The sequence below is a fragment of the Oculina patagonica genome, chromosome 2 (assembly GCF_052425735.1).
Source record: "Oculina patagonica isolate OP01 chromosome 2, crgOcupat, whole genome shotgun sequence".
In the NCBI taxonomy this organism is placed as follows: Eukaryota; Metazoa; Cnidaria; class Anthozoa; order Scleractinia; family Oculinidae; genus Oculina; species Oculina patagonica.
Genome location: NC_135759.1, coordinates 36,588,432 through 36,659,924, shown reverse-complemented (window position 1 = coordinate 36,659,924; position 71,493 = coordinate 36,588,432). Strand labels below are relative to the sequence as shown.

At 38.0% G+C, this 71,493-nt stretch overlaps 5 protein-coding genes and 2 pseudogenes across 8 annotated transcripts; 2 read left to right on the top strand and 5 right to left on the bottom strand.

Annotated features, from left to right (window-relative positions):
* Positions 1–2,368: 2,368 nt before the first annotated feature.
* LOC144642052 (substance-K receptor-like) lies at positions 2,369–8,718 on the bottom strand. The gene is made up of 2 exons (XM_078501050.1): positions 8,528–8,718; positions 2,369–5,017 (listed from the first exon to the last, which is right to left on the bottom strand). The coding sequence occupies exon 2, from the start codon at positions 4,987–4,989 to the stop codon at positions 3,772–3,774; it is 1,218 nt and encodes a 405-aa protein (XP_078357176.1). The 5' UTR covers positions 4,990–5,017; positions 8,528–8,718; the 3' UTR covers positions 2,369–3,771.
* Positions 8,719–20,059: 11,341 nt separating this feature from the next.
* LOC144644526 (ketohexokinase pseudogene) lies at positions 20,060–31,943 on the bottom strand (annotated as a pseudogene). Of its 2 annotated transcripts, none has more exons than XR_013569126.1 (2): positions 31,602–31,943; positions 20,060–22,990 (listed from the first exon to the last, which is right to left on the bottom strand). The product of XR_013569126.1 is annotated as a ketohexokinase pseudogene, transcript variant X1 (transcript). The 2 variants fall into 2 exon arrangements; XR_013569127.1 differs by lacking the exon at positions 31,602–31,943 and adding an exon at positions 25,653–25,919.
* Positions 31,944–34,895: 2,952 nt separating this feature from the next.
* Positions 34,896–40,664, bottom strand: LOC144644506 (RYamide receptor-like). 2 transcript variants are annotated; one of them, XM_078504002.1, is made up of 2 exons: positions 40,386–40,664; positions 34,896–38,104 (listed from the first exon to the last, which is right to left on the bottom strand). In XM_078504002.1, exon 2 carries the CDS (start codon positions 38,071–38,073, stop codon positions 36,874–36,876), a length of 1,200 nt encoding a protein of 399 aa, XP_078360128.1. In that variant the 5' UTR covers positions 38,074–38,104; positions 40,386–40,664; the 3' UTR covers positions 34,896–36,873. The 2 variants fall into 2 exon arrangements, with proteins under 2 accessions (XP_078360128.1, XP_078360127.1); XM_078504001.1 differs by lacking the exon at positions 40,386–40,664 and adding an exon at positions 40,002–40,368.
* A 6,067-nt stretch (positions 40,665–46,731) lies between these two features.
* On the bottom strand, positions 46,732–47,624 carry LOC144642344 (substance-K receptor-like; annotated as a pseudogene).
* A 7,956-nt stretch (positions 47,625–55,580) lies between these two features.
* LOC144642051 (substance-K receptor-like) lies at positions 55,581–60,951 on the bottom strand. Its single transcript, XM_078501047.1, has 2 exons — positions 60,906–60,951; positions 55,581–57,211 (listed from the first exon to the last, which is right to left on the bottom strand). Exon 2 carries the CDS (start codon positions 57,193–57,195, stop codon positions 55,999–56,001), a length of 1,197 nt encoding a protein of 398 aa, XP_078357173.1. The 5' UTR covers positions 57,196–57,211; positions 60,906–60,951; the 3' UTR covers positions 55,581–55,998.
* On the top strand, positions 58,340–60,519 carry LOC144642343 (uncharacterized). Its single transcript, XM_078501308.1, has 3 exons — positions 58,340–58,840; positions 59,546–59,962; positions 60,295–60,519. Exons 1-3 carry the CDS (start codon positions 58,472–58,474, stop codon positions 60,517–60,519), a joined length of 1,011 nt encoding a protein of 336 aa, XP_078357434.1. The 5' UTR covers positions 58,340–58,471.
* A 6,357-nt stretch (positions 60,952–67,308) lies between the features above and the next one.
* On the top strand, positions 67,309–70,554 carry LOC144642050 (G-protein coupled receptor 83-like). Its single transcript, XM_078501046.1, has 2 exons — positions 67,309–67,612; positions 69,305–70,554. Exons 1-2 carry the CDS (start codon positions 67,309–67,311, stop codon positions 70,099–70,101), a joined length of 1,101 nt encoding a protein of 366 aa, XP_078357172.1. The 3' UTR covers positions 70,102–70,554.
* Positions 70,555–71,493: the final 939 nt, after the last annotated feature.

The following is a 71,493-nucleotide window of genomic DNA, read 5'->3' as shown; positions in this document are numbered from 1 at the left end:
ACAAAAACCATATAAAGCCCAGCGTCCCTCTCCAGGGTATGCTCCACAATGATCCTCAGTGTAGTTTTCTGGTTGCAGCAGGATAGTTTTTTCGAAATCCTGCTTGTTTGTCCCGGAGTCCACCCTAAAGAGCATTCATCATCTGCTCTATAATGATCTTTCAAAGATCCTTGCTCACAACTGTCAGGAGCATATCTCTCTTGTTCTTGCTTACAACCGTCAGGAGCATGTCTCTTCAGTTCTTGCACAGGCACAAATTTCTCTTTTTGGGAAGTAGCCCAGTTTCCAGTCCTGAGGGATGACCTCCTCATTCCACATCTTATCCAGAAGGGAGTGCAGAACCTTTATCGAAACCAATCTTTCTTCCTCTTGGGGAGATGTTGTCACACCCAGCTGCCTTCCCATTCTTCGGGAATACCAAGGATCTTCTGAGCTCTGCCATGGTGATTAGACCTTTTCGGATGGTTAGTGACTGCCTGTCTGTTATATTCGGCGGGTTCGCTGGTGCCGACATGTTCAGGACTCCTCAGAAGTGTTCTTTCATCGGCTAAACTTTTCATATCCCTTTTTTCTGCTGCTTCCTCCGCTTCTCGTGCAGTTTCATCGATTCCCCTCATATTGCTTCTCCTGCAGCTTTACTCCATGATTCTTGTCATTGAAAATGTTTGCCGAAGCCTACTTTTTACTTTCTCGTCTTAGCGGCTTCCAGCGAGCATTTAGCGAGCGTTTCTCCTCGACAACTTTCCAGGTATCCTAACTCATACAACCCATCTTCTCTCTGCTGATCTTTTCCAAGATTTCAAGGGTACATTTCCTTGATCGTGCTCCAGTCTTGTTCCATATCAAGCCCCTTCCCCTCCTCTGATTCATTGTACAGAGCGTCGATAACCGATAACCATGGTGTGATCTTTCGCCTTCCTCATGTTTAAGCTGGTTTGAAGCTGGTGATGACATTAACTCTTCACTTCCTTCTCCTTCTCAGCGTCGTTGGTTGGTTCATTGACTTGTATGATTGTGGTATTGTGGCCCTTAGACTCGAACCAAGCAAAGATAATCTGCTCGGAGATTCCCTACCATTTCTTCAAACTCTTTAGCCTTCAAACTGCCAAAAAGCCAAAGAGCCAAAAAAAAAATAACGTTGTACCAATAAGTCAATCGAAACAATTAATTTAACGTGCTAACAACTTGATGTTGCCGATAAGATATTTCACTTGGCAGTGAGGAATACCGCAAAAGCTTTATTTAGCCCCCGGGGCTTATTTCTATTTAAGACCTTATGGACCTTATAATTGAAGAAGTACAGTAAATCTCTTCAACAGTTCATCGGGCTTGCATCAACTGCTTTGTGGACGAGGTGGGAAGTATGGGGCTACCTAGGTAAAGGTAAAGGTTCACGAGCCTAGTGGCCCACTCAGGCGGGAGCTGATCCCAGTTTCAGTAGCATTAAGCGGCTAGGAGTATTTCTACTCACCACGGGAAGGGATACTAGTCCATCACAGGGTTGCCTCCCAGTATTAAATTCGCTAGTACCCATTTTTATACCTGGATAGAAAGAGGCACTATGAGAGCAAAGTTTCTTGCCCAAGTACACACCGCATTGCTACGCTGAGGGCTCAAACCCAGACCGCTTGATCCGGAGTACATCGCACTTAAAAACATAGGCCACCACGCGACCGGAGGGGCTATTTAGAGGTGACAAGATATCTTCACAAGGAGATTTTTGCAAGTTCATTTTAAATCAATTTTTTATTAAAAAGCAAATTATTCCTGATTTTTCAGAAATAGAAAGCGAATGAAAAGTAAAAAGCTTTTGCAATGCTCGTGATTCCATTTTTTATGTTTTTTAAAAAAAAATAGTGTGGCAGGTTTAGTACGTCTGATGGTCAGTAGCCTAAGCTAAGCCAGCTAAGAACAGGCTCTTTTCCCTAGCTTCGAATACCCCTCCCGCTCCTTCTTTCATCTCCTCACTCGCCTCTCTTCCCTTTCAATCTGCCCTGACCTGAGTGCCTGCTAACAAGATAGAAGAAAAGTCACCTTTCAGTTTGCATTTTCCATTCTTCCTCGTTTATTTTATTCGAATTAACAATCTAAGGGCCAGCATATTACATATCTTTTAATTTTATCATTGGTGTTTTTAACACCAAAAAGAAAGTCAAAATGAACATCAAAATCAATATCAAAATGAAAGAAAAAATCGTCAAAACTGTGCCACCCACTCTTTTCATTCATTTTCATATTCAGTTTTTGAATCAAAAGCTTTTTAGATCACTTTCAGTATATATATATATATGTTAAATATGTTATGGAAAGTGTGGTTACCTATACTTAGGTTAGTATCAAAAATCGCAAGGAAGACATTAAATTTTCAAGAAACATACATGTAACTCTTTTATTTTGATAAGTTCTGAGTTAACAACAAGTTGGTTACCACTTTAACAATAATGAACATGTATATTATTAGTATTATAGTAAATTAATCCATCTTTTATCTACTGCTGATTCCAACCACCATACCCTTCAAGCCAAAGGACGTATAAAAACGTTTACAATTCTAAGTAATGGTAAAATTAATAATAAATCACTTTATTTAAGTGCCAATTTATTTAGCACTACTCTGCTAACTGGGGACACTTTTAATACGAGGAAACAAATACAATTAATCAAACAGAAACTCCCAACTTGCAGGAGGCTTACCAGTTGGCTATTCAAAGAGCGTGGAGGAATTGAATTTGGGACCACCAAAGACAAATCCAGATAGTGACAGGAAAGAGAATTTCAACCTGGGACCCTGCAGATTACAAATCCAGCGCCCTAACCACTGGGCCACGCTGTCCCAACATGGGCCCTTGTACTAGACGAATAAGTTTGCACTTCAAGTAATAGTTTAATGTATAAAGAAGTTTTCACTCCTAGTACTGGTCTCTTGTAAATAAGTTAACAGTCCTGAGAAATGATATTTTTACAGTGATTCTCCGATATAACGAAGTGCCAAGTCCAAGAGACTGGAAAAATTTGTTCGTTATGCCGGGGTTCTGTCAGCACTACATTATACTATTATTAACTTTGGCTAAAGAACATTATTTGTTATATACCAAGAACTTCGTTATGGAGGAGCTCTCTTCTGCGTTAAGTTCAAACTCATGGCCTTCTTTTAAAACTTATATATACTGTTTACATTGAGAAATAACAGCGACATGCGTACAAGTTATTTTTTGTCCCTCTTCTTTTCATGAAGTCTGATATGGCTTCGAATCAGAATGTGTAAGAAGAACCTTTTTCCATTAAGGAAATTTCTACCGACTCGTAATTCTACTTGCGTAGATTAAGGTGCTTTAAATTACAAAAAATTAGCACAAGGTCGTATTTAAAGCTAAAAGCTTCTGGGCGCGTGTATTCCAGTTCGAATAGGAATTTAGAAGTGTTGGTTTTTGTGGAGGGAGGAAAACCGGTGAACTCGTGGGAAAAACCCCGTAGCAACCAAGTGCCACATGTCATTGGTGGGAGACGAGTGTTCTCACCACTGCGCCAACCTTACTCCCACATGCGCAACGGCTTGCGTCAGCGTAAAGTGTAGAACGTGGTTCAACTTTTTCTGCAGGTCTACCGTTGATCATTTTTCTCTCATAATAACATTTAACGTACGTCGGTTAGATAAATGCCTGTTTAAGCTACGTTTGGTCAGTAAAAATGCCTATTTACAGGGATTGCTTCAGCTAGTGAAATATTCAAGACATAGTTATACTGACAATCCTATAGTAAGCTAAAAATTCTTTATCCTGTGAACCCAGGATTGTGATTGCCTACAAAAGCATCGACTGTGAAAGCTGCACTTGTGTGTCTTCTCTTCTGTAGTATGTCCCGGATGCCACTCCGAGGACTACGAGAATAAAACGTGGTCATCTCTTGATCTCCGTTTACGCCTGTTTGGGAATTAACGTCACTTGCAGTGTTCATCTCTGGATACAATGCATTTGATCTTCTAGCACAAGAAGCTAACAGTCGCTTGACACCAGTACGGTAGTCTTTGTTGAACGCCATGTATATGCATGGATTTAATGCACTTATAGCATGCGAGAAAAATGACGCAATGAAATACAGATTTTCAGGGATCCCGCAAAAGTAAAATTTCTCGTTGTAGGCCACTAAAAAGAATGTAACATGGTATGGAAGCCAACAAAGTGCGAAACAAACAACAATTGCGATAAACATTTTCAACGCTTTTCTTCTGCTTCGAGAATAAAGTCGATTCGTCGTTGATGAGCGGTTTCCAGGAGTCTTTCTTCGCCAAATTTTATAAACAACACAACTGTACAGAGTTGATATGATAACCAATGGAAGCATGTAGAACAACACAAAGAGAATTATAGTATAGTCAGTTGACGCCTTAACAGGGTCGAAAGGAGCCGGCCATTTTTCCATGCAGTAGAATTGTCCTTCTATTTCCACCACAATGTTTGCTGCAAGCATTGGCGCACTCGATATACAAGGTATCAACCACGTGCCTAAAATAATAATCATCGAGAGTCTCCTTGTCATGATTCTCTTCAGAGGCAGGCAAATAGCAAAGAACCTATCCAGTGCAATCGCTAATATGCTAAGAATGGAACAGAAAGCACAGACCTGTTGAAAGAATGGCAAAAGCTTACATAATACAATCCCCACGTCTCCTGGGAGCCATTCATCTGAATCGCGTATCTCTACTGCCAGGGATTCTGGTATGTTAATAAATGTTGTGCAAAGATCCGCAATGGCCATGTTGATAACGAAGTTAAAAGCAACCTTTCGCATGCTCCGAGTGCGTCGAGTAACAGCTATTATCAAGATATTGCCAATCAAGGAGGTCACAATTGTCACCACGTACGCTGTTATCCTGGCCACATACTCAGTTGCACTATTTTCCCCAATCGGGGGACAATTGTCGTACATCCCATATTCGTCTTCTTCTGGAAAGGTGTCGTTGGTTAGATTACTGCTACTCGTGTTGTTCATGTTGTTTACAGTTTAGCAGAAGTGATTTCTGAAATAAAACATGCAAAAGAAGTTATTCGAGTCGAATTGTGTAACTGACTGACGGTCATAATAAGAATTTCCTTAGTGATCCTTTTGACGTCGACGACCTTAAATATAGCAAATAGCCTTAAAGAAAAAATATCGTGAACGTGCCTGATTTGGGGTTCATCTTATCTCTCTTTTAATAAAATAACTTTTGTCAAGGGTTTAGTCGGCTGTTTTGCCAGCTGCTACTTTAAGCTTAAACGAAAGACAAAGAGGTGACATTTTTATTGTAAGCTATTTGCTTTATTTCTTTTGTTTCATTTTATTTGCTGAAGTAGGCTCTTGACCGAACTAAAAGCGGGCTTTAATGTCTTTCTGTCAGAACATCATAATGATTGCTTTTCAACTGTTCCCCGCCCAATTGTAGGTATTCTGGAATACTAATTGATGACACAAAAAGATGAACATCAAAATGATTACTTTTCAACTGTTCCCCGCCCAATTGTAAGTATTCTGGAATACTGATTGATGACACAAAAAGATGACATTAATGCCATCTTTGTTGATTTATTTAAAAGACATAAAATTTCTGTCTCTATTGATAAAGACCTTTTAAATATTGTAAAAAGATGTAGTGTGACATTTTGTTTTAAAAAAGTGCTTCCTTATTCTGGCTGAAAAAACAAAAGAATAGAAAGCGAATTATGCGGTTGGTGTTAGAAAAGGATTATGGTACCGTTGTTCACCAGTTTCTGACAGTTTTAGTACACGCTCTTTAGAAAATGCTACATATATCATCAACTTAATCATTTGCGAGGTTCTAAGGCTTAATGCATTTATATTTACGAACCATTTGTCACTTGAGCTCTACTTATTTGTTATGTTCACTTTTCAAGGCAACTATGGTATCAAAATATTTAACATTCATTAAAATTCGTTTTACAATGCAAACAAACGCTACAAATGACTTGTTGGCTAATCATTATGAATTTCCCTTTTTTGCTCAACAGAAGGAAGAGAAAGTACATAAATGAAAACCATGTTAGGTATGAATAAGGAGGAAATTGCTCTATCTGAATTCAAAATCGTAAAGCAAACTAGTTTGCACGATCTTGAGATTCTTTGAGTTTTACCACATTAAAAATTCACCAAAAATGTAACATTCACACCCTGTTCACACCTATGCGCAAATTTAACCTCAGCGAAGGTAATTCACGAATATGTTAATTTTTTAAAAAACATCGCCTTAATAAAATGGCCACTCTCTTTTAACTTGATGATAAAAAGCAGTTCGCTTGCATAAATTTAAAACTGCTAACATAAGCTCTAGTTAATGTAGTTTCTATTTATGCGAGTTAAATAGATCAATATAATACCATTCATGCAACGTTCCGATGTTTCATCTACTCAGATTTACAGGCTCAACCATACAGTATACTGAAAAAGCTAAACTTCAAGTGGACAAAGGTAATTTGAATAGGTTTAAGTTATCTTAACATGGATTCAAAATTCACTGTAAATTAGATTATATATGTTAGCAATTTAACGAATAACATTTCGTAGATCAGGCTGTTCGATACCTTCGCTGTCTTTTCGAATCGTTAGCTATTTTCTAATGCACGTTAATTTAATTTGTATACAACACTTTTCATTTGTGTTAGGTTAGGAGATTCAGCATTCCTTCAATAACTGAGATAGCAAAAGTTTTTCATTAATCGGGTTACTTATCAATAGACTAGAATGTTCTACACAGCAAGCATACGATGTGCAACAAATGGAGACCGCAGACCTGCAGACATGCAGAATTTTTTTAGCATATATATTGTGTTACCATGACCATTAAATGAGAGTGCTATTCAAGCTAACCGTAGTGCTATTCAGACTAACTGGAGTGTTTTTAGGCTAACCGTACGCGTAGTGCTATTCAGACTAACTGGAGTGTTATCTAGGCTAACACGAGTGCTATCTAGGCTAACTGCAGTGCTATTCATGCTAACAGGAATGCTATTCAGGATAACTGTCTGGAGCGCTTATCAGGCTAACTAGAGTAATTTTAGGCTAACTGGAGTGTTATCCAGGCTAAATGGCGTGCTATTCAGCCAAACTGGAGTGCTATTCAGGCTATAAACCAGGGCCCGGTTGTTCAAAACTCCGATTAAACTAACCAACGATTAAGCCTAATCGTCGATTAAAATCACTAACACCGGGTTAGCTAATCGGTGGAATTGAGAACGTTCTTCAAAGCCTGATTAGAGGTGCGATTAGTTAATCGCCGATTAACGGTTAGTACTTAGTGTAAAACCACTTGTATTGTCTCGCTAATCGACGATTAGTATCCCAAAATGCTATTCTCCTTGAGTAAACACTGCGATAGTTTCCAATATGGCGTCCGCAGTGTCGCATGTGGTAAATGGAAAACAGCTGTCGCGACGTAAAACTAACTGGTCCGGATAACTTGAGTGCTTATCAGGCTAACTGGAGTAATTTTAGGCTAGCTGGAATGCTATTCAGGCTTACTGGGGTGCTATTCAGGTTAACCGCAGTGCACACACACAAGTCCGCTGCAGTCTACATTTGTCGCACACCGGCACGCGTAGTGTCATAACTAGACAATCAGCAAGCGCATCGATTCTGAGCGGTCACATTGAAAGGCGAGCGCCCAGGCTACTTCATTTTGCCAGATGCCCGCCGTGTCGGACGCCATTGTTCCGTGCGTGATTCCATTTCCATGTAAAAAGATGGCTCTTCACGAAACTCAGATGCTGACTGTGGACTCGAACCAACTTTGAATCAAGTTCATCCATGTTCAGCAAGCACACATAGCATTCAGTCGTTATTGCAGAATAGCCCGAGCGACCGTTTTACACCGTTTGTGTATCCTAATGTGTGGTAAAATGTGACAAATGTCTTTGCGATAAGTCCGTTTTTCATGCAGTGAATGGGAAATCTTCCACAAACGAACGTGTACGAACTGCAATCTCTATTTGACCGACCATTTTTCGCAATTTGTCATATTGACTTTGTCGAGCCATATAGAAGAATACTTTTTTTCAACCTGGCGTCAATGTTTCAAAAAGATGACTTGTCAAAGAGATGCAGATAATTAATTGTAACATGAATTGTCGAGAAAAAAACATTCATTTCTAACCCATTTTTCCCCAAAAACAACTGAGTTCAGTTGTTCGGTCTGTGTTCTTTTCTCGTCATGTCACTGTTTACCGCACTAAGGTAACCGTTGAAGAAATAAAATAAATCATACCGAGTGAAGACGAGCAGCTTGTTCGAGTAACACCGTGCTGATGTCGCTTGGACACACTGCGACTTTTGAAATGCTCTTCTTCCAGTTTAACCGCCTTTCACTGTTGAAGGCGAATCTATTTTAACTATATTTAACTTAAGCAGATATTTATTAATAAGTATTTATCACTGTACAAGTAACTTTCTCAATACTAAAAGCTTCTAAATGGAAACAGTTTTCACCAACACATATTGTGTCACCGCAAAACAGCGAACAACTGACTTATGTACTTACTATTCAACTCTTTCTTTCACCTTCGCTTGCAAACGCCATCTTTGACTTTACTTGTCGAAGTTTTTTTTCCTCACAAACTTATCGCGGCTCCTACCTTCGTATTCTCCGATTAATTACTGCGGACGTAAGAAACCTCTCAGTTTCCAAACGTGTCACCTATTTAAATTTATTCGCTTATTATAACAACGCAGGTGAAATTAATTACATACAGCGTATTTTATTGACTAGTAGGCAGCCAGCCAAACGCTTTTATCAGTTGCTGGACGGGTACAGACAAGTTATGTTTTTATTAAAATACTATGAATATAATTCAGTTGTCGTTATATATGTAAATTAACAATTGGCGAGAAAATGTGAAAAATTTTACGGAAGGGGATTAAAATTGGGAAGGAAAAAACAATTACGTGTTCCTTCATCACAAGCCCCAGTGGCGTGCATTAAGGGGTGTTGCGAAATAAGACCTGATGTCTCACGCTGTTAGAAGAAAAACAATAAATTGGAATAAAACGGCTTTTCTCTCTTTGCTGTGTTTTAGCTACTTCACACACGCGGGGCTTAAGGATAGACATGCTAACATTAAAGGCGCAATGATTAGGTTTCTACTGAAAAAATGACTATACGCCTATACTGCTTCACTTTAAATGCATTAGTAAATTCATTAAAAACCATTCATACTTGAAAACCCGTAGAGCCTTTGTTGTAACTGACAGTCTTTTATCAAAGCAAAACGTGTGTATGGAAATAAATTGTATTTAATTTTCACGACCAAAACGTCGTTTTTAATTGGGAGACCTTTATATCCTTTATTACTCCATAACTCCCATAGGTTGAGAATAGAAACATGCTTAATTGTTATCATTTAATTGTAGTCAGGCGTACCGACCGGTAAGAACTGGGCCTTGCGAGTCGATTGCGAGCGCCTTGAGCTGCAGTATTGTAAAATTCAGGGAACTTTAGCATTACCACGACGGCAACACCGCCAACAGCTTTGATAAAAAAAAATCGTGTAGTTATCTCAGTCTGTTCAGTGTGTCTATCTATGTTAGAACCATGCAGGTGAATAAGCAAAACAATCTTACGCAGAAATATGGTCATTTCACGTTCATTGTTGTTTGGAGAGGAAATCCACCCAGATGTACAATACACCTGCAGAGCCATTGTAAAGGTCAGCTTCGAGCCAGTGGCGCTCTGCCGGAGCTTCCCGGTCCTGCCCTGGGTCCCCCCCCTGTGGGTGCTGTCCTCGCGGCCCCCCACACCCCTGGGTGGAGGGGCACTTGGGTGGTTTTGCCCAGAACACAACACAGTCCCCCAGGGCGAACCCGCCCGCCCGGTCCGGCGCGCTAACCATTAGGCCCCCCCTCTCATGCAGAGCCATTGTATTGATTATTAAATCTTCTTGGGGGATGACGTTCTTGTTGCTGTTTTAATGATTCTGAATTCATATTAAAAACCAGGATAATTTTCTTAGTTACAGTTGAATCCCGATAACTCGAACCCTCAGTAACTCGAACTCCCGCTAACTCAAACCTTTTTCAATTCCCTTCAGGTCTTTTCTTCTAATTTTACCCTCGATTACTGAACTCCCGATATCTCGAACCTTTTGCGATTTCCCTTGAAGGTTCGAGTTATCGGAATTCGACTGTATATCTCCTTTAGTTGTTTTTCATTCGGCTCGGCCTTGGAAATAGGATTGGTCCCGAGGGAAACAGTGAATTTTGTTGCCGCGTACATTAAAAACCACATGAATTTTTCAAACTTAGCGTTCGGAAGTCTTTATTTGATCAAATGCGTATTTTTTGAACCATCAAACATACACACCAGGTGCACTGGTTCAAAACTCGACTTCTCATTGGTAGATATAGATCTACCTGGTAACCAGAACGACCCTACCATACACAACACAGCTATGCAAATTTACCTGGGTAGATTTTCCCCTTGATATATAAAGTCAGTTACACATGAAAAAAAACTAACACGCTTCCCAGGGAAACCTCTCATTTCTCTGGGTAAAATGGTCCCGTGTTACCACGGCAATTGGGGATCTCAGGAGAACACAAGACCCTCTAGTGTTTTTCTTAGGCCGGGACCCATATGAAAACGTGTATGAAATAGAAACTTAATTCAAGTGCCAAGGTGTTAAGCTGTAAAAACGTAATTGGGACACTTGAAATAATATAAAAATAGGGGTTATAGCTGTGATATTTTTTAAATAAGCATGATGGAGGTTGTATAGCAAAAACTATTGAGAATTCATCATGAAATTGTCTTTCAAGGGGAACGCGATCTCAAATATTGGTTTTGACGCTAGGCTGTTGCAAGATATGTTTTCTTTTGTCATAGCCTGCAAACAGCTCATCTATCCGTAGCGCTCTTAGACATCACTTTCAGTACTATAGACTCAGTAGCTCTCAGTTATACAAAAGTAATTAATTCGCTTCATAAAGAGACACCGACGAAGGGTCTGACTCAGAAAATTATCAAGTGTCGTTTGCATCAAATTGATCGCACATTGTGCACATGTAATTTTATTCCTTCGCTTAACGCCGAGATAACAGCCAATAAAAGTAAGAGTCAGAATAAAGTGCTTCAAACAGTAGAACGACTTCCAAGTAACCAATTCAATCAGACAGTAGTCAAAATAGAGCCTAAATAAAGAGACGTCTTTACGCACTACACCCATAAAACTGATAAAGCATGCTACAATAGATTGGAAACCTACATTTGCTGCCGTGAATTTCAGATCTATTTCAACAAGCCTTTTAACATTTGAAAACCATAAACATTATATCTCCAAAATCATTTCCGTAATCATTTTAACATTGACACATTAACCCTTTAAAATAAGCCTCAAGTTATAAAACATTTCATCTCCTTGCAATGCTAATTATTGGATACCGAAAAAACATGGAGAAATTTCATTGAAAAACACTTAAATTAACAAAGCAATATTGCGCTTAAGTAAAATCCAGTTTAAGTTAACTGAAAGGAAATTATTCCTGCCGACGCCAGAAAATTACCTGTCCTAATCTGAATAATGATGATAATGATAATCAATTTATTGGATGCCGGTGAAATTGCTAACAAAGTGTCTCTGTTCCCAAAACGAATGACAAGATCGAGCCAAATGTTCATTATCGGGGGTCTTTTAGATTACAGTCCGCAGACCGCCGTACTTTGTTCATCCTAGACCACAAATTTATTTTATTTTTTAATCGGGCGTGGCCGATTTAAGGTTTACCCTTTGGTCGTCCTAGAGCGTAGTCTCCTGGCGCGGCCAAAAAGACGGAGATAGCTCGGGGTTGCTACAAAACCGCTACGGGTGACGCATACCGCAATGGTTTTCATTTTAGTTTTGACAGGAAATCGTTGCAGGCACACTTGGTCGACTTTTGGGTTAATGTGTAATCAGGTTGTGTTTTTTGCTTCGGCGGAAGGACAGAGAAAAAAGCTTACGGGGCAAAGTACAGTATGGGGCCCAGTTCTCGGCCACTTTTGACGTAAACTTGTATTTCTTACCTCAGAAGAATCGCAGGAACTTAAAATTTCTCCCAGAGCTAGCTACATTATTCAGCTTTTTGGTGTAAAGCTATCGACCGGTCAAAAATTAATTTGCCCGAGCAATAATAAAAATAAAAGCTCCATTTGTGGGCCCAGTTCTCGGCCACCTTGGCCCAGTTCTCGGCCACTTTTGACGTAAACTTGTATTTATTACCTCAGAAGAATCGCAGGAACTTAAAATTTCTCCCAGAGCTAGCTACATTATTCAGCTTTTTGGTGTAAAGCTATCGACCGGTCAAAAATTAATTTGCCCGAGCAATAATAAAAATAAAAGCTCCATTTGTGGGCCCAGTTCTCGGCCACCTTGGCCCAGTTCTCGGCCACATTTGACGTAAACTTGTATTTCTTACCTCAGAAGAACCGCAGGAACTTGAAATTTCTCCCAGAGCTAGCTACATTATTCAGCTTTTTGTTGTAAAGCTATCGATCGGTCAAAAATTAATTTGCCCGAGCAATAATAAAAATAAAAGCTCCATTTGTGGGCCCAGTTCTCGGCCACCTTGGCCCAGTTCTCGGCCACTTTTGACGTAAACTTGTATTTCTTACCTCAGAAGAACTGCAGGAACTTGAAATTTCTCCCAGAGCTAGCTACATTATTCAGCTTTTTGGTGTAAAGCTATCGACCGGTCAAAAATTAATTTGCCCGAGCAATAATAAAAATAAAAGCTCCATTTGTGGGCCCAGTTCTCGGCAATCTTGGCCCAGTTCTCGGCCACTAAAAAGCTTGTCCGTAATTATCTGTAAAAAATGCTCAATTAATTTTCACAGTCATAAAATCACTCTGTAAACCTATTTATACTATATCGATCCCAAATTATTTTTATGATGCTTTGTTTTACTTTAGAAAAGAAGGATTTTAACGCGCCTAGTTGCCTATGTGCAGGTTCTGGCAAAACCGCATTGTGTGACCCGTGCATTTAGATGGTTTATTTTGCAGTGAAAAGGTCTTGAAAGATTTAGGTGTTGTAGAAATAATAGACAAGACAAGAGTCAGCTCAAAACTTAGAGATAAGATTGAACTTTATTTTTAAAACATTTATTTCTTTCATTCTGGCAGCAGCAGATGAAATTATATTAAAAACCAAGCGCTAAGCTGTAATAGCGAGCAGGGTGGCCGAGAACTGGCAAATACGCAAACGTCGCAAGAAAAAATTTCGAAGTAAATTAAGACCAAAAAATACAACGGTTCAACGAAAAGTTAACTAAAGCAGAAAGCTGAATTATTCTACGTTTCACATGCCAAAAATTAGCTCGTATGGTGGGGGCTTTTGGATAAAATACGAATTTAACTACATCCATGAATTTGGAGCCGTAAACAAACAACTTTTTTGGGAATGCAAATTCACCTACCTCCGCGTAAACTCGACGTGTGAGCTTTCTATATCGAATTGAACGATCAAACTCAAGATACTTAAAGCACATGAATCAGTCTATCGTTTGAAGGAAATACCTTTTTCTTTTGATTCAACTGGAGTGTGAAAAAACGCGTTAAACACAAAGTGGCCGAGAACTGGGCCCCATACTGTACTGATATTCACCATTGTGAAATTGCACTTACTTTGACAAGTTAAAGTTATTTTTGTAAATGAAAAAGGTAACGTCATTGATGTCACGCAGTGTTTTTTTTTTTAGCAAACTAGATGGTTTGCTGGTTTCTGACTATGAATGGGGGTGTGATCTTGCGGTATATTTTTTGAGCCTGACTCCGCCGTAAAACTTTTTTTTTTATTTAGCAAGAACTGTGTCGATTTTCATTTCTGAACAATTGGTCGTCAAGTCGTTTGTCACAAAGAGTAGAATGTTTGTACAGCATGTTTTGGAATTATTTTAGATTTGGTTAGTAAGACGCTTCTGAAGACCTGAGCAAAACATTGGGAATGTACAGTATTAATAGGAACTTGAATGGAATTTTTCACAAGTTGGATAAAGGTATCAACTGAAAAAAATGGAATTCAAAATGAGAACTTGGATTTTGTTGTAATTAAATTTTATCGCGGATTGGATGCATAATATCGCGGCTTTGAAAGTCTTCAAATAATTAGAAAGGTTCCTTTCTTCCTTTTGATCTTATTGTTATTTTCATGTATTGATTATTCGAAAGTGGTTTTCGTTGATACGAAAAAAAAAACGGGTTTTCACTGAATTGCTTGAAGTATTTTTAGACGTGATAATATTGGGTTAATCAAATTACATTGTGCACGAAATATTTGTTATTCTTTTGTCTTGAAACTTTGAGGAAATTGAAATTTTTGTTTGACAGTAGTGTATGAAAGGCATTTTATAGAACTGAATAAAAAATTAGAAACTTTGATAAAGGTTATTTCAAAGATTTATTTTGCCTGATTTTGAAGGGTTTCAGGAGTTTTAAAGAGTGCTGGTAAACGGCTGTATGTTGTTTGTGATTACGGATCTTATTTAGTTTCGAACGCTCTAATTTTTGAAAGGTTAAAACAGGTTAAAACCGGGCGGTTTCATGAGTTTTTTGGGTAGAAAGGTACGGTGGTGGTCAAAAAAAAAATGTTTAGAAAGGAATGACTGTAGTATCACGTAAGTCGGAGGTTTGCGTGAGTCACGGGGTATAGTATGCGTGAGCTGGATTTCCGGCGTCACAACGGCATGTTTTGTTTACTGAAAGATACACTCGACGTTTAGTTAGCTTAGTCGGCTTGGGAAACTATTTTAAAAATGAATGTTGTAATAGTTAATTAATAGTAATCTAGAATTAACCCACTCTCGATTGGAGTCTGTTCTGGATTCGCGCTACCTTTTCGCCGCGAAGGAATTTTGTAAAATTTCGCTAGTGGAAAGAGGTACTGTAAGAACAGTATCAATAACTCAAAAGGAGGAACTTCTTTGTAGCTCTGAATTAAGACGTATGATAAAATTTTAGAATAAGAAACTTTCGATATATGGTTTTCATATTGTTTTTGTCAATTTCCTTTTGTGGCAGATTTTTTGAGAATCAGCTTTTCTTTCGTGTGATGACAGACACAGGACAGAACGAGAGGTGGATGAGAAAGATGCCGAAGATGAATATATAGGCACCGAAAAACGACAAGAACCGTCAAGGACTTATCTTTAGAGGGCGGGGAGTTTTGGCATACTGTATTTTGAGGACTGGACTGGACTAGTAAAACGCGGACTAGTAAAACGCGGAATTGTAAAACGCGGACTAGTATAACGCGGACTAGTAAAACGCGGACTTGTAAAACGCGGACTAGTAAAACGCGGACTCAGGTAAAACGCGGACTTGTAAAAGGCGGACTAGTAAAACGCGGACTAGTAAAACGCGGACTTGTAAAACGCGGACTTGTAAAACGAGGGCTTGTTAAGCACGGACTTGTAGAGCGCGGACTTGTAAAACAAGCGCTTGTAAATCGAATAAAACTAAACGGTTTAGCGAGCGAAACAATTTGTGTTTGAAGCTCTTGTGTGTTTCTTCGACGGCATATTTCTAGCTTTTTTGAGCACTCTATGGTCTGTTTTAGCGTGGAGATGTTTTTGCAGTATAGCACATGTTCGTTCTGCAAACCCCTACTAAAACAACGGGATTGATGCTATGAGTTGTGTGCATATGTTTCTTTCTTTCCACTACTTGACGTCTGTTGAGTGCAGTCGTTTTTATTGCTCGCACGAGGTAGAACGGGGCCCGTCCAGAAATCAACAGTCAATCGTAAATAAAGGTGACGGGCCTACACGACTCCTACGTTCGTGACATTAGAATATTTGCCGTTAAATGTTTAAATTCGGTCTTTCGACCTTATTTGCTTCTGACTTCTTTCTGAGGGTACTGTTTTAATTTGGGGGCAGTATGTGGTAAATAAAGGTGACGGGCCTACACGACTCCTACGTTCGTGACATTAGAACATTTGCCGTTATATGTTCAAATTCGGTCTTTCGACCTTATTTGCTTCTGACTTCTTTCTGAGGTTACTGTTTTTTTGAGACATTATGTATTGAAGAGAGCCGTAAGATGATTGTGGCCAAGGAATTCGAAGTGTCTAGAGGCGTTTTACAAGTCCGCGTTTTACTAGTCCGCGTTTTACTAGTCCAGTCCAGTCTACAAGTTAAAGACACATCAAGACCACCCCACTGTGAATTGCCATAGCACAGACAAAATTATAGTCAATATCTTATGTGTTTTTAAGAGAATTACATAAGAACCAAGGCATGTCTTGTCTTGCCTTACATTGACATGCAATAATTTGGAAATACTAAGCTCGTAACAGTTTAAGACAGAATCCATCAGGAATTTGAGTAACATTAATTTTAGTTACGCAAAAATTGAGCACCAGAATAATTTAAATCCTTGTGTTCTTTCATACCTTGTTAAAGGCTTGACATGTGATAACACCAACATAACACCAACAACAGTTCTTTATCAGTGGGGATTGAAGAAAAAAATGGAAACATCATCACACAGTTGACCCCCATGCAAAAACACTCCAGGATGTCACGGGGCTGTTTGGTGTCCGTCTGCCAATTTCTAACTTCAAATTCCAATGTTAAATTCACATTAAATTTTCAATATTTCTTAGTTGTCTAAATTTTACTAATTCTTTTAAAAAAACTATCACCTGCCAAACATCCCCAAAAATCACTCAAAAAATTACAAAATACCGCAATACATAGATACATGGGATGAGTGAAGTTTCCTTGGATTCCTTGAAACACCAACAAGATATTTCCGTTTAAGGTGGCTGATAATGGGTTTCAGTATTTCCCAGTCCTTATACTTTGGTTCAGGACTAAAAGCCTTCATCAATTGCTATTACAGTAATGGTATGAAACAAATGTTCAATCATTCATCAACAAGTTGTGATCATTTTCTTGACAATAGTAGTTCCCCGGTAAACAGTTGTAGTACTGTCCCATCAAAGTGCAATGCCTGGAAAATACCGAAAAGCACACGACCTTCAGGTGAAACCTCACCTTACAGTATTACCAGTACACTGCACTTTGCTAAGTCTTAAAACTTTACATTGTCTATTCGTCTACTTCAATCGTTTATTTGTATTGTGTGAGATACATTTATAAATTGAAACCATCATGTCTTTAAGTAATAATGCAATCTCGACAACGTTCTAGATATTATATTATGCACACTAATACAGCTCATGCAAGCCCTGTGACTTACACAAACACAGTTGGACTGAGTGCTTAACTTAAGTAACTGCTTCGTGGTTTCTGCTGTACTGAACCCTGCCTTTCAAGGCAAAGCGCCCGATTTTAAGCTTCTCAAGCTTCTCAATGTTCTTGTTCCTGAAGACCGAGACCGCCATAAATTTTTTTTTTTTTTTTTTTTTTTTACTGTAAACCGCCAGATATTAAAGAGTGTGCCCGCAGACCATCACTCAAAATCGGCTTAATGCGCCAGACCACCAGAGTATAATGAACCCGGCTCATTATCCAGGGATGTCATCCTTCGCAAATTAAAATCTCATAGCGTGAACTTAAATGTTTGTCAGCTTTCATGAACCGTCATGTGTGACATAACATTACCCGAAATTTGAATTTCCAAACAGTCCCGGCGCGTTTATGTAGAAATTAGGTTATTTTTTTGCCCATGCTAGAGAATACACTACAAACGTCAACCTTAACTAGACAACGCGCCCGTATAAAATTTTGGCAAATTATTGATTTTTTAAGCAAAAAAACACCAAAACCGATTTGTGAAAATACTAACATCGCTATTTGATACATCAGAATTGAGCTTTTTCCCTTTGTGTACATCTCTTTCAGTTAAAAAGTTATTATTTTATAAACAAACCCCATGTTTTTTTCCTGAACTGAAATATCGGTCTTTCCGAATCGCAACAATTCGATCCTTAAACTCTCAAAACACGAAAATAAAATCTTTCGCAAAGTTAACTTGTTATATGGTAAAACATTAAACGAACAATTGTAATAAAAATAGTACTATATCCAAACGCAGGCTGAGATCTTCTCTAAAGTAGTCGCCGATTTTAATGAGACTTTTCGCCAAGAACACACCATTTTGTCGGATCAAAAAATTAAAATGCTTCAAAAAAGTAGCCCCGAATATTAAACTTAACTGAGTTAGGAACAAAAGGCATACACAGAACTGAAAAAAGAATAATGAAGGTTAAGAGATAAAGCCTTACCTGCGAAAAACAGACCAATGTGAAACATCTGGAAACGGTTTAGTCATTCAGTAAATACAGTTTAGGGATTTCTTATATTAACTGCAGTCTCAATGGTTATTGGATTTTAAGAAGACAGTGCATCGCTTGTTAGCTATTCTGTCGATCAAAAACAAGAAAGAAATAAGTAATAATCAGTGTACAAGAAATTTTCAAATTTCAAGGGTGTATTCTTATTTGGCTACCTTGAAAACAAGTTTAAATCGGATTCTACCTGACTTATTTTCAAATGGGTTTAAAGAATTAATTGTTATTCACATCATAATCCTGCTTGTTCGCTATTCGTCTTTGAACTTGGTAATTATCTTCTGCCGGGCGCCGAACACATGTCATCACCGTGGGGTTACTTCTGTATTATTATATTGAGAAAAAATAAAAGCCGACGTGTTAACATTTTAAATTCGATCTTTTATCACTTGTCAGTTGCTTCAAAAGGAAGTTTATGCGGCATTGCGTTGTTGTTTATTTAGTAGCGCTTGGCAATTGCACAATTGTTGAATGATGCTTCACCCTTTTTTGACTCGTAACGTTCTCGGCAAATCTAGCCGGTTACAAATCCCCTCTAAAAATTCCATCGACATCTTCCCCATTCACAGACGCAACCGCCTAACAAAAGGAAGAATTGTCTTGGAAAATCCAAATGGGTCAACGGTAGAAATTAATATATATTTTTTATCCCGTCCTATCTACCCACACGCTAATTATTTTACCCATTTCTAAAAATACTGAACGTTTGTTCACCTGCAGTGGAATAAATGGACCTAACTAGCAAGTTTCGAAATCAGTCAACGCCTTCTTTATCCTGACTGAATTTTGTCTGATTACAAGTAATTGGAGAATCTAAAGCCATGTTTATTTCTTCTTTTGAATAACTAAATATTAATGCGAAACACCCCTTCGTTTTATTTACTTCACTCTTTTTTGGCTTGGAAAAAATTAATACTATACATGACGGCAAAGTTTACTGCAACAAGCCAAAATTAAAAAAGTAATGATAACAGTTCATGGGAACTATTCAAATGTAGTTATTTATATGTACATCTTTTTTCTAAGAAATCTAACTTAGCCTAGAAGGTATTAATTCTACTTAAAACCAAACAAGCCGTAAGGATCCATAATCACGATGATCTTGGATATTGCCGCTTGAATTTAAATATTTATCTTTTCAAAGCGGCTTTTAAGATGTCAAATGAAAAACTATATTTACTGCTTGTATCATTCATGTCGTTGAAAATATGGTACGTATATGTTATTTCGTAAACAAAGCGAAGTAAAAGATACGGGCAGGTCAAACAAGGGCACGATTTTGTGATAAAAAATGGTGTTCATATTTATATCCAAGCCGATCGCCTCTTGCATTGCGAGAGGAAATTCGAGTTTCGTAAACAGGACTCGGATTGAATATCAGATCGATTTGGAAAATAAAAAAAAAAAGTTCCGTATTCGCTTTCACGAGTATAACAAAGGCGTCTTTCGATATTATCCAGTTCCACTCAGTAAAACACCGAGAAACGAGTAGACCACGCGACCGCACAAGAGCGCAAACTATGGATCAGAGATTGAACTTTCGGATATAAGAGCACCCTGGAAAATAAATTAAATAATTGGCTTTTTGGCTTTTGGCTTTCCCTCAGATTGATCATTTTTGCAGTGAGATACTATTTTAATATTTTCTCGGCCATTTCCATTGTCGTTTTTGATTTTCGGCCCCCATATTACCCACTATCTTCTGTATTTGATGGTCTCCATTGTTGTAAGTTAAGACACCTTGAAAGCATAATGCCCGGCCCATAAAAGATAGCCTCATACGTACCATGCCTACATTTTTTATTTTAATTTGGCCCACTCGTTTAAGGACAAGAACTATCTCTTCTTGACTTTATAAATAGGATAAATAAGTGGTGTTATATTTATAAATACTGTTAACAAGTTGTGCTAGACGAATTCTACTAGTAAACTAATGCCAATGTCACAATCCGCTAGGCTGAGCTAACGTACACACATAAATGTGGGCTGAAAGTCGTCCACAAAATGGCGACATTTTCTCGTTCCTCCCAGGTTTCGGAGAAAGGTAAGAAATATTTACTGGATAATTCAATTCCCGAGAAGACTAAAGCCTGGTTTTCACTAGCGACGCAAGCACAAGCGCAAGCACGAGCGCAAGGATAACAGCTCTTATTTCACCGTGAAAAAGGCTTCGACTCAAGCAAACGCACAAGCGCATTACATTTTGATGCTTGTTCTTGTGCTTGCGGCAAGCACAAGCACAAGGGCCAAAATTTGTCTTTTTTGCGTGATCGCACTTGTGCTTGCGCTTGTGCTTGCGTCGCTAGTGAAAACCAGGGTTTAATAGGACATTTACAGTTACACGAGTTAAAAACATGAACATAGTTGCATAAACTGATGAGCTTCGTATACAGCTTAAAGTTTCATATGACAGTCAAGTCCACGTGCGAATTTTCTTAAGCGTAGGGTTTGATACTAGTTCATATGTCGTGACTGAAATAATTGGAAATCATATTCAAAGGAAAATAAGTTACAGTAAACTCTACTCAAACAATTAGATTACTTGGCCCGTTGAGATGATAAGTGCCCGCACACCCTTAGTCTGGTATTCCAAGAGGTGCAATCTTTTCGTCTTTTCCTCCAATAATGTCTTGTTTTATTTACAAAGAAATATTTGTAACTTTAAATGTGTCTTTGAATCATTGGGGTTTTCTTCATAAATTAGCTGTTTTACCACGTTATACCTATATCCTCTGCTGCCCTAGCATTCCATATGTATTAACTATCTACATAAATGTATCGCTGTAATGTTAAGTTTGTTTTTGTTTTAAATACGTTTTTTTATATTACATGCTCTAAATATTGTGCTCACAATAAAAAAAAACAGATAAATATAAAGTTAAAGGTCGGGAAAATGTAACAATAACATCTGTCAGGAGCCATAATCGGGCGATTATGGCTCCTGCATCTGTACATGATTCAGTTACCTACCTATTGGTGGTTTTCATCAGACACCATCTATAAAATTTCAAAACTTTCACTGTTAATCCTGCAGCGCTCTTCTTCTCGCATTATTCTTCACATAAAAAAAAACTTTCTCTTCGCAATTTTGGTATCGATTCAGTGCTTCAGTTTCGAAAATATTTTTTAACTTTCTGATATCCCGGATGAACGTCACAAAAACGATTTTTTTTATGTCATTCTTAAATTTTCAAACCTGATAAAATATAGCTTATGAGCTACGAAGTGAAAGAGAATAAATTGGCAGTATAACATGATCTACATTGTTTTGTGTTCAATTTTATGGTCGCCATATTGGTCCCCGACAAAGGTCACAACTATGGGGGCTGCATACTAAATACTGTAATGTTAATTAACTATTTAATGAAATCAGTCACGAAAAACGCTACGAAGCGACAATTAAAGGCGCTAGGTCACTGTATTTTATGAGAACCACCAATACATTAAATTTAAATAGGAAATAACAAATTCGTTTTCACTAACTAGTTATTTATAATGTAAGACTACTGATTCTGATGTATGTAACGTAATTTGTATAAATCGTAGTTAATTATTTATACATGTATTTGTAAACTAGTCACATTGCAATCAGCCGTTTAAGCTAGGGAATTAAAAGCCCCAATTCCTCTAGGATAAATATAGTATTTCTATGTTTAAGTCTGCATAACTGATCCCCTTCAAATATTTAGGTCCACATGTATTTAAAAATACACCGCGACAATTCAAACACTGCTTATCTCTTATGCGAATTAATAATCGATAATTTCATTGTTCTGACGAGAAAATGCTTCTACTAGACCATCATTACCATTCATACCACACTTAAATCCTGCCAATCTACAGGCAAAGATTAAAGCGTCTTCAACTGATGCTCCTTGAACAAGACTGAAGATGGCACCAGCAACGAATGTGTCCCCAGCTCCAAGGCTGTCGACAACTTCCTCAGGGGGGTAGGCATTGCTATGTTTTACTTCACCATCAGGGCCAACGCCGTCCGCACCCTCCGTTCCCCAGGCACAAATTATTTTGGCACCAGGTTTAGTATTATTTAGTAGATACATGACAGTCTCTGATGGTGAGGAATAACCAAGGAACCGGGCGAAATCTTTGCTTGTAAACACGACATCTGCTTTATCCAGCAACTGCAAAAGACTCTTTCTCGGTTTTTCTAACTCCACGGAAATAACAATCTTGTCGTTGGAAGATCGAGCGGAATTAAATGCTTCAACAATGGCAATCATCTTCACAATCTCGGCCTCATTTCTTCTGCCTTCAAAGTGAATCCAGTCGTAGTTTGCCAAGTTGACTTTTTCGAAGGCAGACACTGTAAGCTCTGGAAGATTATTCCTTGAATGGACCACGGTTCGGCTGCCGGTCGCCAGACTCAGTGTTACAAATGACGTTGGGGTTCCGCAGCCAGAATGGTGAACGCAGTTGTCATAGCGTACTCCCCGATCAAACAGATGCTTACAGACAAAATCAGCCTCCACCCCACGAGACAAGGAACCAAGGAACTCGCACTCCATTCCTAACTGGGTCAACACCGTGGCATTGGTACAGGCATTTCCACCGGTCTGCCATCTTTGTGAAATTGCTCTAATATCCTCGTCCTCTTCTGGATAACGGTCACAGGTGTTGACAATATCGAGGGCAATAAGACCAACGCACAGGATTCTTCGAGAAGGCATGCTGACTGTATTTACTTGCTTTAAATCTGTGGGGAAAAAATGTACGAAATTTGAAAGAAAATACTTAAAAGACCACTATGTGCATTCTCAAATAACGTCACGGGATGTAGTCAGTTGTTAAGCGCTAACAATGTCACGCTTCAATTAAAACTTTCCGCCGGACGGAAATACTATTTGTAATCCGAGGGCTGCTTGTTACCCTCCTTTAATAAATTTGATTGACTGATTGAATTTATGATTAAAAATAAAAAAACGTTACTCTGGTTTAAAAAATGTTAAGAAGTGTTCGTAAATTTTTTTCGTTAAAAGTCCCAACGTTTCGGCTAAAACTTCATCAGCCTTCATCAGGGGAAAGTGATAAGGAATTTGTAAAAAGCACGTTCTTATAATATGCAAATTGGAGCTAATTATGTTCTGCCCCGAAAGGCTAAATTAAAAAATTCGTGTGGTAAATGCATGCCATCATCACGGTTCAGCGGATTCTTGCAAGTATTAATTTCCCGAGCCAATTTGTGCTTGTACGTAGGATCTTTGACGATTCCCAAGAAATGGTGTGGCCACAATGTAAACAATGATCTGCTAAAGCTGACTTGTGTGAGTGTTGTTTGAGATTTGCATGGGTGTTTGACGTGTTATCCAAAAATCTTTCGTCTTTGTATAACAAAAGCGGAATGAACACAAAAGATCTTCCATAAAGGACACAATGATGAGCTGCCAGCACTCCTATCTGAGAGCATCTGCACGAGAAGACGAAATACATACTCGCAGCAGGGTAAGCACAGCCTCGTAGTGCCAAGATTCGAAACCAAGTATATGAAAGATTCTCTGGCACATAGAGGCTCCGTTCTGTGGAACATGGTCAGTTTTAAGGAACACGATTTTACGCAGTTGAGTAAAAAAGACTTGTTCAACCGTATAAGAACAAGAGATTATATAAAAGAATTTAAATTCGACACCATAACCGCCTCGAGCGGTAGTATTTTTAATTCATTTCTAGCTTATTTTATACACGACCCCACAAGCTACTCAGCTTTAAATTTTTATCGTGTCAAAACAAAGGTTACTTACTTACTTACCAGGTTGCAATGAAACCAGTGCTTCGTTGCAACCAAACGTGTTTAAAGTTACAAGCAAACAAGGTTATTTATTCAGGTAATTTATAAGGCCCTTTTAGGGTAAATTCCGACAAGCGACACGGCGTTTAAACAGCGACATGGAAGAAATAAAATGGCGACGAACGACAAGACTTTTTGATCGCAGGTTATTGAAATAGCGACAGCGAAGGAAAGAATTAAATAAGAGCACTACGGCGAATCGCTCGGTTTCTTAAATGTTCGACGGCGAACCTGATGTCAGGGTCGGTCAGGGTTTTTAGGTATACGGTATACAGGGGCATTTTAAACTGGGTATACTGTATTTTTACCTAAAATTGGGCCTATCATGGGTATAATGTATACTGTGTTATTCCAAATTTTGGTAGTTTGCATAATTTTGAGGGATAATTTTGGGTATACTGAGTACATGGCTTTCAGGTATACTGGTATACCACTTACCCCCCTGGCCGACCCTGTGATGTAGTCACAAATCGACACAAATCCCCTGCCCCATCAGCATGCAGGGAATGCTTTTAGGTCCCGCAGCTATCAAGTCGAAAAGTGGATAAATTCAAACAGTCAAAAATTTTCTTTGCTTGTCCTACTGACTAGTATCTTGCTATAAAGGGTACAAGATGACAGATCCTTATTCGTTATGGCTGTGGTTGATCAAAAAGTTTTAAATTCAATAAAAAAAGTTGAAAGGAACAAACTCAGACTAAGCTAATGAGGGTTTGCATTAGAGCGGAAGAGCGCGAATGTTGCTGAATGAGCAAAGGATGTGTACACATCATCATCAGTCCTTTTAGCGCCATTGGACGCATAAGGCCTATATGTACCATAATACGATACTTATATGACACAAATTAACATAAAATATGATCAAACGATCATCAAATAATAAAGGGCAATGGAACCCTTCATTTGCAAACTTTGAATAAAAGGCTTCCTAAAACGTTCATGTTTCTTTTACTTTCTCTGGTTATTGGGCATGAAGCCTTTTATTCAAAGTTTGCTAATGAAGGGTTCCAACATTCATTTAGCAATTCGATTAGACGCATTTGGAATGGTTTACCAATTGAAGTCCGCCAGGCCGAAGATCTCACCTCTTTTAAGAAATTACTGTCCGAATCCAAATTACCTATAGAAGAAAGCTGCAGTTGCTCTTTCTGTTGACTGTAATTTTCAAAGACCTTTTTAATTGTAATTTTAGCTTCATTTTTAATTAAAATTGTAATTTTTTAATGAACTTTTTATTGTAATTTTAGATACCTTTTTAATTGAAATTGTAATTACCTTTTAACTAGAATTATATTTATATAGATTTCTATTTATTCATATCATAATCACAATTTTGTACATATACACTTTTTACCTTTTAACCGTCTTTTATTTGTAATTTTTAGACCTTTTTTATTTCACGAGAGCGTTTTAACGAGCTACGGCTCCTGAGCTCTTCGTGGTTATATAAACTATGTCTATGTCTATGTCTATGTCTATTGCCCTTTATTATTTGATGATCGTTTGATCATATTTTACGTTAATTTGTGCCATATAAGCATCATATTATGGTACATATAGGCCTAAGCCTTACTGTCTCATAGCTCCTGCTACTTAGCTCTGGTTTCCTTTGCAATGAAGTGGCTTTGTTGTGGTTCAATCTTATCCTTGCTCAAATTTTATGTTCCTTGTTTTAAACTCATTATTACACATTACCATACCCAAAAATAAAGGAAAATAAATTTTGAACCAAGGATAAAATTGAGCCACAACAGCTACTCCCCCTGGATGGGATAGAAGACCATTGCAGAATACTCCCCAGCACTCTGTCAGGTTGCCCAGACAATTCACTGGTATCCATTTTTATAACCCACCGATTAATTTTCGCGCGCGCTCATTGGACAAAACGCATCACGTGTTAGAAAATCGGACGACGGGTATCAGCGAATATACCCCGTCCGATTTGATATCCGTCGCCCGATTTTGTAGGCAAGCACAAAACAAACGAATGAAGTCACCTTATTCAATTCTAACTTTTAATGAATTCACAGTTATAAAACTACGTAAACCAATCAACTTACATTTGTTTCAACCACAGTTACGCCGGGTTTATTACGTAGGTTTTTTCCTATAAATTTACTGGCGATAAAGCGCGATGAAGAAATTAATCGGAGGGTAATAAAATAAATAAACCCCTTTCTGGCTTGCTCGTATATTGGAGGATAATGCCCTTGGCTAAAGGATTGTCCTCAAAATTTCACAGTTGCCCTCGAAGCTACGCTTCTCGGCCAACTGTTCATTTTTCGACAATCTTTCAGCCTCGGGCATTATCCTCCAATATACCAGCCGCCTGAAGGGGTTTATTTACTAAATATTCCTGGGTGGAGAGAGGCACCGTGAGAGATAGAGGATAATACATGGTTGCACGAAGATATGAAATTTATCTTCAAATATTCAAATTTAGCTCACGAGCAAGGCCAGCGAACGAGTGAGATATAGGTTTTGAAGACGAGTAGATAAATTTCATATATCTAAGCAACCATGTATTATTCTGTTTATTATATAAACCTATTCATTGCCATTTTTTTGACAAAATTTCCAAAGACTTCCGACCATTTTCCGAAGATTTCCGAAGATTTTCAAAATGTTGTCCGAAGGTCCTACATTCTCCAAAAAACGAACATTTTCCAAAAAATTCTGAGGATTTCCGAAGATTATCGAGGAAGATCCAAAGATGTTTCGATTTAATATCGATAAACTTTGGCTCATTGAGCATTGAAACATGGCAAACTCTGTGAGCTGATTGGTCAAAAATGATATCACACATGTGTGGATATCATTTTTATCCACACATGTGTGATACCATTTTTATCAATTTGCTACCACTCGCTATACCACTGCAGTTTACATAATAAAATACAGTATATACATATAAGCAGTCACCTCATTTTGACTCTCAAGAACATGCTGGTTTTAGATGCCATCAATTATTTACCTACAGCGTTTTGATCTATAGATGTGTGTAACACCCAGTGGTGGTCTGGTACATGTAGCCATGCAGTTGCAATTCCAACATCTGCATACAACAAGTTTAACATGTGTACAATTATATTAAACAACAAAATATGTCTTTTGAGATTCAGTGTCATAAGAAAGGGACCCTTGCTACTGTAAATAAATTGTGGCAAATAAGGCTTCAATCAAAAATAATTCTCATTTATATAAAAACAGTCAGTAAGTTCAAAATTCGGGAATGTTAATTGGTTGTACTCAAGATCAACAAAATGCATCCACTAAATAAGATAACAAATATAGAGTTCTATGTTTATGGCTAGAATGAAAAGAAATCCATTTCACACATGTGCAGAGGATAGCTACATGTACACAAAGAAAAAGTCACGATACAATACAATACATACTAGTTATGCAACGCTTTCGAGTGGTATACAATGGAGTATCCCACGAGTCACTTGTATTTTCTCGGTATACACACGAGCCTTTAGGCGAGTGTGTATACTAAGAAAATAAAAGTGACAAGTGGGATATTGCATAGTATACCACATGAAAGTGTTGTGTAACTATTTTATACCATGCCATTGAAAATATGCTTACTAAATTTCATCGAGAATAAGATCGCAGCGCACGATGGGAAGGTTGGGTTGAATACCGTCGAATATACAACGGCTTTCCTGTATTCTGATTGGCTGTATTTTCTATGGCATGGTATAAAACACAATACTTTACAATTATTCCATTAGCATGCGTTGGATATGAGATGGTAGATAGTCAACAAGGCGTAATAAGGCTTCAAATAAGGCTTCAATCAAAAATAATTCTCATTTATATAAAAACAGTCAGTAAGTTCAAAATTCGGGAATGTTGGTTGTAATCAAGATCAACAAAATGCATTCACTAAATAAGATAACAAATATAGAGTTCTATGTTTATGGCTAGAATGGAAAGAAATCCATTTCACACATGTGCAGAGGATAGCTACATGTACACAAAGAAAAAGTCACGATACAATACAATACAACACAATACTTAATACAATTATTCCATGAGCATGCGTTGGATATGAGATGGTAGATAGTCAAGAAGGCCTGTAGTGTCGAGTTGGCTACAATCTCATATTCAACAAGCATGAGAGGAATAATCATTTTATTAAAAACACCCAAAGAATTGCAATATTTGAGCACACCAGCTGTTCTCACTAACGCACACATATTTTGTGGTCCACGGTATACATGTATGAGCTCATATACCATGGCGTGTAAACCAATCAAAACTAAAAAACTGTCAGTAATAGACCTGGGATGGTTCACAAATTGAAAGAACACATCTACAGTTTTGTAAACGCTATCTTGAAGTAAGTAATAAGGCTTCTAATGTTGCATGTAGAGCTGAGCTTGGTCGATTTCCTCTCCTTATCACCATTAATCAAAGAATCCTCAACTATTTGATATATCTCCAAGAAAAGCAACCGGATTCTTTTGTTAGACAGTCTTTTTTAATTTCATTAGAACTTCACACCGCTGGTAAAAATAGTTTTTACTCTAATCTTATGAAGATATCCGAATATTTTCATTTTGGTAATTTTAATCCTGATTTAGTAGACACCGCAAAAGTGACAATGTTTCTGCAGTCAATGAAACAGAAGTACCGTAAAGACTCGTGTATAAGCCGCACTCGTAGATAAGCCGCACCCCCAACTTTGAAGCTTGATTTTGAGAAAAAAAATAAAAACTTAAAAACTTGAAATCCCAATATCCTTTAAAAAGGATGCTCGTTTGACGATATATTGTCTTAATTGCTAAAGTCCAATGTGAAAAACGATGAAATTTGAATGGAAATAGTATGAGCACAACAGACTGAGAACGATAGAACGATACAAAACGATTGCTTAGTAACCACACAGTCACTTAAAGAGAGAAGTCTGGGGTCGAGTCACGTTCGATCGTTCGGTCCGATCCGGTAAACAACACGGAAAAGCCGTCACTGAAAGTTCGATTTCTAATCATATCTGCTGTGTGTTGATAAAAAGTTGTTGCTCAATGGGAGTTTAGCAAATAGGCAGCTTTGTGGAGGAATGGAGATTCCATGTCAGCTCAAGTGTAGCTGCTCAAACAAGGTGCAAATAAATCGTTTGAAAGAACAACTGACAAACAATTTGTGACTGAGGCATAAACGGCTTCTTTAGGCGCCAGACCTTTTACCAAAAGCAATGATCGACAACAGTAGGTTTCAAAATGTTAAATATTTATTTACTCTATGTTTTTAGTGCTTTTTCTGTCCCCGGCCAGACTGGGTATTTTACACCCCTCAAAAGCAATGGTCTCGTAGATAAGCCGCACCCACGATTTTGAGCCCAAAATTTCATCAAAAAAGTGCGGCTTATACACAAGTTTTTACGGTATATTTCGTATTGGCAGCATACTCTACAGCATTCTCAAAAACTAGAATTTTATAGATCTTTTAAGAACGAATATGCTACCTCCAATTATCTAGAGTTAACTAGGAGAGTTTCTGGTAGGAGAACATTAGCTAAATTACGTATTAGTAATCATAAGTTAATGATCGAACTAGGCAGATATAACAATACGCCCAGACATAATAGGCTCTGCCCGGTCTGTGATTGTAATAAAACCGAAGATGAAATTCATTTTCTCTTTTATTGTTCCAAATATACAACAATAAGAGATAACTTTTACAAGACAAAACAGCCTATCATCTTAAATGTCAGCCGACTACCAGTGCCTGACTTGATTTTAGAATTAATGAATTCTTCCGATCATTTTGTGACCATGCAATTGATTAAATTTATAACATCTTGTTTTGATTTACGTAACAAAATACTATCAATGTAATTAATTTTATATGTAATCATTTTTGTTTTTGTTTTTTACTATATATTATTATTTTATTATTTTTATTATTATTATTACTAAATAAGTTTACGCTTTTGCAATATTGTAACAAATTTACAGTCATGCAAATAAAGCTTGTTGTTGTTGTTGTATAAATTTATATTATATACATGTACCTTTATCTATACATGTAGATGCACAATTTAAGCCAAAAGCTTATGGGGTCGTATAGTATTAAAATTTTAAAAATTATCCACACTAGAAGAAAAAATTACTGATAATGTACGAAGTCAGGGTAAAATTCAAAGTACAATAATTTGCACTAGCCATAGCTAGGTATAATATGCAGGCCGCAGGTTGTAGGTTGTAGGAAAAGAAAATCCAAGAATTACATAAACGTACTCCATGGAGTACGTTTATCACCTATCCGTTTCATAGACCTTTTCTCGGTTTCTGATGCCAACTTGGTTGGGAAAGAACACAGTGAAAATTACAGTAAAAATTAATGTATGGGAAAAGTGGGGAATCAAATGTCTAACAATTTAAAAATTTAATCCAGAAATATTAACAAAAAACTCAAAAAAGTTAATAGGATAAAGTGATCAGATTTGAAGGATTAATATTAAAGATTTCAAGGGAAAGCCACAATTAAGGTTTTCATTTTCCTGTGTATTTGCCTGTATCAAGTCTGTAAATTAGAGACAGTTCCCAGCAAAATTTTGAGACATGGTACAGCCCCACAATAATGCAAATATTTCATATCACTACATTCCACGACATAACCACTCGAACTAAATCGAGCGTTCGAATAATCAAACTCAATCGAACTTAATTGAACCCAATCAACAAAGCTGCTAAAACCAACCACAAATTCGTGAGGGGAATGGGAGGAGGCGAGTCTGCAATAACCTCACATGCCTGCTTTGGAACAAAATTCCGGCTAGGAAGGCTACTCGGGTTGTTAAAGACTCTGTTGGAATTACTTTGAAGTAAGAGTAATTTTCTATTATCTGTTGAACTTTATTTTCTGTGATTTTTACAGTCGTTTTATACTTTCATTTGTAAAATCAATGTACATGTGTTTTACACGTCCAAAGGTAGTTTCAATAAAAGAATTACTTTTTAATTATTTATTCATAGCTATTGCTAAAACAGACTGTTCAAAAAACTGGTGGTATTAGCCTAGGGGTAAAAATTAGATTTTTCGATTGTGTTGGATTAGGTTAGATTGGGTTCGATTAGTTCGGAAATGGAATGCAATCAAACTCTCTCGCACATTTTTGGGGGTTCGATTGTGTTCGATCATCGAACTAATCGAACCCAATCGTTCGATTAAGTTCGACTGGGTTCGATTGAGTTCGATTACCGAACAGTTCGAGTGGTTACGTCGGGCTATATTTCATATCATATTTCATATCACTATACATGTACATGTACACAAACAACAATCATGAAAAGAACGAGTCACAAAATTATCTGCATAATTAACGTTTGGGGCTATGCGGAAATCTTGCCCAACAAAGTGTTCTGCTGGGTATCTTTACCTTTTTTTTTTTATTTTGGGCATCGATCTACCAACTTTCCTCATACCGGCATTTTTTTTGCCGTGTATTTTCACTGTTACGTAACATTATTACGGGCGCTAACATATCGAGAAAAATAAATCATTTACATACCTTGATACCCTCTTTTATTCCAAAGTAAAGAGTAATGCAGTGATTTTCCGGGATGTTATCTTGTGCCAGTATACGGATCACGGACAAAACATTCGTTCTGCTGTGTCATCACACACGTGTCGAAGGTTCTTTGTAGTATAGAATGTTCTAACAAGAGCGTTGTTTTTTCGATGTCCTCTAGCTTCCCAGATTTACCAATAATGCCACCTTTAACGCACGTATTCACCAGTTTGAGTTTTTTTCCAGCGGCGAAAGGCTTCTGAATATAAACTGAGATTATACGGAACGCGAGATTACAAGATCATACTACTTGTCAGCCATGTTGTTTTAGGTCGGGTTGCCATGACCTGGGAACTAGGTAACGTTCTAAACTGTGATTGGCTATTATTGATATATCATTGCGTAACCTCCCACGCAGAACACGCAGACGATCGCGTCAGGGACAAAGGCCGTTTGCGTGGGAGGCTTCGTACAGGAAATTGACAGCTTTTTCCATGATTTTGAAATTCTTCATCTCGAGGACACCCTGACTTATAACACTTACACTCTTTTTTATTTATAAGAATTTTTAAGAATATCGAGACTGAAATTTGCGAAATTTTAAGGATATTTTAAGAATAAACGCGAGGCTGAGATTTTCAAAAGAATTTAATTTTGTTTGTTGAAAATGTTTAAATACACTACAATTATATGTTTTTATCTAAACCGTATTAAATTGTTTTTTTCTCTCTCTCTCTCTAAGGGCCTGTTTACATGGAGGTGGGGCTCTCTCCTCCGCAGAGGTCTCTTTCGTGTTTCGGGCTAGGGTAACCCTCCCAGCCGGGGTCGTGTTTTGCCATGTAAACGTTTCAAGGTGGGGTAACCCGCCTACCCGGGGTCGACTCATGGTTAATCTGAAAGTACGGTAAATGCAAACTACACAAGATATGGCTGCCTACGGCTTCAGCTACGGCTACAAACCCGGCGTTCTTTTCCTATAGCTCCATCTTCCCGATGTGGAACGACAGTGCGAATGATGCTTGAGGAATTAAAAGTGAAAGTGAAGCATCAAGCGTAGGCCCGAGCGAGTCTCACGCTTCGACTATAAACAACAACGACTTCGACAAATGCTTCGACTTCTAATACTTTGCCTAATCAACTAATCGGTCGAAAGCACAAGATGAGAGAAATCTGAACTGTAAATACGAAAGATTACAAAACAAAATGCGATTTGCGACTTCAATGGAATTTATTTCGAGGCCGACCTGGCGTGCTCCGTTACGAAAATATGTTTTTGTATTGCCTTCGATTTTCCCAAAAACGAATTCGGCTCTGAAGTTCAGTCATTGAGTCTATAAAACCACTAAAACGAACAAGAGAAAATAATATACGAAGCCATTTTGTCTGTTTACGTGCTAACCTCGTTAAAAGGTGTGATAAGATTGCATGTAAACGCGAGCTAATTTTCGACCACGGCTAGGCGGGTTACCTCACCTACCCGGGGTCCCTCACCGCCATGTAAACAAGCCCTAATAAAAGGCAAAACTAGCCAAAAAAGGATAAAAAAGACCGGCCAGCTGCACTAACCAAATGTTCAATGTTAATGACGTTTCGATGAACGGTACATGTAAAACATATGACTTGTATTGTATACTGCACAAACCAAAATACAAACGGAAATGTCATACGCTATAATCTAAGAATATTCACAAGAATATTTTTGGCCTAACATCGGCAGAAGGAATATTCACCCTGGGCCGGAAAAACAATATTCTTATAGAAAAAAAAAGTGTGAACAGGGGCTGGGGGCGGCGATAGAGACTTTTGCGAGAGTTGTGCTAGTTGAGATAGTTAATAGAAAAGTAGGGCGCAACATAGAGAAGGTGGCTTAATAGAGGTTTTATCAGGATTTACAAGCATGGCGGAGTTTTATATTACTTTCAACGAACCTAATTTTTCATTTTCATTCTAGAGTGTAGGGTACGTTCCTTTCCAATTATTGAGTGATTTTTTCAATTTATGGATTTTCTCTCTGAAATAATGATTCAGGTTATTTCCCTAATCAGAAATTTCAATAAATGATCATAAGGGAGTCTTGGTCCCGTACAAAAATATCAAGCCTGGTTTTTACTACACATAAGCACAATTTTATTTTTATCAGTTTTATTTCATTAGCTTAAATCGCCTTATAAATATCACACACGACTAACAGTAAACTTTAGGCAGGGGACCCGCAACAGCAGGACCAATTACTGCAGGCCCGAGACATAAAATAGCTAAAAGATATTACAAAGCTTTGATAACAGTATAAAAAAGAGTCGAGTAAGCTGCGGCAGGAATTGCAAGCTGGACATACTGATTTTCAAGCACGCAGGTTGTCTGGGTCGTAACAACTGGACAGTGCAGTAGGGTAATAATACAAGAGTTTGTTCCGGAAAGTAGGGAGGTCGGCATTAACATCCATAACTTTTGAAAGAGTGTTCCACACACGGGATGGTGAAGGATTGCTGAAAGGTAGTGGTTTTACACTTGCGCACTGCATGAGTACTGCACACAGCCGGAATTGCTATTTGAGTTGGGCGTGAGTTGCGTGCTTTAGAAATGACTGCCGGATTTATGTCAACATTACCGTTGACAATTTTGAAAAAGAAAATCAAATCGACATATTCGTACCAGTACGAAAGAGGGAGCAAGTTCAGTTTAAGCAGTATATTTTGGAAGCAGTCTATCATAAGCATAAGCATAAACATATGCAAAAGATATATACGAAGAACGAAAAAAGGCCTAATTATGTCCGTTGTTCAGTACACTGGCCTCATTTTGGTTAAATTCTTTCATTGCTTTCATATGAATCTAGCAAATGGCCTAGCTCACCAAGAGTCTCTCCGTAGCTCAGTGTTTGGAGCGCCCAACCTTTTCTTTGTCCCACGTGACAAATGAATATTTCGTCTTTATCAGCTTTCTTCCATGTTTGAATACACGGTCCGAAAATAAAAAGATTAAGTTATAAGTATGGATTGGATTAAATGTACTGTCATTCTGTTGTGTAAAAAGCCTTACAAAAGTCCATAAAAATTGAAATTCCTGATGGAGGGGGGGGGGGTAAGAAAAATTTTGAAAAAAAATTGTTTGCAGGGCCTAAAAAGACAAAATAAATTGTTTGCAAACACGATTTGTATCACAAAACATAGGTGGAATTTCGAAAAAATGTTTGCAGAGGTGCATAGACTAAAAAACAAAGTTTGCCGAGGAAAATTTTTCATACCCCCTTCCCCTCCCCTCCAAGAAAATAATGGTCCGTCCTTTACGGTACGTAGTTTCGGCTACGAAGGAAATAGTGCGCACGAAATTCATCGATTTGTCACGATCAAGCGACAAAAGTTCTCTTTATGAGCATGACATACTCTGGCAAATGTCGACAACGTATAAAGTTTAATTAAAAAAACGAGTCGAAAAACTTTCGTAAAATCCCTGTTTTATAAATTTTAGTGTGTTTCTAGATGCGTAGTCCCTGTTTTATAGTATGTCAGTATGATTGAGAGCCACCCTCTGTTCAACATACTACTACGGAATTATGCTACTCGTCAGTTCTAAAATTACGCTGCCACAATTAAAAGTACTTTAAGAGTATTTTATTAATACAGTAGCTTTAAAATATTTATAAGCAATTAACGAGTCTCTTGTAGCTCAGTTGGTTAGAGCGCCCAACCGGTATCTGGGTGGCCAGATATGGTTCGATTCCCGTCGGGGACTCAGAATTTTTATTTGTCCCATGCTCGTGTCATAGATGTTGAAAACTTCATCTTCATTATTTATTACCGAGCTTAAAAGTAACCACCTTTATTATTTACTACAAAAATTAATTTATAGTTTATAATTTAAAATTTAGAAATAAGTATCTTTGGTCTGTGCACCTTGTTTGTACCAGATTTTCAGTTCAGTTCATATTGTATCAAGTTAATATTACTGTTTTATAGAGGTACAAGTAGCCGAGTATTCGGCAGTGAGGTCGCTTCTTGTTTAGATTCTCGGTCATTTTGTGCGCCAACAGGAGTTTGTTCTCTTCTCCTGGTCCGGCTTGCGTTGACAATTTTTTTTTCTTTTTTGGTGATCGGTATCGAAAATGGTGGCAACAATTGTTATGACGAGGACGATATTTTCTAAAGGTTTTGGCCATGACACGAGAAATTTGAAAGTTTTAGCGGACGGTGGAGGAAAACGTCTTTACGTATACTACACCTCCATTACTCCAGTCTATCCTCACATAGGCAAGCTCTAAGTAAATTTAAGGACTTACCTTGCTGTTTGTAAAATCCTACACTTACATTTGAAGCTTCAGGAGCTTTTGTAGCTTTCTGTATTTATCTTCGAAAAAATTAAGGTTTGATCGAGAACTGAATTCATTCAAGTAAGTGTTAGGGTTAATTTTCATATGATGATCTGGGTAGCTGATGAACTAAAGCTGTTATCACATTCCAGTTAGGGATCCGTGGAAACAAATGGACGTTATGAATTATTTTGATATAAGCTTCGTTGGTATTGGCTCTCAAGACAAAAGGATCATTTACACAAAATAATAACAAAAAGTGCGTGAATTCTTTCCAAAGGGCGAAGCACCTTTTTGCTGTATTGGAAAAATTGACAGAAAAAGCATTATCGTTAATGGTATTTTCGAAGAAGCTTTTAAGGAAGGTTTCCTGCACCATGGAGACAAACCCAAAACGCTAGCACTTCAATGGTGGCTGAAGACTCTACTGAAAAACAATTATTGCAGTCTAAAACTTGCAACTGGTAGCCTTTAGATGAACGAGGTTAACAAAAAGGCACGAGTGAAGTTAATGCTTTTTTTTAAAAAAAGCAATTTTAACATCGAAATAAGCTAAAAGATAAATAGCAATCTTTCTATCGCAACATTTCAGACTTGATACTTTTGGGTACTTGAAACGTCTACCACCCGGGACAACTTTATGTGCTTGGCAACTGCAAGAGGCTCCAGCTCGAAAGTGACTCAAAAGTTTCAATGTCAGTGAAAAATTGTTCCATAGACGAGTTGTTGTCCCTGGCAGAGCGTTTACAAGGCAGCTGCCCTGGCGCTATGCTAACTGGCCTAGCTGCCTTGTCAACATGTTGATGAAAAAAGAAGAAAATTGAAAAGAATAAATCCTATTGAAACAGAGAAATATATTGCCCCTGGAATTATTATTAAACAAAATAATGTTAGTCAACTATTGTGCATCTGTTTTTCCATTGTTTCTCATAGCAAACCAAGTTGTGTTTGTGTTATTTTATCTATTTACAATGCATTTTCAGAACACACTCGGCTGGCGCTGGTGATAACTACCTGGTTCTCACTCTCAAGGTATAGCTTCTTGTTTAACATCCCTAAATATGACGTAGGACTGTCTGTTTGTTCCACAAGGTCAACATTTACCTGTAGGTTAAACGAATTTTTGCGTCGAAGAAGACAATCTGACATAGCTTTGGCAGCTCTGAGACAACATACCGACCGCATAACTTGGAACAGACCTTTTCTGTATTCCTTGTGAATTGCGAAATAGATGCATGGGTTAATAGCACTGTTTGCGTGCCCCACGAAAAGACAATAGAACATTATGGTCTCTGGAATAAGGCAATAAAAGTATTTTTCACTAAAAAACTGTAGGAAATAGATCACATGATACGGAAGCCAACAAGCAGCAAACAGGCACACGATAATGATGAGCATCCTTAAAAGTTTCTTTCTGGCGACCGAGTAGGGCCTAGCGCGGGGTAAATGACGTTGTCCAGGGACGTGCCGATTCCAAACTTTAAACACTATGCAAGAATACAACACTGTTATGACTACCAGAGGTAAAATGTAAAACAGTACAAACTGCATAACAGTATAATCACGTCCAGCAGTTTCTGAGTCAAGCAGTGGGTTCCATTCTTCGAAGCAGTAAAACTCCCCTTCGAATTCTTCCATTTTATTGACGTACAGAAGAGGTGAGCAGACCACGATAGACACGATCCAGATAGGAACGAGAAAATACCGAGCTTTGTGGTTCAAAGTGGCTCTTTTTAAAGGGAACACGACAGCCATAAATCTGTCAATGGAAATCCCCATCAACGTCAAGACCGAACTGGCGATGGACACATCTTGGCTATAACCCACCACTTTGCAGATCAGCTTACCAGTGAGGCCCCCAACCGCCACGGCGGGACTGTTTGTAAGTTGGACCTGCAGTTTGTAAGGCATGTGAAGAACTGTTATCAAAAGATCTGCGACTGCCATGTTTACGATCAAGTAGTGAGTTAAATTCCTCATTCGCTGGTTCTTGCGTACTATCCAGATTACGGTGACGTTGCCAAACAAAGAGATGATCATCGCTACCAAATATAGTGCTGTCCGTGTGAGGCGTTTCTGCGAAGTGTATGTTTCTTCCTCTGGACATTCGACGTATGAGTCGTCGAAATACTCAGTTGAAATGTTCAAGAAGCTGTTGTTAGACATGGTGACATTCCCTGTGCTTCAAGACACAAACCTGAAATCAAAATTTCAAATGTTGGTTCGTTGGTTTAAGCTCTGACTAGCGCCTAGTTATTGTATGATGATATTTTTTGTCGCTCTAGTTTCATGTGGCTTGCATCTGGCGAATATATTTGAAGGAAGTGTCTTTAAAGGTAATTAATAAACAATGAACGTTTCAACAAAATGACAAAAGTTTGTGTCGTTAACGTCATCGAATTGTCGGTTAAGTTTAAATTAAAGTTGATTTAATTTTTTTGTCATATTGTTTTACCTTTTGTCGCGCATCAATTTATTTCCCTTTACACGAAAACCAGTGAATAGTTCGCCAAGCCGATATATTGCTATTTTAGTTCCTAGGACATTCAAATTAAAGCGCTCAAAAGAATTCCCCAAATATCATTTTAAGAATATTCAACTGAGGAAAAATGTCTTTAAAAAATCAATATTTATCTTGGAATTAATTTGTATTAAAAATTATAATATGTATATTCACCGTATGGAAAGTCCTATCCTGAAAATATTGTCTAGAACTAGTTGAAAATCATCACTTCACCGAATGGGGACATACTTAACTGAGTGAAATCCGTTCTAATCGTTAAGGTGAAATTTAAGTGGGAATAAAGGATGCAAATAGCACTACAAAAGCTTTGTCACCAATTTTTACTACTTGAGCTTGGGCCAATAGTGAAATTTTAAAATACGACTGTTCAAATGCTAAAATCATGAAATGCCACTTTCAAAGAGACATCAAAAGAATCTATAAGATTTTACGTGACAATTTTGTTCTCCGAAGTATTAAATGGATCCAGCGTCAGGGAGTTTTGGTCATGCAACCGATTTTTTGTTAGAAATTTCTTACCTTGATGTCACCGGCTGAGCACAAGTTAAAAATGTCACTAAATTAAAAAGATTAACGTCAGGATCTGCGTAATAAGTTCTGACGGCAGGGAAATTGTTGTTATAACTATAAATGGCGTGGGATGGCAGGAAGAAAACGTCCTTCTGCTTAAGGCTTTTCTTTCTGTGAACATTTGTTTGACAAGTGTTGCTAGACCACGTAAAAGAAAGACAAAAATGAATTCAGCAAGAAGTGGTAACTGTGCTAAGCATTAATACTGTATAAATGCAATATATTCTTTATAAAGTTAAGAACGAATTTCCCTTTAGGACGAATAATGGCTAAATGCCTGCATTTGGTAAAACGTCGTCACTGAAGGGAGTAATCAATCATTTTTCAGTTTCAACTCTCGAGATGGTTCTTTGACTTCTTAGCGTAAAACAAACCACTTTGCATATAGAACTGATATAGAGCTATTGCCACAATAGAATCAGGAAACTGAAAAGTTTAAAATATCTGGGTATGGACTTAGTAAAACAAGATCCGTAACATGAAAAATAAAGCAACGTCGAAAGATAGGTTGCAATAAATTAAAAGAGTCGTAGATTCAATACATTTTCAAAAGGATGTATGTGACGTTTAGCAACCGCTTCATTTGTTTTTCATATTATATTTTGTCTGATTGTAATCTACAAAAATGTAAAATAATGGCACAAAAAAGTCTTATAATTCCTTAAAAGAAGCACAAAGGCAAGGAATTGTTTTTGGATATCCGATCCATGCACACAAAAATAAACTGTGTTCGATCCTAAAATAAACCGTTAACTGTTGGCTTCAAGTAAGAATAAAATTAGGATGCCATGAAAAAAAAAAGAAAAAAATTAAAGACACGGAGGCATAAAGATAGGAAGGCCAAACATAAAACTAACCATGAAATGCTAATATTCTTTTAAAGGATGTAAAAGTTTAAAAGGGGCATGACAATAACGTCTAAGCGAATATCAAGTTCCTTGAATGCGAATGCGAACACTTATACCAGCAACGCCGACCGGAGACAATGAATGATAATTACCTCATATATTATGTCTCTCGCCTGTAAATCCCTCCTGGGTTTTTATGGTTTAATGAAAGCAGTGGATGACAATTTCTTCTGCCAAAATCCTGAATGTTTTAGCATCGTGTTTTTCCACGAAATCGTCACACTTGGCCACTAATTGCCGACATTGTGTCGATGGGAAATCGCCAAGTGTTCACAGCCGGCTTGAATAACAAGTTTGGATCACCAGTTGTAAAACAAAAACGACGCCGCCGCAAACACGACACGGAACTGTTTGTTCACCAAGATATCAACTGATAAATTATCCAGGTGCAAAAAACAATTAAGACAGCTCAACCTTAAATGGTCGCACATTTATAAAACTGCCTCCATCTCGCAAATAGTGAGGCACAAACTCACCTTAACCCAGCGAAAACACCCTTCAGTTTCCCATAAACGTTCACTCGCTCTGAGGCTGATATTTCATCCGCAATTCGATTCAGGCAAAAATTTGACAGCAACTCGTGAACTGTATACAGCAACCTGCCTGTTTCAATTTTCTGGTTTTACTTGATTGCTGTGTTTTGCTACATTCAATAAAGTAGGAGGAAATTTAAGCGCATAACATGCCAGTTATTCAGATTCTAATTAGTAGCTCCCGAGCCTTTATTGGTTTCTATTCAATTTTCTGCTAGCGTAAGAGCCTTCTGTTGACTTTGGAAATGATTATCTAACCAAATTCAGTGGTAGACTTTAGAATAATATTTGGTCGCTAGACAACAACAGTAGTCATTTACATGTGCAGTCGTCCCGATTAGAGGCTAATGACCTTGTTCTTTGAAATATCAGATACCCTTCGCAATCACCCTTGAAAAGTCTACGCTACGAGGCCAAATTCATAGTCCAGGTCGTTGTTACTTTAATTAACACTGATTCATATAACCTTTTTTGGAAAAAAAAACCTTGGAAACATTTCTTTTAAATGTGAGCCATCCCATATAATTCTATTTTTGGAGAAGACTGAGAACGGTCAAGATGTTTCGTTTTGAAGAGTCTCGGATCTCTGGTTTCTTACATGTTTCGCCAGAAATGTTTTACTCCAAATTTAGGTAATAAAATTGTAATATCTTGTGAAAATATTCTAACCCAAGATGACATTTTCGCATTAAATGTATTAAAACCCATCACTGAAACTTGGAACTATTTCGACAAGCAGCTAAATAGTGAATATGTTCAATGCAAAGAAAAACTCGTCAAGAGATTTCGTATGGCTGCTTTGCTAGGCAAAGCTGTCAGCAGTAGTGATGCTTATAGCATATAAAGTTGAATAGTGAAAATGAATTAGGGACACCATTGGCTCTGCTTATAAATCGGTCACTTTACGCCTAAAACATTGATAAGAGGTAGCATTTAAAATATATGTAAATCTTCACACTTCCCTCGAGAAAAAAATCAGGACAGTACACCGTACCCTTCCCGGATTTTTTCTTCAAGGAAGAGGGTGTATATACTGAGGCAGCTGCAGTTTATAACAGAAAAGTACAAAAAGAGGTTAAGGAGAGTTAGTTATCAGACATAATACCTGCAAAAACGGCCGCTGGAGTAGAGGTGATTTATGCAATCGCTTACATTCAAAACTGCATTACAGATTTTGCTACTTTTTTTCGGTCAGAACAAGATAAAATCGTAACTGACTAAGCGCGATACAAGATAAACTTTATAAACTTTATTGTATTCGCTTCAGAGGTTTCTATGTATAGCATTGAAGAGGCACTTTGCCATGCGCGTGTAATCTGTAGAAAACTTTTGATAACAAGGCTGTATTGCGAAAGACATTTGTGTAATCAATGCTTTTCTTACGTTGACGAGAGTTTGATAAGTGTTTACATTGTGGTGATAACAAAATTATCGTTCCTGATTGGTTCCCTGTACGCCTATGCATTTGTTACACAATTGGATCGCTTCGTGGGTGTGTTATTACAGGTGTCCAAATTGAACTTCTTCAAATTGTTGTCACCTACGCGCACTTATTAAAATGGGTTCTTTCTTTGTAATTAAAACTCGTGAAATATATACCACTCTGACTGAACGCCCAATTCCCATCTTGACCAGCAGATTACCCTTAAAAATAAAATAGATTAGGGAAAAAAGTGCCAAATAATAACATCAGTAAGGGAATGTCAGATATATAACTTATTGGGATACCTAAGATAGATATAGAAAACTGCTGAGTATTGCTGTTTCTTCTGCAAGTTAAAGGGGCTTTACCACGAATTTAAAAAGATTTTTAAACATCCATAATGTATTTGTGTCGTAAGAAACCTAAAAATAAAAATAAAGGTCCATTACTATATAACAACTGCTATATACGAGCACTGAAACTGTTTTAAAACGAGCGTCTTTGGCTGCGGATGGTAGGATGCTTCTTTAGTGTTTCTTCCATTGATCCATCCGATCTCGGATCACATCCACTGGCTAACATATGTCCATGTAATTGTCGGATTTCACTTATAATTTTCGGGTACACGCTGATTTTTAGCCTGATTTCCGGTTGGAACATTTGTCGCCCGCCAGAGTTCTCCCTTTTCCCTTGTCCTTGAAGACTTTTTCCAGTTGCATCCATCTCAGTCCAGTAAAGCATGTCAGTGCTAAACAGATTTGGGGTTTTCATTTTAGTTGTGATTAAAAGTAGGTCGAGGTTTCAATTTTCATTGGTGAAATGTGTTTTTCATTGCAATTGTTTTGTTGAATTTGGTATTAAAGTCGGAACTGAAGATAAAAAAAGATTATCAGAAAACCTAACTGAAAGGTTACGAAGCTGAAATCAACATTTTTTGCCAATCCTCGATTAACTGAGTCCAGAATTCGAAATTTATCGCGGCAACTCCTGGATCTTGTTCTGACAGTAATCAAAACCAAAATAAGATCCTTGTAAACGTTAATGCAAGAAAAGTTACATTAAAATTTTTCGATTCCATGACCAAGGACATAACCAACAAAATTGTTGCCACATATGAGGAGCCTAAAAGGGTGAAGTGGCAACTATGATTTGACATTTTTTTATTTCGGAAAATGGGTTGGGTCACTAGAGCTGGGAGTTAGAAACAAAAAAAAATAAAGGAACTGGGATTTTGAAGAAAAATAGGCAGCAAAAACAGGATTTGGACAAAATTTGGCTGGGAAATGGGATTTACAACATACCCCTTCTCCTTCAGGGCACTCGCATACAGGTACAGTAACGAAGTATGATACCTTTTTCTTAAATTTTAGGGGTTACTCCTGTTTCAAACCACCGTTAAAGGTTCCAGAAGGGAACGAGGTCACGGTTAGTAACTCAATAGACGAATTCAAATCCGGTTGGCATGAACATCACAAAAGTGGCAATAGGCTCGAAACATCAGTCCACAGAAAGTCCACGAATACTGGCTTGTTCCTACACCATCGATATCACAGTCAGGATGATAAACGACACAGAGATTGCCTGCTCACCACTATGAACCATCGCGCGCCGCAACTGACATCAATTCCTGCTGCTTTTTCTGAGGAGTGAAACAAACTCCGTTCTGTTTTCATAAACCTTGACTACCAGATCAACGTAAAACAAGTCTCTCCGCAGTATCGATAATATCAATGCAGTCAGGAATACAACTGAAGACATCCCTACCATCATGGTCCCACTCCCTTTTAAAGATCAGCATCAGCCAATTCAGTGACGAGACAATTGCAGAGTTTGAGAGCCAACATCGGCGTTCAAATTTAACCGGTTTTCCAGAGCAAGAAGATTGGCCAGGTTTTGGTCCCCCCCCCCCCCCCCCCCAAAAAAAAAAAAAAAAAAAAAAAGAAGCCACGGATTGTAACAAACAATGCGTGGTTTACAAATTTGAATGTAATCTTTGTGACGCAGATAATGTCGGGCACACGTGAACCACCCGACATTTACACCAACGAATCAACGAACACAAATACTCTGCAATCGGGAAGCACCTGGAGGAACATGGTCTATCGAAGGCTGATTTGCACGAAAAACAATTCTCTGTCGGTTTTGAAAAAAAGGAAAACAAAGTTTGATTGTTTCATTTTTGTTCATTAGGGAATTAAACCCTGAGCTAAATACTCAGAAAGACTCTATTAATGCCAAACTCTTTAAGTTACTGCATGCGAACATCTTATTACATCATCATGACTTTTTTTTTATTTTTAAATATTCGTGTCTTTAGGAATTTCTTATACATTTAAAGTCGTACCTAATTTTATTCATTTTTGACTTGATAATGACATTAAGCGGGCGTCGAATCGTCGTCGCCCTTTTAAAACTTTTTAACCAAGATGGTTTTAAATCTTCTATTTTATCGCAATTTTCTATTGTTAAAATGTTTGTTTTGTCAGTTAAACAAAAACATATCAAAAACAAAACTTCCACCAAGTAGAACGTCAAAAATAAGTTATCTTTCACTATATTTTATGGAAATGTCTATACAAATTTGTACCAAAAGTTTCCCTCGACGTTATATATTGGTGAAGTTGCGATATTTGTGAAAGACAGAATGCCTGAACCGTTACTAGTCACCTTAATCTTCTTGTTGCAGCCACTTATAACTTTTAATAATTTATATCTGTTCCGGCTGATTAAACTTCTTTTTAAGGCTTTAAATCTATCTCACCGTAAACCATCCCACTTCTGTTAGGCAGAAGCTAATGAGCTTCTTTCATTAATAATAAAAAAACAAATTGCACTTAAAAGGGTTTTTCTTTGAAGACTCTTTAGGAACTAAAGCCGAACAGTTCCGAAGCTCTTTTGTAATGTTGAATTCTATTAAGAATTCACCTAACTCGGTAATGGGACTCGTGGATAACCGACTGAATCGAAGGGCCAGCATCTGGACAAGCAAGTGCCAGAACCTTATTAATTAGTCGCTAACAATAGGCAAACTATAGCAACACGCGTGAAAAAACATTATATTTACGTAGCTTTCCTTCAGAATTTTACCTGTGCTTTCAGCTGCAGATCTGTAACAATAAAACAATATTTCTGACATCAAATAGTCCTTGATTTCATCAGTAGTATTTCAGTCATACTATTTCATACTATATTTCCTTTCTCAAAGGCACGACAAACAAAATTGTTACTCTGGTTGTAACCTAAACAACCAAACGGATGAAATACATGCAGTGCCTAACAATGTCACGAATAATCATGATTGTAATGCTAGTTCTTTTATTAAAATTTGAATTGAAGTAAAGAAACGTTTTCTTTATTTTAAGATCTATTCACACGAGAGGTCATGTCGCAAAGCAACACGACCGTCCACGGTTTTTTCTGTGACATACAGTAACATTTCCCCTCAGTGTGACATCCATGATTTTGTCGCTGCTACATGTCGACGCTGCAACTTGTCCGCCAACAAAAAACCCGTTGCCATTACCTATACTATCTCTATAAGTCCCTGCGAAAACAGGATAATCCGTTAAATCTAAACTCTACTGAAAACTTTTTTAACTACTTCCGACTTTCGGACTTAAAACTACCAAGGGCCGAAAGTGAAAAACTCCGCTACTTTTAAAGCACTTTAGTTCTCTGACCTGCTACCTTGGGCGGGTACTACGTAGAGCGTCTTGGGACTTGTAGTGGTTGGCTTGACACGTTTTTCTTTTAGTGAGAAGCGTTTCAGTTCCGGAATTTATTTATTTTTTTATTTCTGGCGTTGATTTTTTTTTTTTGTTTTTTTACCGAACCTGCGGGCCCCTTACTTCCCTGGTTATTCGTCCTTCGATACTCCTATTAGCTATAGCGTACTGTCGCGTATGTCCCCTACCACTTTTTGAGAAAAGTCACTCTCGCGGGCCGTCGCCTATCACACGACACTTATTTTTCGTGAGTGATCGGTTCCGGAACCGATTTGGTCCGACTTTTCCGTACGGCCTTGTAGCGGAGGTCCACGCGCGAACGCATGGGATTGGTCCTGGCGAAATTGGTATTGTGGCGTACGCCCCCCGCCCAACTCTCAGGGGGGAGGGGGGGAGTCATCTTATTCCATGAACGTGAAGGTTAGCGTTGGCTTGTATCTTTTTGTCGTCATTTCTTCTTAAACTGTCAAACGTCCGCTGAAGTCTCGCGAGCGCAAGTGTACAACTCATCGAGTTTATTTTTTGAGCGTGGTATTTTCCATTGTCGCTCTTCTTCTTTTTTTCCGTGGTATTCCGTGGGGTGACGATCGGCTTGTCGTTCTGAGTAGTCGTATTAGATTTTTGGAGTATTTTAAAAGGTGGGCTTCGCTTTTAGGCTTGGCTAATTTTATTTTTAAAGAACTGCTAGTCGCGTGATGCTACAGAAACCGGGGTTAAGATAGGTTTTAAAATGAATAATATACAACATGCTGATATAATTTTATTATTTCTTTATTTATTTTTCGTCGGTTTTCCTTTGCTTGAAAATAATTCAGAAATAGAGTCATCTACGTGTCTGCTGTGGTTTATTTTTTCGATGGCTCCGCCATTAACGTTATCTTTCTCGACCTTCTTCAGCCACTTCATTGTCTTTTTTTTTATTGACGCTTTTTCTTGCTTTTGTTGCAGGGACTGCTGGCATTGACATGACTGAGTTCGGAAGCTGGTCCTTCACTTACTTCGTCAGGATTTGACTAGAACTCTTCTTTCATTTTCGTCCGATGTAGGGGCCTTCCAGCGTACGATTCCTAGAAATGGGACAACACCTCACAAAAACCTTGAATTCTTCCTATTTCCGAGTGGATGCAACGTATGATGGGATTCATCGCACTTTGGCATAGGCAAGCAGTGTCCCTCCAAACCACAGAAACTCAGGAGGACATATGTGTAGCTGAAGTATTGATGAAGTGCCACGTGCTGAGGAAGCCAACAAATTCAAACACCACGACACTGACGACAACATCTTCGTCACCTGCACGGTCATGCGCGTTCGTCTACGGGATGCCTACGAAACTTCGTGTTCGCTTGCCGCCTCCTAGCTTGATACCAATGCACAAATACAGCACAAAGGTGGCAATTAGTGGGCATGCGTACATGAGTACAAAAACACAATCTGAAACACCTGGGCAGCTGCCGTCGTGTCAAGCGGGGACCAGTCCTCCACACAGTAGAACACTCCGTCGCCATAGTAATCTTCTACTTTAATATGGAAGAAAAACGGGATTGTCATGAGAAATGAAAAAAGCCAGATGCCCACAACCATGGCTTTGGCCAGTTTGAACGTTATGATTCGCTTAAACGGAAACGTAATGGAGCAGAATCTCTCGACAGCAATTGCTGTCAAGGTGAGAATGGAACAAGCAACCGAAGTTGAGCACCACAATGAGTCCAACGCAGTAGATTTGTCCAGCAATGCCGCCGAATGCTTCGTCGTTTCCAGTGACTTCGGTCTGGAACAACACAGACATGTTAAAAATGTTATCAAAGATCGGCGACGGACAAGTTGACAAAAGTAATGGGTCACCGTATGTAGCTTGATGTTGCTCCTCACAACGTACAAGACGAAGATGTTACCGATAAGTGATAACCCGATCACCAGGAGAACGCTTGCTGCTCGTACTGACTGCTGCAAGGGAGTCAAACTTGGGAAAGGACATGCCAGAGTCCCTCTTCATCTAACCCTTCTGCTGTTGTATTGTTGGTGGTGTTGTTCATCTTAAGATGTGTTTATCTAACCAAGTGAGATACTAAGTTTGAAGCAGAAAATTGCTACAGCATAGGTAACGGAGTGTCACAATCTTATCGCGTCAAATTTATACTACTAACTAATAATAAGTTTAAAAGTGTTTTTTTGGTTTAAAGCTTTGGTCGAAAGTCGTTTCATTATTGATCTACAGCAAGAAAACACAGTGACAATGTTGCTGTATTATACGAAATGCTTCTTTGTCAAGTCAGCTGCGGAGCTAGATTAAAATCGATCTTTCGTTCACTGCTTTGTTTTCATAGAAGCTTTATTTCTTTTTGTTCTGATTCGTCTGTTTAAGAACACAGCATCAACTTTCTTTGCGGCGCGTGTCAGTTTTAATGCTTCATATCTGATGAGTCATTTATTCTTGCTGTATAATGTTAGTGAAACTTGTTTTATGGTCGGCTTTTCTTTTCCGGGTCCTTTATATTAATTGTTCTCTTTATCTTTTCGGAGGGTTGTGTTTTCTTTTGTGGCTTACTAATTTCTCAGATTTTATTAAACAAGAAAAAATAAGATTTACGCTCTGTTTGATAACCAAATTAGTTTCTGTCCCGCAGTTCGATTGGCTAAACGAATTTTCATTTTTTTTGGTCCGCGTCATTTTTTAAAGACCCTCATGGGTAATCGTTTTTCCTTTTTCTTACTCTTTAATTATGAAAAATCCTGGTTTTTTCGTGTGGACCTCCAGCTTATCTAACTATAATTCTGACTTGCTTCGTGTCACCATTTATAATAGTTCCCCCCATGAAGATTGAAAGTGGGTAAAGAACATTTCAATAGAATAAATGGTTACATTAAAATTTCTATTATCAGCTCTGTGATAAAATTGTCAAACGTCTTGAGTTTTAATTCAATAAAAATTATTTCTTTTTATTTTACAATCATTTTTACAGGCCTATTTTCCTCGCCTGGAGTTTCGATTGCCCGCGTCTTTTTAGAACGTTCATTTTTGGCCTAAAAAAACTTCGCATAACATTCGTCGAGCCTCTCATGAACTGTCAAAAAATGTATTTTTTTTTTTTTACTCTTTTCTTTTTAAAATTCTCGCCTCTTTTTTCCTTTTTCCTACTCCTTCTTCAGTAACTATCCGCTACTTTAGTTATTTCTGGCTATACTAATACTATTTTCCCCTATATACGTCAGGAAGATTATGGTGAACGCGATCTTACTTTCCCCCAATTCTTTCTTCTCTACTTTACACACTCTTTTCACTTGGTGAAACTGGCCCGTTCTATTTTTCTTTTGATTCCTACTCTTTTCAAGGTTACTTCTACTTTTTCTACCGTCGTGGCTATAGAGATACTTTTTTAATTCTAAAATATTTAGAAGTGCGGTTATTTTCGGGGTCTTTATTCTGCTTATCCTAAAATTTTATTAACTGAGGGGATTGATTTTTCTTTTTCTTTTAAATCCTTAAGAAATGAACTAGACATAAACAAAAAAAGCTAAAGAAGGAAGAGAGGTGTTTATATTTGATTAAAACACGCATGTTAGGTCTTAAAAATAATATCTATCGCACTTCGTTTTTTAATATCCCAGTTAATTGTTACTCAAACGGGGACGCAAGTAGACACAAATAAACAAAAGGTAAAAAAAAAAAGAAACGAAATGGGTCAGGAAGACAGAGTGTTTATATTGATTCGTGCATTTCTTTACTAACTAGAAGAATAACGTGCGCTTCGAGTAAACTTCGGGTCCGATTCCAGCAAAATCGGTAAAAGTAACTTCACTACTTCGTCCACTCAACCTTTGCAGGACTTACACTTATTCTTTACACCTTTTTTTATCTTAAACTTCGCACTACTTGATTCTTATGTTTATGTGCCAGTACTTCTTCGATCTTCCTCTCCGTTCTCTTCTAACATTTGTCTGGGTACCGGACTTTGTTTTTGAGCCACCTTTTTCTCTCGTATCCCGGGTGAGCTTTCAATAAAACTTGACTACTAGAAGAAATATCGAGAACAACTAATAACTCTACTCTTTCTGGTGCCACTCTACATATTAAATCTCTCTTCGGGGGTTTTATGACTCTCTCTATTGTCGGTATCCTCCGTCTCATCTAGCCTCTCTAACTGTCTATGGCTGTGGCACTTTTTTCTTTTTTCGCAGCGTCGCTACTCCAAAACTTCTTCAACTGATAGTGGGGGGATGGGTCTCCTTTCTCTCCATCTCTCTCCCCCCGGTTTCTTCTCCTTCCCTCGGTTCCTTGATTTCTCACTTTAGCCGCTTAAAATCCTTGAAGTAGATTCTCTCTCCGCTTTCTTTTCCCTAAAGACACTAAGGCTGCTCCTGCCGGGACCCCTGTCCGATCATGTACGCGCCTTATTCCACCATTGACGCACCTTCCTGGCAATTATTTTATCCGTTTTCAGCGTGATTGATATTCATATGTCCCTCGAGTTTGCTGCAGAAGAAAATGGCCGTCACTCGACAAGCTATGTTTCTCTTTAGTTCTTGGGTTGACATGAATTCGTGTACCCTTGTTTGCGTTTGTTATTGACTCCGTTAAAAGCACGGGTTATTTACTTCCTCCATGTTTGTCGTCGTCTCGTTTTTGTGAACTTTTATTTGCGTACTTCTGTTTTTCTTTGTGTGTGTCGTTCTCTTCGGCCTTCCTTTACCTTTTTCTCGTTCCGGGATGCGGCTTGGTTTCTGTTGTACAGTCCTAGACTTTTTCGTTGCTCCTTCATCTTTGTTGGAATTGGAGTATTTATTTCTTCTTTTCAGGTGACACGAGTTTTGGCTCGGGTCCGTTTTTCCGATTTTTGTCGACACAGAGTGTTATTGTCTCGGCCGGCATCGCCATCCAGATTCCACTTTGCTGTCCGGATCCATATTTTGACTCTTGTCTGTCGTTTGCTGAACTCGCTTTTTCTTACGGAATTCCTTGCCAGGAATCTCTCTCCTCCCGTGTCCCGGTTCCTCCGTCGGTCGCTCTCGCTTTCGTTGGGTTCATCTGTCACATTTGTCTCACTCTCGACGTTCGTTACTGACATGATGACTCCTCGAACGTTCGTTGCCGAACAACAACAATCGAACGTTCGCCGACTCCTGTTGTTTTCGTACTTTGTTGGTGCACCGTTCCCCTAATCCTTTTGGCGATTCGCCGATAGGACGATTGTCCGCACATAGCCACGGCATACCAGTCTGCCACGTGGTTGGGAGAATCGGTTTTGATCACTGCAAGCTTTGGTCAACCCAAACAGAATGTCTAGAGCGTCAGACCCGAAGCGATTCAGGAGACCCGGGAGGAGAATGTCCTTTTAGCGTTGATGTGGGAGAAGAGTTTCGAATTTTAGAAGATCGGTTCCAAAAGGAAGAGCGTTAATGAATTTGAACGTTTTTATATTTATCCTTTTCTTGGTTTTCTGTCGTCTTTCACTACCTGCTAATCCTTGTCATTAGGCGAAAGATAACTTAAAATATTTTGCAATGTCGATAGTGTATTCGTTTTTAAACAGGCATTTTGTATTTGAGTTCTCGTCGTGTGACATCGCTTAGTGCCGCGACAAAGCTGTTTTGTTTGAAAAAAACCTCCTTCCATTTTGTGCGTTGAACATTTAGTAAGTGGTGTTTATGTGAAGTTACTACTCTGCCAGGATGGCCGCTTTTGTAAACAGAGAGTTCCAGTGGTTTCTTGCTCCGGCGGCCATTACTGTGTCCCTCTGCAGGACACAGTTATGGCGCTCCATCTCAGCTTATAATTTGCGTGGAAGGTTCGGAAAATAACTCGCGAACGGTACACTGCACAACCCGAAACTTGGAGAATTGTTAATCTATTTATATCTATTTTTGTTCACACTTCTGTAGTTGGGGATTTTTTGAGGACAGTGAAAACAGCAATTGATTGATAGTCCGAGATTCAAATCGACCGGATTGAGTTCGACTGTGTTCGTGTTCGGGTTCGATCGAACTCACAGCAATAGATGTTCGTTTTCGACGCATCGAACGTTGGTGTTCGATTGGGTTCGATTTATTTTTGGTTCGATTTTGTTCTTGATACCCCGGGTAAATTACGACTACATTTGTAAAATGGCGTTCTAACCGCGGGTGATTTTTCATTCCACCTGGTCTCAAACAAGATAAGATAAGATAAAGATAAAGATAAAAACTATTACCGTGTCTGTGTGTTTATATATAATTAGCCCTTATGGACGAATAATCGTTGGCATTTAGCCTAATCATAATCCATCACATAATCCGCCCGGTTGTGCAAGATCTGATATCTATGTAGAGTTGTAAGATGAAAAAATTTTTTTAAAATTTTCTTTCATTTCTTAGGTACAATTTTCTTATTAGCGTACCACGTTATGCGCCAGTTAAACGCTCACCACAAGGGCTGTAAATGTTTCGACTAAGACTCACGTTAATTTTTTTTTTTCAATCTTGCGGTTAAATACAAACAGAAGCGGGGTTTATGCTTCTGATAAAAAACAGACTTTTCCTCCAGTTTAATTCACCTTTTTTCATTGAAAAAATCTGGACTGCAATTAAACTCTAGACACAGAGGTCGAGGAGACTATTTTGTAAACAGTATGATTGCAAAATCATTAAAATTAGCACAAGCTTGGTGATAGCTGCAGAGGGCAATTAGGCTCCCCGCCACAAACAGGAAGCTTGCTTCTCAAATCTTCTCTTTTTGCGCGCACACGCAAAATGTGTCGCGAAAGCAACATTCTTTTTTGGAGAAGCAAGCTTGGTAAATTTTCCAGAAAGTTGAGCTGAAAACGTGAAGAGAGTGGAACTCTGTTTGTGCCCCAGTGACAGCGTGACTTCTGTGAGGGAATGATGGAAATCGTTAATTTGGCACGCACTTGGTGGGCACACGTAATGACAATGACCCCTTCAAACAGGAAACTTTGTTTATGTAAATGCTTCCCCTCGGGCACACACGCGACATTTTGTGGAAGCTTTTTCGAGAGACCTAAAAATATCTATAATCCATAAACGTGTTTCCGCGAATCTCCGTTGCGCGCAGAAGCAATGGAAACAGGTGTTTAGCAACGTTACGGGGGTCTCATGTTAATGATTCTACTTCATTGTTCTCTACACGGTCAGAAGTATTTACAGAAATATATGGGCACTTTTGAACATGCTTACGTCATATACGGTTAAATGCTGTGTAAATAGGTTTGTTTTTTGTTGACTGTCAGTTGGTACAACGCTCACACGGCTCACCGAGACGAAAACGTGATAGCATTTTTGATACTATATTTTTATCAAGCTCAGACTGGTAGTCACGATCATTTCCTCAGTAGAGGTGAGTGATTTTAGTGCAAAGTGCATAGTCAAATATGCAGGAAGAATCTATGTTTATGCAACGTACTTCTTGATACATTCTCGCATTTATAAACGTGAATAATCATACGAACAAACGTAAATATATTTAGAGCCGTAAACAGGGGCAAGAAAATCGAATGCAATCTTTCTAGGACTATCACAACCATAAATAATATTTTACTGTCTGGCTGTATCTGTAATAGTGGTCTGCCCGATCTGGCTTGTTAAATAGATTTCGCTCTTTTTTAGTGTGTTGCAAGACTTTCATGTACTTATACTAAAAACACAATTCACTTGACCGGATCATTAATTTTTTTCGAGTTTTTAAGGATTTTCGGTTCACCCGAACGAGCACTTGTAACGACCACTGTCAAGGCTTAAATTTACCACAACTTTGAAAATTAATTAAAAAAGAACTAACAACTTCTGTACCAAACAAACACTACAGCCTGTTAAATTATGTCTTTTTAATTTATCACACCAACTTTCACGAAAATTGAGCTCGAATCAAGCTAGCAGCAAAACATTAACGACACCCCTATCACACACCTTGATGAAACACTTGAAAACGGCTCAGATTCAAACTTTATTTTTGAAAAAGTGAGGCGGTCTACTTCAATCAAACCAACGCAGCCGAAAAGTAGATGTAATAGAAAATGTTCCTATCGAAAAAATCTTTTGGTATCGTCTTTTGGTATCATGTACTTAGTATAAGTACATGAAAGTCTTGCAACACACTAGAAAAGAGCGAAATCTATTTAACAAGCCAGATCGGGCAGACCACTATTACAGATACAGCCTCTTAAGATCTAATCACACGAGAGGTCATGTTGCATGAAGCAACACGACCGTCCACGGTTTTTTTCTGTGACATACAGTAACATTTCCCCTCGGTGTGAACAGTCCATAATTTTGTCGCTGCTACATGTCGACGCTGTAACTTGTCCGCCAACAAAAAAAAACCGTTGCCTTTACCTACTCTCTATAAGGTCCCTGCGAGAACAGGATAATGCCGTTAAAGTCCTATTAATTAAAAAGCTCTTAGCTGGGAAAATAGCTTTTGAGTTTGGGAGGGTGGAGGCTAAATAGAGACGGGGCATCTCAATATTAAACTGAGCTTCCGGCGTATCGAAAATAAGAGCTTAGTAACTGACCCAAGGGCCGGAAACAGTGACAACAAAACTGTTTTCCGTTGGGCCAGTCATTAAGTGTTTTGTATAACAGGCTAATAAAAGAGATATTTCTGGATATTGAATGCAATTTCGATCTACGCAACGTGCTCAAAAATTTAACAAGATCTCCAGTTAAAGATGTTGTTACCATGGTTACCTTGGACAGTTACTACGTTGGAGCGTCTAGAATTTGGGAGTTGTGGTGATTTGAGGTTTGAAAAACGCTTGTAAAAATCAGAATCAGTAATCACAAACTCCTGATTGAAACAGGAAGATATAGCAATATCCCCAGAAGTGACAGACAAATCTAGAGTCAATCTAGATTTCGAGAAAATCAAGCTTGTTTGAAAACAAAAGAAAACGTCAATAGTTGCTATGGTAACCTTTGTGGCTAAGGGACCGGTAAAAAATTAAAATTTGGTCATATTAGATCATTATGGTGTATTTTGGCAAAAATCGAACATTAGTTTCCCAGATAATTTTAATTTTCAAAACAACCACCCTTCGGCTAAAAAAACTACATCGAGCCTCCTTAAGTAAGAGAAAGCGTTTCAGTTGCCGAAATAAAGACTTTATCAGAATTCAATCTATTTTATTTACTTTTTGGCGTTAATAAACTTGATTCAATTCGATCTCAAAGATTTTAAATCTCAACCGACGGTTTTGTTTACCACAGCCGTAATTACCTGAGCAGGCCCCTTACTTCCCCTGGTTTAAAAGGTCGATCCATTCCGACTAGCATCCTATCTAGGAAGATTTATTTAAAGCGCGTTTACACGACAGACATGCATTGAGTAATCGAGTAAGAACCAGTCACAAAATCGGTCTAGACCTGACCACTTTTGTGGAGAAACAGTCAATTTTAAGAGGGGCCCTACAACTTGACTGTTTCTCCAAAAAGCGAGTGATCGGCTCCAGACCGATTTTGTGACGGGTCCGTACCGAAATTTCTCTGCCGTTTAAACAGCCTTATAGCGGAGGTCCAGCGCGCGAAGCACCATGGGTAAGGAAATTTGGTAAACCCATGAAGCCGAGAACATTTGGTTATCGAGTGAGCGTAGCGCGCCCGAGCCTACAGACTCTCTGGGAGGGAGAAGGGAAATCCGACCAGGAGAGGAGAATGTCATCTTATCATATCCCATGGAATGTGAAGGTTAGCGTCGGCTTGTATCTTTGATATTGGTCATCATGTTCTGGTCAATTGACAGCTGTCAAAACAAGGTATCCGCTGACCAGATCACATGACCGTATCGCGTGCGCAAGTGTACAACTCATCGAGTCCATGTGTTTTTTTGAAGCTGACCGCTGACCAGGTTATAGTTTTCCATTGAATTGTACGCTTAATTCTTGCTTGTTTTGTCCAAGGTAATGACAGGATTTTGTTAGTGTAATTTTTTCCGATTGGAGACCATTGGAGTTGACGATATTTTTCGGCTATGGATCTTTCCTGAGTAGTATACGTTTAATAACTTCAATAGCAGTATTTTCAATGAGAGTATTTTCACAAAAATTTAAGAACCAGAAAATAAGTGTGGAGCTTCGCGTTTAGGCTTGGCTTAATCTATATATTATTTTAAAAGTACTGCTAGTCGCTTTATGCTACAGAAACCGGGGTTAAGTACTAAAAGGCTTTTTAAACTGAATTGTAACACTATAACAACATGCTGATTTATTACACTATATCATATCAAAAAATTGTCATGTATAATTTTCTCCGTCGGTTTTCCTTTGCTTGAAAAACAAAACTCAAGGATTCCAGAAAACAGTTTACGACAAGTCAGTCCTACGTGATCTGCCTGATGTGTTATTTTATTTTTTTCGAAATTGGCTCCGCCATTAACGTTATCTTTCTCGACCTTCTTCAGCCACTTCAAATATTGTCATGTATTCATTCGTTTTTATTGAACGCATGATTTTCTCTGCTTTTGTTGCAGGGACTGCTGGCATTGACATGACTGAGTTCGGAAGCTGGTCCTTCACTTGACTTCGTCTTAAAGGATAAACCATTGACCATAACGAACTCTTCAGACTTCTCGACTTTTCGTCCGACATGTAGATTGAGGCCATTGCCAGCGTTACGAAGTCCTAGACAAATGGGACAACACCTCACAAGAACAACCTTGAATTGCTTCCTATATTCCGAGTGGAATGCAACGTAAATGATGGGATTCATCGCACTGTTGGCATAGGCAAGCAGTGTCCCTCCAAACCACAGAAACTCAGGAGGACATATGTGTAGCATGAAGTAGTTGATGAACAGTGCCACGTGCTGAGGAAGCCAACAAATTGCAAACACCACGACACTGACGACAAGCATCTTCGTCACCTGCACGGTCATGCGCGTTCGTCTACGGGAATTGCCAAATGACGAAACTTGCGTGTTCGCTTGCCGCCTCCATAGCTTGATACCAATGCACAAGTACAGCACAAAGATGGCAATAAGTGGGCATGCGTACATGAGTACAAAAAACACAATCTGAAACACCTGGGCAGCTGCCGTCGTGTCAAGCGGAGACCAGTCCTCCACACAGTAGAACACTCCGTCGCCATAGTAATCTTCTACTTTAATATGGAAGAAAAACGGGATCGTCATGAGAAATGAAAAAAGCCAGATGCCCACAACCATAGCTTTGGCCAGTTTGAACGTTATGATTCGTTTAAACGGAAACATGATGGAGCAGAATCTCTCGACAGCAATTGCTGTCAAGGTGAGAATGGAACAAGCAACCGAAAGGTTGAGCACCACAATGAGTCCAACGCAGTAGATTTGTCCAGCAATGCCGCCGAATGCTTCGTCGTTTCCAGTGACTTCGGTCTGGAACAACACAGACATGTTAAAAACTGTTATCAAAAGATCGGCGACGGACAAGTTGACAATTAAGTAATGGGTCACCGTATGTAGCTTGATGTTGCTCCTCACAACGTACAAGACGAAGATGTTACCGATAAGTGATAACCCGATGACCAGGAGAACGCTTGCTGCTCGTACTGACTGCTGCAAGGGAGTCAAACTTGGGAAAGGACATGCCAGAAGTCCCTCTTCATCTAACCCTTCTGCTGTTGTATTGTTGGTGGTGTTGTTCATCTTAAGATGTGTTTATCTAACCAAGTGAGATACTAAGTTAGAAGCAGAAATAAATTGCTACAGCATAGGTAACGGAGTGTCACAATCCTTACTCGCGTCAAATTTTATACTACTAACTAATAATAAGTTTAAAAGTGTTTTTTTGGTTTAAAGCTTTGGTCGAAGGTCGTTTCATTATTGATCTACAGCACAGTAAAACACAGCGACACAGTGTTGCTGTTATTATACGAAATGCTTCTTTGTGAAGTCAGCTGCGGAGCTAGATTAAAATCGATCTTTCCTTCACTGCTTTGTTTTCTTAAGAAGCTTTAATTGTTCTCTTTATCGTTCTGATTCGTCTGTTTAAGAACACAGCAATCCATTTTCTTTGCGGCACGCGTCAGTTTTAATGCTTCATATCTGAATGAGTCATTTGATTCTTGCTGTAATAAGTATTAGATAGATAACTTGTTTTAATGGGTTCGAGCTTTTCCGTTTCCCGATTGGTCCCTTAAATTAGTTTTAGAAGTTCTGCAAATGTTCTCTTTGATCTATTTGCGGAGGGTTGTGTTTTCTTTATGTGGCTATTACCTAAGGAAGATAATCTTCTCAGTACTTTTATTAAACGAAGAAACAAATAAGTTATTCTACGCTCTGTTTGATAACCAAAATTACTTTCTGCCCCGCAGTTCGATTGGCTAAACGAATTTTCCAATTTGTTTTTTGTCCGTTTCACTTTTTTAAACGCCAAGCTTGTTAGGTTTGGGTTAGAAATATTCGCTTTGTTCCTTTTTCTTACTCTTTAATTATGGAAAAACCCCTCGGTTAATATTTCCACATGTGGACCTCCAGCTTAGTCAATAATAACTAAAAATTCTGACTTGCATGTCGTGCCACCAAATTTAATAATCAGTTCCCCCCAGTGAAGACTGAAAGTCGGTAAAAAGTAACATTTCCCAAAGAATAAGGAAATAAATGGTTACATACAAAATGTTCTATGCAAATGCGTTCATTTACGTTGAATGTATCCTGCAATCGAAGCTTTGATGATAACCAAATTTGTCAAACGTCTTAAAGTGCCTATGAAATGAAAATTTTTATTCTATTTTTGAAAAGTTTTGGCATTTATGAATTAGAATTGAAAGGTTTTAGGAGTTGGAAATGTCGCGAAACCAGTTTTTTTGAGCCTTGAAGTTTCAAACATCCCGCTAAAAAGTGGTTCCATTTTGTCGCGCGGCCAAAACGATCATATTACAAGGCTGTGACGTAGAGACGTTTACTCAAAGTTGTGAAAATCATGGCCGACAAGAGGAGAGTAAAGCGAGGTGGACGCTATTGCGTGGCTGGTGGCCCGAATAAGACAAGTTGCAAGAATTCGTCGTACACTGAAGGTGTATCTATGCACTATTTTCCTTCTGCGGATGATGTTCGCCAAAAATGGACGACATTTGTTCGCAGACACAGAAAGGATTTTGTCCCTTCGAAGACGTCTTGCCTGTGTTCTGTTCACTTTGAGGAGAGCTGTTTTGAACAGAGGGCCGCTATCTTCTCGGGGGAGAGTGCAAACCTTCCGAAGTTTAAGAGATTTCTCATCAAGGGGGCAATTCCAACAAGGGACACGGTGGTTGCCTATTCTTCTCCCGAAAGTGCACGCAAGCGAAGAAAGGTCAGTTCATTGTTGTATTCTTCTACTGTTCTCGAACAGTCACGCTCGGTTTCACTCTTTGAAGTATATTGATTCTAACGAGCTGTTTGTTGCAAAAACATGTCACTTAAAAGATTCTGTTTATAAACTGACACGGATAATAAACGATAGAAAACGTTTTGTGACATTATAATGTCTACTATTCGATCTAGATGAATTTGGACGGCGTGATCGAGAAGTCCACAAGTTTCGCGGGTCGAATATTTTAATTTGGCGCGCTTTATTGTAATTAAATATTTCGTGGCTTTTGAAGTTGAAAAATCTCTGTCTAGTTGGTTGGTTTATTTGTTTTCCGTTGAAGTCCTAGATTTATTTGAACGTTTTGCGAGATAGATACGGGTTTATTTACAATGAGGTCCCAAAAGTTTGTTGGCAACAAGTGTTATAACACGTTTGTAAAATTCAGCACATGACATTGAACTAGAAGCATACAACCTGTACACTGCAGTCTTCTGGATGAACCATCAATTTCCCAAGTCAGATTGATTTCATTTGTCCAATTCCACAAACTAAAGCCTGGCTTATGAGGAGATAATATTAAATTAAAGGTATTAAACAAAATATAAAGCAATTTTTGTCTAAACTTTTGTCTATTATATTTTATTTATTTTTTTACCTTTTGATTTACAATCAACATACAACCCAGTCTTTTTGTTTTGTTAATAGATTGTCAGGGATGCATATAAAGATGCATGTGCTATAACAACTGCCACGAATAGCACTGCAGTCAATAGCACCTCCACTTCCACATGCAGCTTTTCATCTGTGTGTTTAGAGCCTGAAGGTTCTACTGATGTGACTGTGATCATGGAAGTACCAGTACCTGCAGGTGAAACCATACAAGCATTTGGGGAGATGGACGGAAGCTTGGATATGGAAGGGACTTCACCTTCATTTGTCACAACACCGAATTTGCCAGTTGCGTCATCCACTCCCAAAGTATCAAGGAAGGAAGGCACAAAGAAGTGCAACAAATGCCCGGGAAAATCCAAAAAGATAAAAAAGTGGAGGAGACGACACAAAGGCTTAAATAAGCGGTTTGAAAAGTTGAAGGAGAAATACACTGAGCTTAAAAACAGACAGGTACAGTTGGTGACTATAAAAGTAAATAAATTTCTTACCCAGATTTCCCTTTGATAAAGGGAACCAAAATATACTTGAAAAACCCAGTGATTGAAAATGAGTGAAAATTAAGGTTGAAATGGAAATGAAAATTATCAGTCTCAGAAAAGAACGAAGTACCCTTGTTTGATATTAGTGCTAAAAAACCCTCACCTCACAATGTCAGGAATAACTTTTACTTCATCAATAGCAACATGTATGAATAAGATGAATCATTTCTGGCCTTTCACTATATATTCGCTTGAATGTGTCTCTGTATTAATAAATTGATTTTTCTCATTTGTTTGTTTTAGGATGAGTCAGAAGAGGAGGAAAGTTCAGGACAAAGTGCTGATGAAAGTGACCTTTCAGCTAGTGGTGATGATGCTGTTGTGGAGGAAGACACCAGTGCGAGTGACAGTGATTTGCCAGAGGAACCAGACTGGGCAACACTGGAAGACAATGCCTCAGCAGGTTCAAGCACTGAATCTGAAGAAGATGATGATCATGAAGAGGACTCTCGGAATTATGTCAGGTAATGACATTATTCTTTATTATAATTGCTCAGTGTTTAGTATTAAGTTAGTATTTGTCTTTTTATTTTACAATCATGTTTTTAAGGAACTTGTTTTCCATCGCCTGGAGTTTCGATTGCCCGCGTCTATTATCCTGCTAGAACGTTCATGTTTTGGCCTAAAAAAAACTTCGCATAGACATTCGTCGAGTATCTTAAGTGTTGAATTGTCAATACAAAAGTTAGTATTTGTTCTTTTTTACAATTCGTGTTTCCTTTTAAAGAAACCTGTTTTCAATCGCCTGGGTTTATTATCCTAAGAACGTTCATTTTTGCTTTAAAATACTTTACATAGAGATTAAAAACCGTCCCACCAGACCGCACATTACGTATTTTCGTTAGGTGACTTACCTGACAAATTATAACTCGCACGATAAAAATTAGCAGCGAAGAACGTCAAACGTATGTTTATCAAGCACTAGACCATATTTAAATTGGTGTGAGACTGATTCTTGACAAGGTTCGTTATGAAGCTAAGAGGAAACAATTATATTCCGTTTCCCCGCAGTGACAAAAGTGCAGCTCAAACAATTAGCTATTGCCTCCCCTCGAGTTGACCGAAATTTAAGAAAAAAGAAAAAAGAAAAACTCGAGTCATTATTTAAGTTAACAGGCGAAAGTGATTGTTGTTTACAAGTAAGGTTTAATTTTTTCGGCAGGTGAACAACGCGGATTCAATTACTTACTTTTGCCCCCAACATTGCTTGTCAATACGTCAAAACATAAACGCTCTACTTTATTGAAGCACACTCAAATTGATGATCATTATACTTAGGCGAAGAAACTGTGTCGTTTCGTTTCCCGCGGCTTTCTAAATGATACTTTTCTGACTATGTTTTCTTCTTTTGAGTGTTCCTACCGGTTTATCTTACTATGCTCCAGCCGAAATCTAAAAAGATGAGGTTGACTTCTTTAATCAAAAATATAGCTGGAAACTTTTTCGTATTAACCGGCAATAGGCGTGGCCAACATAATAGGCAGAGAAAAAATCAATTTCCTTCAAGCAAAAATATTATATTAAAATTGACTCTTTTTTAGAAAGAGAAACGGATATCTTGGCTTAGCTAATTATTAATTCTCAGGAAGACTGCGGATTATTTTTATTTTGAGAGAGGTCATGATAAATCATTTACTTCAGGGCTGCTTAGAAATATACCCTCAAAACGAAATAACGTTTAATTAACTGTAGGAATTGATTTTGTTCACGAATCTTTATTTGCATTTGTAAAACAAATACCGTGACAGTTAAAGTACAAATAGAACTAGACTAAAACCCGCACAATTAACACCGCAAGGTAAACAGCCAGAAAACCGAAAGGAACAGGAAGACAGAGTTGTTTTGTACTTTTGATTTAACGCACACCGCGCAGTGTTAGTGTTCTTTATTAAGCAAAAGAAAAATCAACAATAAACAATGCGAAAAATTGCTACTCGCACTTTTCGAATGCTGTCAACTTCAAGGTAATGTTGAGCTAACAAGATTAGCTTACATGTGTTACACCTCTTTTGTTTATCCTTGAAAAATCGCATTGAAAACCTTGCATTCAAAAATTTCAGCTGATGTTTTCATGTGACATTCGTGCGATCTTGGCTACTACCTCCGTTAACTCTCGCTTCAAATAGTTGTAGTTACCTAGTTGTGATTGGTTAATCTTTGCTTGCCTTGATCAGTTAGCTGTGTACATCCGAATACTTTGTTTTTGAGTCACCTGGTTTTCTCTGGGTAGAATCCCGTGTGTGCTTTCAGTGGACATAACTGAGCATTGTGAATTTCAGATTAGATATGTAAAGGAAAGCACAGTAGATCAACAGAGAAGAGGACAATAAAAAGCCTAACAACGTGAAGACTCTTGGTACCTCCTATTTGCCTGAGCAAGTGTCTCTACATTCACGTAATCAAAAAATCTGAAAATTCCTTCTTGCGGGAAAGATGAAAACGCAAATGATACATTTAAAATACTCCTCTCTTATCAGGTCAAATAAAATTTCGATTCGATAAAAAAATAATGCGAATTACTACAAGCAAAGCGTGATGAGTAGGGATTGACACACTGTGCTCCAAAAAAATGAGATTTTTATTCCTTGTCTTCACTCTCTAAAACGGACTGTTACACATAAACTGCTGCCCCATCCGAAGCAAAATACATCCGTAGATGGAAATAGATGATGCCTCATTAACAAAAGGCTTTTTTTGTTTGAGAAAGAACCCCAACCTTAAGCTTATACTAGTGTCCTTTTAAATGATTATAAGCACCTTATTCGAAAAAATTAAAGCATTTTTTACCCACCAGAAAAATTATAAGAATCCAGCTACAATACTAGTAGTAATCAGAGATTAGGGGAGTGCGTTCGACCTATAGGTAAAATAGACCCACGCTAGGGAGGCAATGGGAAAAAAATGAGATGGTCGGCATACTAGTAGTATGCCTTATACCTCACTAAACGCGAAGAGGGTAAGTGCGAGAGGAAGGTCATCGCGCAACGTTTTGGTTTTCATCACACCAGTCGTGATTATTGGCCAAAGAAGAAAAAGAACCTGAAATAATGACCGGAATGGCAAAAGCTCATACACCACTTTCATAATGGCGGTCAATTTATTTATTCTTTTATATGTATGTTAATTAGCCCTACTGGCCTCGTTTTAGAGTAAAAATTCTTTTGAATTTTTCACATGCTGACGAGGCCAGTAGGGCTAATTAACATACATATAAAAGAATAAATAAATTGGCCGCCATTATGAAAGTGGTGTATTGATATCAGAATAAATGTAAAGGAAATTGAAGTCGCTCCTGGCACTTTTATGTGAAACTAACAAAGCATAAACAAAGCCACAAATGTGACATATGCAGCTAGACTGATATAAATTTTTAAAATTTTTAATTTTTAATTCTTAACTGCAATTTTTATCTTTCCCCTACTTTTATTATAAAATTTCATATTCTATTGTCATTTATTTATTTATTCATTTATTTATGTATTTATCTATGTAGTAAGGTTCTTTTTTTTCTTAGAATTTAAGTGTAAAAATTTTAACTTTAAATAGCTTAGATATATTTTAATGTAAATAGTGTCCCCAATAAGTTTTTTTTAAGCTAAATACCCCAGACACTATAATAGAGTATTTCATTCACGCAAGAGCAATTTAAAGATTAATGATAATTTCATCAACTCTATAAAAAGAATTATTATTTAAACAAAAATAATCATTTATTTGACTTGACTTGTTATCGTTTGGCTCTAAAAGAGTTTTTAACTTCCACAAACTTTTGAAAATACTTTCACTTCGATTTAAAATTCCACATTCCACAAAGTACTTCAAAATACAGACATAATTCATACAGCAATCCTCTACACGCATTAATGTAACATTCAATATACAACGATTTCGCGTCAAAACGTTTAGAATTGCTAGGAATAACGATATATCACAAATTTAAAGAAGCGATAAAACAATAATTTTGACTCTTATTATACCCACTCTCTTTGCATGTAATTCTAACAATTTGGTGTTTTGGGCAAGATATAATTGCAGGAAAACAACGGACTGGTTTACCTACGAACGAACTCCCTACGAAACTACGCATCGACTTACTCGATTTCCACTCTTTTTATGACGTTCGGTGGCTGATGACAACTCCGCTTCCTTGGATGATAACCCTCAAATGTTTTCCATGGCCATTCGGCAAAATTTCAATTTTGGCCACACGTTTTTAGCCCTTTTCTGCAAGCAAAAAATGTTTCTGAGCTCATTTTGCGACGCCATCTTGTTTTGCATGAAATCGAGACCATCTGTGGCTACCAGTTTCCCGGCCGAGACTTGCCCCTGTAAAAATCAAGCGGGGGGCCATTTTGGTGTTCTTACATCTGGCTCGATCAGATGGGCTCCTGGCTCGATTCATTCTGCATAACAGTGCACAGGCATACCAACTCAAAAGACACGTCGCAAAAACGAAATTAGGCTTGCGCTCTCCTATGTCGAACGCAATAATATATTTTCATTTCAGGGAGCGATTTTAGCGATGATTTAAATATGTACATAAAACGTCCCTCCAGTTTGCTACAGAAAGATAAGTGGCGGTCACTCGACCACTTATTGTTTCCCTTTAGTACCTTGGGATTGACAAACTGGAAATCAGTATGTACCGTTGTTTACGTTTGTTATTGACTGACCGGTAAACAGCACGGGTTATTTACTTTGCCTCCCAAATTGTTTGTCAATATTCGTCAAAGTTTTATAAAATAAAAAAGTGAACATTTTATTTGCGATACTTCTTTATATTCCTTCAGTTATTTTTTAAAGCTTATCCTGTTAGCCATATTTTATCTCGATTATTCTCAGCCAAAAATTGGGAAATCAGACGGTCTTCATATTTCATTTTCATTTTTGGCATCTAAAAATAACTGTCATGAAAAAAGAAAAGTTACACCTGTTAAATTCACCTGGACTTATTTGCTTTGCTAATGAACGTCGTCACCAGAGGCAAAAATTAATTTGCTTGGAACCAAAAAATAACGGAGAAATATAATTTTTGTTTCTTTTTAGGTGACACGAGTTAATTCGAGCATCTGGAGATCCGTTATTGTATTTATTTTTTCACGATTTGAATATCAAAACTACAAACGCGACGGAGTGTTAACTTAAAACAGTTGATATCATAAGGCCGGCATCACATCCCGTTAAATTACAACTCGAGCGTTATTTAATAGATAACGTTTTGAAAACCCGTGGCTAATTCTGCATTTTATTGCACCTGGTTTCAAGAACAAAACAGTCAAACTTCACTTATGGCCATCTCTCTACAGAGATCCCACTCCATATCGTTCACAATTATTCATCCAACCATTCGTCATTACATAATTGTTACTGTAATTGAAACCTCCTGACAAAGGCCATTTAATTCTGCCTCGGGGTGGTCGTTGTCGAGAAATACGGCTGCAATTGCCGATTTTAGCCAAAACGACCTTAGACAGTCGTTGGCATTTAGCCTGGCCATAATCCATTACCTACTCCGCCTGGTTGTAAGACGAATCTGATTCTGATTCTTATGTTTCGACTGAGACTCACGTTTATTTTTTTTTCAAATCTTGCTGTTAAACACAAATAACAGACTTTTCCTCCAGTTTAATTCACCTTTTTTCAATGTGAAAAAATCTGGACTGCAATTAAAAGCTCTAGACACCAGAGGTCGAGGAGACTAACAGTAGGATTGCAAATATCATTAAAAATTGGCACAAGCTTGGTGATAACCCGCAGAGGGCAATTAAAGTTCCCCGCCACAAACAAGCAGGCTTGCTTCTCAAAATGCTTCTCTTTTTGCGCGCATACGCAAAATTTTTTTGCGCGAAAGCAACATTTTTTTTGAGAAGGAAAACTTGAATGTAGTATATATTTTTCCAGGAACGCTGAGCTGAAAACTGTGAAGTGAAAGTTAGAACTCTGTTTATAATAAATTTCCAGTGACAGCGTGACTTCTTCAAAGGGATTGTCTAGTTGAAAATTTCATTAAAATTTGGCACGAACTTGGTGGCCAATTAAGGTCCCCACAAACAAGGAAACTTTGTTAATGTAAATACTTTCCATTTTGCACACACGCTCCCTTTAAAGGAAGCTTTATTTTTTCGAGAAGACTGTAAAAATGTATCTAAGATGTTTCCAAAAACGTTTGCTTCCGCAGAAATTTCTTTTCGCTTGCGCGCTTAGAAAGCAATTTTGGAAACAGGTGTTTTGGCAACGTTGAGGGGGTCTCATGTTAAATTGAATTCTACGTTCACTTTTCTCTTCACGGTCAGAAATATTATTAACAGATTAATATAAAATAAGGACAGAACAATGTGCTCACGTCATATACGGTTTAAATGCTTGTGTAAATAGGTTTGTCATTTTTGTTTGACAGTCAGTTTGGTACAACGCTCACTCGGTTCACCGAGACAAAAACGTGATATCATTTTTGCTACTATATTTTTATCAAGCTCGGACTTGTGTTTTGACGTAGTCACGATCATTTCGTACAATTTAGAGGTGAGTGATTTTTAGTTCTGCCTTTTTAAGATACATAGTTACAAATATGCAGGAACAATCTATGTTATAATGTAACATACTCCTTGATACTTTCTCCGCATTTACATTAAACGTGAATTATCATACGAACAAGCGTAATGGTGGATTTCCACTGACGCGTAATTTTTTACGTGCGTGAAAAAATTTAGAGACAATGTATGAACGGCTTGCGTACACGTTTACGCAAGTCGTTCATACATTGTCTCTAATCTTTTCACGCACGTAAAAATTTACGCGTCAGTGGAAATCCACCATAAGTATATCTCAGAGCCGTAAACAGAGAGCAAGAAAATCGAAGACAATATTTCACGGACTATCACAACCATAAGATGAAATTATTTTACTGTCTATACACCGATTATTCATCTCACTATATTTCATTTTTTTAAATGTTTTGGAGAAAATACTACGCGCGGGCAATGGCGAATAAGATATCGATTACTATCGCAGAATATAATTTGACTAATTTGGTTCATCATTCATGTTTGAACATTTTCTCGCAATGTCTGAACTGAACTAATGAGAAACAGCTTGCGAACCTGCCTTTTACGAGAGATTTTAATCTCTTTGAGCAAGTTTCAATGGCAAAGGATAAGACGTTTTCTAATTTTTTTTTTTTACGCAGAGAAAACGATTCGTATTTAATGGTAAACGTGTGATAGAAAACCATCCTTACGTTTGTAACTGGCGGAAAGAATGGCGAACAACACCACAAGTTTAAATTTCACAGCGGTTCAGCGGCCGGCCTCTCCATGTTTCAACCGCCCTTTCACTAAGACTGAAACATGGCTTCAGGTGTCTTCTTTCTTCGTTATTATCATCTTTTCAATCATTGGCAATGTCATCGTAATTGCTATAATAAAGAAAAACAGACGTATGCATACTCCAACCAACTACTTCATCGTGCACTTGTGCGTTGTCAACTTGCTGATCATGTTGCTCAACACAACACCGGACATTCAGGGAAGAATAGCACCAGAGCTCGGGTTTGTTGTCACTGGTAAGTGCACATAAGGTGTCTGGTGGTCAGGGTTCTCTGTAGATATACAAGTAAAAAGAGGCAATAAATAATATTAATATAAATTAATGCTAATATTTAAAAATTATTATGGGCAATTCATAGTGATAGTTTTGCCTATTCCACCGAAGGTTAGACACTCCAAGTGGTTTAGGTGACACTAGCTAACCAACACCCTTTTCCAGATTTATTTCTGGTTTTCACTGTCACGCAATCAAAAAATAAATTCAAAACCATTCAACTACAAAAGCTATGAATTTAAAATATTATATACGATAAATAGATAAACAATTTCTCCAAGTTTCAGGTCTGTGCGGTGTACCGTTCGCGAGTTATTTGCCGAACCTTTCCACGCAAATTTATAAAGCTTAGTATGGAGATGCCATAACTGTATCCTTCCGAGGGACACAAATATGGCCGCCGTGACGTCAGAGAAACCATCTGGAACTCAATTCTGTTTACAACAGCGGCAATCTTTGGCTCATGAGCTAGAACAGTTTCACATAAACACCAGTTATTATATCTGAAATGTTCAATCTGCTGAAAATTGAAATGAAAGGCCTTTTTTTCAAACAAAACAGCTTTGACACGGCACTCAGCTTGATGTCACATACGACGGAGAACTCAAATATTCAAAATGCTCTGTTTAAAAAACGAATGACACTATCGATCATATATTTTAAGTTTATCTTACGTCTAATGACAACGAAAATTTAGTAGGCCTAGTGAATTTTGATTTCAACCAAGAATTTATCAATTGTATTGCCATCCAGTCTAGAAATGATTTTTTCTAAAACAGACTTTATGTGATTTTTTATTGTCATTTTCATATTTCTGTTTATTCTTTTTTTACAAACAAATTGAAGAGAAAAAGAAAACTCAAACCACAAAAGTAAAAACTGATCAAACATCCTGCAGTGAGAACTCGCTGTCTAGTCGCAATTCAGTGTAACATACCACCCAGTTTTTAGTTTTGAGCATTGTGGATGGGGTTAATTTATAGATAAAGGGGAAATTAATACTTGAGGTCGAGAATCCTTTCCTTTAATTTATATGCTTTCTTTGTGTCCGGCTTCAACCCGGGCATGTTTCAAGGTTCTTAACATCTTGTGCTACTGATAATGATTTGGAATATGCATTGAAACATTACCATTTTCTCCAATACGAGACAACGGCTGGAAATCAGAGAACTGATTCAGTAGCAATTTTGAGTACTGGGAATAAGACATTAATTTCCTTTTGAGCCCTTAGCCCTAAAGAATGAAATGGGGGATTGCACCTCGGTGGCCTGGATTCAAACGGATAAAAATAAAAGATCACGGTTACTCTACCCACTGAGCTATTAGGTCAGGCGGGAGTAGCAAGAAACGTTAAGGGTTATCCAGCATACCCGAAATGATACGGGTCGTAAACGGTATCTTTGCATTCTACGACCGATACGCGTCGTACAGGTCGTGAAACAATAGTTAACGAGTCGTACGACTGGTCACGTACATATCATTAGTGAGAATTAGGGTGTATTGGGTTCGTCATCCTAGCTTTTACGTAATGACTGTGATGCAGATCGGTATTGCATTGCAGTCGAATGTTTTCTTTTTAGAGCCATTTCAATTGTATTTGATTTAATGAATCTTAACGCACTCATAATTCCTTTGCTTGGCTTTTAACTTACAGGTTGGCCAGGTAAGATTGTTTGTAAGATTCAGGCATTCATCGCAGCTTGTACGATCAATGCCGCCATTTTGACACTTGCATTGATTGCAGCCGATCGTTTCATCGCCATATATTTTCCACTGAAAAGGTTAATCGATTCCCGCAGAGCAATCCGGCTGATCGCTGCGGCATGGTTAGTTCCTGCATTGCCAGCTTCAATCTTTCTTTACGTGCGTAACCTAATTGAATTCCGTGGTACGACGTATTGTGTTGAAATATGGCTACCGGCCATTCCAATGTACGTCAACACTATCTACACAACGGCTGAATTCATCATCTTTTACGCTCTACCACTGTTGGAAATCATCATTTTGTACGCCGCCATCATCTACAAAATATGGATGCGAAAGATTCCAGGACAGGTGACGACAGCCAATCAACAAGTGGAGCTAAAAGCCAAACAGAACGTGCTTAAGATGCTCATCGTGGCAGTGCTGACGTTCGCATTGTTCTGGCTTCCAATAAAGGTTAACATAATGATTTCACTTTTCAGCAAAGCGCAATGTACATATAACCCAACTGCTAATTTCTTGTCACTTTTCTTCGCTTGCACCAACTGCGCCGTGAATCCACTCATTTACCTAACATTCAGTCGAGATTTCCGAAACGGCTTCAAAGCCATTTGTCACTGTCTTCCTTGTTTTGCTACTGAACCGCCTCTTCGCCAAGGCCGGTCCATGGAAATGGCCAACTTACCCAACACTGAAACACATAGTAGTCTAAGCCTGATGAGTTTCAAGAAGATAGAAAATACCTAGAGATTAACAAAGCAGTAAGTACAGACGTTATTAAAGGGACTGTGTCACGGATTTTAGCTTAATTTAGGCATTGGAAAATGACCATCAAGTTTAGTGAAATATAAAAATAACCTCTTAAAACAGTGAAGGGACATTTCAGTAACACAATTAATACAAAAGAAGATACGGATGGCCAAAAGCGACGAAGATTGAAACGGATTGTGATATGGGTTTTTGAAATATTGTTGGGCTGAATAGATTTCAAAGTTAATCTTGTTTGCTTGTAACTTTAGGTTATAACGCCCGGGAGACAAATTTGGTTTCATTGAAACTATGGTTTTGTCACTAAGATCCATAGTAGTAATTTCTTTGCAAACATTAAGTTTCACAGCGAGTATTTGGTAAAACTTCAGAAACCGGCTTTATAGAAAAACTCAGCCGTGACACAGTCCCTTTAAGAATATACTCAATTTTCTGGTGATCATGAAGAAACTGCGAAAAAAATGGGTGTGTTCTTATTTCTTTGGCTCTGGTGCGAATTAAGTAATGTCAATTTCGACAGGCAAAAGCATGAAACATGTTTGTTACTTTTTGGATGGAAAAGTGTTATATAGAACGCTCAGGTGGTTCTTTTCAACCATGAATGGGTGGTGGCCAAACTGACGTTGCACGAGAATTTGTGATCTCGGTGTTCATTGATATGTTTCGGTGATTCTGATAGTTTCAGAATGGGGTTTACCCAATAGCTGAGAATTGTTCCAAATTTTGGTTTTAATTTTTTGGTTGAAATTTCAAAAAAATTGACGCGCTTTTTTAAGTGATAACTGAGATCTGAGACCGGAAAAAATTACTGATAGCTGAGAAATTGGCTGCTCTTTTGATAACTGCCCGAGATATCACCGAAAATGTGACTAATTACTGAGATTCCAGCACACTCAGCTAGGCCTTTTTGTTATGTCCGTTATGTCCATAAACACGAACTCTAAAGATGCGTAAAGCTTCACCAGTGTACCTTCTTTCTCCGCAACTACAAATGCCTTAGCTTGTGAACATGCTCTTTTGTGGCATAGGTTGCCAAAAGTAAGTCAGCAAGTTGAACGAGTCGGGCGCGGTCTGGAAAAGGTTTATGTTTAAGTTCTCAATATTTCTTAAACAATTGCTAACCAACATTAAAAGTTTGCAGAAGACGAATACTCTAACCATTTTTTAGCATTCCTGTTGATTATAAGGATGGTAGATACGTTACCAAAGTCTACAAAAAACGCGCAGAACAAATGGAAGAAGAAGTTAAAACCATCAAACAATCTTTCATCAAGTCTTGATACCGAGTCAAATGTGTAAATATGAAGTCATCGAAGACTATAAAAACCCAAAGGATGACGAAAAGAACATAAAAAAATTCATTAGTTTTCT

Coding starts and splice junctions, on each gene's coding strand:
- LOC144642050 (XM_078501046.1), top strand. CDS start 67,309: ATGGCGAACAACACCACAAGTTTAAATTTCACAGCGGTTCAGCGGCCG. Junction 67,613..69,304: donor GCTCGGGTTTGTTGTCACTG/GTAAGTGCACAT, acceptor TTTAACTTACAG/GTTGGCCAGGTAAGATTGTT.
- LOC144642343 (XM_078501308.1), top strand. CDS start 58,472: ATGGCCGACAAGAGGAGAGTAAAGCGAGGTGGACGCTATTGCGTGGCT. Junction 58,841..59,545: donor GTGCACGCAAGCGAAGAAAG/GTCAGTTCATTG, acceptor TTTTGTTAATAG/ATTGTCAGGGATGCATATAA. Junction 59,963..60,294: donor CTGAGCTTAAAAACAGACAG/GTACAGTTGGTG, acceptor TGTTTGTTTTAG/GATGAGTCAGAAGAGGAGGA.
- LOC144644506 (XM_078504002.1), bottom strand. CDS start 38,073: ATGTCTAACAACAGCTTCTTGAACATTTCAACTGAGTATTTCGACGAC.
- LOC144642051 (XM_078501047.1), bottom strand. CDS start 57,195: ATGAACAACACCACCAACAATACAACAGCAGAAGGGTTAGATGAAGAG.
- LOC144642052 (XM_078501050.1), bottom strand. CDS start 4,989: ATGAACAACACGAGTAGCAGTAATCTAACCAACGACACCTTTCCAGAA.